The sequence below is a fragment of the Ipomoea triloba genome, chromosome 11 (genome assembly GCF_003576645.1).
Source record: "Ipomoea triloba cultivar NCNSP0323 chromosome 11, ASM357664v1".
Lineage (NCBI taxonomy): Eukaryota > Viridiplantae > Streptophyta > Magnoliopsida > Solanales > Convolvulaceae > Ipomoea > Ipomoea triloba.
Genome location: NC_044926.1, coordinates 5,854,009 through 5,926,097, shown reverse-complemented (window position 1 = coordinate 5,926,097; position 72,089 = coordinate 5,854,009). Strand labels below are relative to the sequence as shown.

Sequence of the window (72,089 nt, the reverse complement as noted above, 5' to 3'; positions counted from 1 at the left end):
AAGATCTTGGAAAAAATAGGAGAAGTCGCATACCGCCTCGAGCTTCCACCACAAGCAAAAATTCATTCAGTATTCCATGTCTCACAACTCAAGAAACACATGGGAACTGAGGGAAATATAGAGGTCCAATTACCAGAAAAATTTGTTGGCCAATCACCTATTTCAACTCCGCTAGCACTCTGTGGGGAACGGGATGTTCTGAAAAATGGAAAAATACAACACCAAGTCTTGGTACAGTGGTCAGATAGTAATCCAGAAAATGCAACATGGGAAACTGCCGATGAAATGGAACGATGGTACCCCAATCTCCACCTTGAGGACAAGGTGGTCGCCGAAGGAAAGGGGAGTGATACGGGCATATCCACAGTAGAAGAGGGTGAAAATCAAGATATGAAAGATAGAGAAGAAACAACTCATACTGCTAGGCCAAAGAGGGAACGAAGGAAACCAGCATGGATGGCTGATTACATTTGTTAGACTAAGTCTATTCATAATAGGATAGTATAGTTTAGTCCTAATATATATCATATTAAGAATCATAGTCATAAACATAATAGGAGTAACTCAGTATATAACCACCCTGCATGCCAGGGACGAGGACACACAAGAATTATTTCAACTTCCATTCTCCTGCTATCTATCTCTCTCTCTCTCTCACTCTCTCTCTCTCTCTCTCTCTCTCTCTATTTCTCTCTCTGATTTTTCCTCCTCTCATTCCATCCTTGGAGTCCGCATCCACTCAAAGCGGTGCCGGCTTGGTACGAGTTCGTATCAGTAGATGAAGTTTTCTCGGCCGCCGGAGATGTTTAGCGAGGAGGATAAGTGCAATGGTTGACACCCAGGCTACTGCATAGGCAATCCAAGTTGCAGTAGGGGCCTCCATTTAATCAAAACAATTTGTTTTATAGAATGCTACCTATATATTGGGATCATGCAGATGCTGCAGGTGATTATGTTAATGCCTGTGAATTGTGATAATGGTGAGCGTCTAAGTCGGAGAGTGAGGGCTATTTATAGTAGTGATAATTGAAACAAGAGTGGGACTGTGTTTTACCATTCTTATTTGTGAGACGGGCCATAAAAATGTAATGATTGAAAAATGTAATATTAATATTTGTCACTCAAAAGTGAAAAAATATAATACTTTTGAATATTTAATCATCAAGTTAAATTGGTTTTTTTGAAAAACTCAAGTTAAATTGGTTGATTGTGAAGAAAAATGTGATGTTCTGATTATAATACGTTTGATGAATTGTGACTATTTTGATGAATTGTGATGGTGAGCGTTTGAGTAGGAAGAGTGCTGGGTATTTATACTAGAAATAATATGACCATGCTAAACTTGTTGGAAATTTTAGTACGTATAAAATGACATAGAAAGTGGTTATTTTGAGGTACAAATATATGTGGGGTTCATTTCCGATTTGTGTCAGGTAAAAATGGATTCGCGCTCTTTGTAGTAAGACGAATAAATTGACATATTGTACGCTCAAAACGTATAATTGGTGAATGAGAAATTGATTCTCAAAGTACGCAAAATCATCAGCATGAATAAGCTGTTGGGCCTTCAAGTACTAATCCGATAGCTGTGGTATGGTCACTAGAGTCCTTGAAACCACCAGCAATGCCGCCATCGCACGAAAATCTGATCGGAGACCCTGAAACACGTACAAGTTCTGTTTATCAAGAGAGATGGGGTGTTCGTTGAGGGCCAAGTCTTCAACCAACAACTGCGCACACCCGAGATACTTCTCTAGTGAGCTATCACCCTACCTCAAAGCTTGAAACTTTGCCAGAAGGTTCAGCGTCCGTGCTTGGGTGGAGGAACCAAAGGCCGCCTCAACAGCTTGCCAAACCTGCTGGCGAGAGGTAGAACGCCCTACTGCTCTCCCATATGAGAGGTCATGAGATCGAACCTCAGTGGAAGCCATGGTTGCAGTAGGAGACGACCTATAAAAACAAAAAAATAATGCATGTGTGTAGGTGTATGTCATATTATATATATCTTACTTCTCTTACTTATATAAATAAATAAATTTAAATATATATAAATAACTCGGCTAACTCTACCGAGTTGGGTTAGTTAACTCAGCCAAATTCGGCCGAGTTAGGCGCTAGGCGGACGCCTAGGGGGCAATTCGCCTCGGTCTAGGGACACCTAGCTAGGCGGGGTATTTTTGCAACCGTGGTGGAGGTGATACTGACTCTTTGTGTTTCAACAGGTTGAGAAAATATGTATGAACAAATACTACAATGTAATAGGATTAGTTGTATTCAAATTAATATATATATATATATATATATATATATATATATATACACACACACACACCAAGTCTAACACTAGGAGTCCTAATATCCACCACGCATCTCTATTGTCACCTCTTTGCAATTTGCAATTTGCAATCAACCTGTGGTCATCAGCCACCACTCCCCCACCCACCACTCTCCCTCATCTTGTACCCAAGCCCTTTTCTTTTATTTTCTTAGGACAACCACAGACGCAATGGTTTTTTTGGGATTTTTTTGCAGGACAAAAAACTCGGAGTAAAATTTTTAATTGATAGGAATGTGACTTTTTTTTCAATTTTTTCCTCCTGTAAGCTAAAGATTTTTTTTTGCGGGGTCCACTGAGAGAGAAAAAAAAAAAAAAAAAAAAAAAAAGGAAAAAGTTGTTACTCCTTTTACATGTGAAGGGAACCGTCGCGCCCAGCTTGGGGCGTGCACTACATGCGCTAGCTGGGTGCGTAAATGACAATGTTTTTAATTTTTATTTATTTTATTTTTTTGTTTCAAATATTTTTCTCATTTTTTCTCTTCTCTCTTTCTTTTTCTCCTACTTAGCCTGAAAAAAACTTATCAAAAAACCCCTAACTATTGAACTTTACTCTTATATATTTATAAATAATTTTCACTAGCACAATTCACGGGTTGTTATGCCGTGGACCCTGGTCCACCTTGCAAGGTGGACCTGGGTCTACATTCACATACATTATATTCTACATTTACATACACTATACTATACATTCACACTTTATAAACTACACATTCACACATTACAGGATTATATGTTTAGTAACTATATTACCACTGTTATGCATTCACACATTCAAAACGCTATATTCACATGTCCTATACTCCATATTCACAACTTGAAAACTCCACATTCACACATTACAGGGCTACAAGTTGTTAGAACTTCTTAACTCTATTACAGATTCACACATGCATAACTCTACATTCACGATTTCTATACTCCATATTCACAATTTGAAACCTCCACATTCACACATTTCTGTGCAACTTTACATTCACACAATCATAAATCTACATTCACAATTTCTATACTCTACATTCACACTTTGAAATCTCTACATTCACACATTTTTGGATAATTCTATATTCATCAATATATTTACTAATTTTAAAAAAATTAAAAAAAAAAAAAGACAAAAACGACGTAATTTTGAACCTAAGTCCACCTTGGTCCACAGCATAATTTGCCCACAATTCACCACGCCAAACTCAATTTGTCTTTCCCTGTCTCATCACGTGATGCTTTTTGGTTTTTCGTCTTTTTCGTTTTTTTTTACTGTGTTAAAAATGGACTCTCCTCTGATCCAGAACAACCAATGATGGGTGGAATCAATAAAAAGACGGAAAGTTTTCATTGGCACGTTTTTATAATAAAACATATTTCATGCGCACTAAAATTTCTAGTCTCAACTTTTACTCTTATTTTTGTTCAAATTTGATTGAACGAAGAAAAAGAAAAATAGATAAAGATCATAATCCCGTACTAAATTAAACAATCAAGGCATGTCATGTCATATGGAGTAGAAAATTAGAGTGAAATTTGGGACTTATGTAGAATTACACATTTATTATTTAGAAAAAGAAATTCCCAATTTTGTGTATAAAAAGTGGGAAAATTTGCTTTCTTTTTTCAATTTAGAGAAAAAAAAAAGCATTTAAACAAAAAGATTTATTTCTTCATATTAAATTTTCTAGTTTTTCAATAATTCCTCTTAGTAGCGCAAATTTTACTGTGGACCATGCATCAAAACGATGTCGTTTTGATTAATGAAAACAGACGGCTGAAACAGCCTCCATTCCGCGCCATTCACTTTCAGTTTATATACATTGCAGTTACATTTAAACACAACTACAGTTTCTTTTCGATTTAACTGCAGTTTCATTCGACATTATGCACTCAAATATGTGAAACTATTATTCAGTTTCCTTTCAACACAACTACAATATCATTTCGATATAACTACAGTTTCATTGGACAATATATATCTAAAAATGTGAAATTATTATTCGGTTTCATTTTATATACACTGCAGTTTCCTTTTAACACAACTACAGTTACATTTCGATATAACGACAGCTTCATTTGATAATATAAAAACAAATGTGATGCAGTATCTTTTAAGATGAACTATAGTATCCTTTACGGAGTTCCGCCGCAGTCGTTTGTTTTACTTAATGAAACATCGGTATTTTGTGACTATGGTACACCGTATAACAACTGCCTTAGTAGCCAGTAGGCCTTGTTTGAAGCCAGTGGTATGCCACTATGCCCAAGTCCAACATAAATTTATAATAATTATTTAACTATTTATATGTTTATTTTCACATTTAGTTTTTAAGTTTTATTTTTATCACAAATTTAGTACAATTTATATTTTCACATTTGATAAAATTCACCAAATCTCTTATAAACATTTGATTTGTTTTGACCAATTCTACAATAAAAAGCAATCAAAATGCATCATACTTGCAGTTCAAAATTATACGTTTTCTTTTCAAAAGTGCCGATATGATTCACGACATACTATTGTTTACAAAATATTTGACAAAACGGACTACCAAAAAATAAAAGTCGTACACCAAATGTAACAAAATTAATACTTTATTATCAAATGTGAAAACATCAGGACCAAAAATAAAAATAATTTTTAATTTCTATCATCTACAAAAATAAAGAACAAAAAAGCAACACAAACAATTAGCAATAATGATTATTATTATTTACTCTTATGTAGCTATGTAACACATTCTACAATTGAACCCGAAAAGTATTACTCACAATCTACCAGTCATTAAAGCTTAAAGTGGTAATTGTCTTTAGTCTATACATAATTTAAGTATTTAACATATCATTTTGAAATTAAAAGACTATTTTAACTAGACCTATTTTAATTATAACTAACAGCCATTTAATTTGACTGCAAACCCAAAATAATAATAATAATAACAATAATAATAATAAATGCACTCCCTACATGCATACCTATATTCTCACTACAAACAATTAATTAATAGGAATTTTCTATACTGCCGAAAGTAACCAGTACAATCATGTATATCATATTTAATTGTACGGGGTACAACTAGATATACTATATATGATTTTATCCGGTACAATCGACACCGTAGAAAATCTCTTTTAAGTAATATCATCCTAGCATCATATTGACACACTGTTGGGGACACCTCTGCATGTTACCCCAGGACTAGAGCTAGGAGCAAGAAGTTCATATGGCATCACCCCTGCACCACACCTGTTCCTCAACCTGGTGTCGCTATTCCGGGCCTCGATTTCCTTCTCGGCCTTCTGAATTTCGGCTGAGAATTCGTAGAACGCCTCGACCATCTCGGTGTCGCCTGTCCATGTTGACGGTTGGGGTCTTTCGCCGAGGTATTCCTCGTCGGGCGAGTGAGTTGAGAGAGTGTCGACCACGGCCATGAGTTTCGTGGCTTGCAGCAGGCTTGGTAGTGCGGAGAAGAAGTACTTCTGAGGGTCTGCTGTGAAGATGGCGTACTCGGGGTCGTTCTCCTCGGGGATTAAACGGCGCATGAGGGTCGGGCGGTTAGGGATGTAGCCACCGTAGGGGTACTGGCCAAAGTTCAGGGCAGCATGCTGTGCAGACGAGAGCCAAATGATGGTGGTGAGGATCAAGATCAGGTCGTCGGGTGTTGCTAAAGTCGGCCACCAGTCAGCGTGGCGAAGATCAGCATGGCCAACGTTGATGGACTCAGCGTACCACGCCTGAAGCTCCCTGTCGTTGCAGACCCGATCAGCGTCTGTGTAGTAATGGCTCACATAAGTCTTAACCCAATTCTCAATCGCGCCCCAGATCAAGAGACCATCGGCAGCATATGGATAATCCTCGATTAGAAGCTTAACCCCGTGTGGCTGCGTTGAGTCTGCTACTGCTACTCCTCTACATCATTCAAAGAAAATAACCATTTAGATTCACTGCTTCAAATTAAAAATCTAACCCGTCTTAATCTTGATCTATCTAGGTGCAAAATTACCTTCGGATTAACTCAGCAGGGAGATTCTCCAAGTCGAAGCGCCAATTCTTATAAGCAGCAGCGCTGATCTCCATAGCATAACGACCGGGAGTGAAGCATGACTCTATAACACCATCATTGCTGATCAAGCCCTGGCGAGCCAAGGCATTAATCTCCAGTGTGTATCTCATGTGCGGGTCGAGAAGCTTAAAGATTGGGTGCATGGCACTTAATTGCCTATGCGCAGCCAAAATAAAAGGCTCCATGCTAGCATGTGTACGCAACCTAAGAAAACGATGAACCAAAGATGTTTATAATAAATGCAAGTCTGAAGAACGCTGAATCGAAAATCGGTTGCTAGCTTAGTTACCAGTGGTGAACGAGTTGATGAACGCCAGCATCATTGGAGCAGACGTGAGCTTTAGCAAGTTGCCACATCCAATAAGTGGTTGCATCCTTTGGCGGTGTGACTACACGCTTGGACCTCAAGCTTGGACCAGTTGACGGGAGGCTAAGCTCGATGGCAATTGGCTTGAGAGTTCCGATATCAGTCAAAAAGAAAAGGGTCCGGGTAGCATATGCAGCACGGCCATCAAGAGCATTAATCCGGTCAACAAATGGTAGGTACGTGTCATGATAATCCACAATGTACAGCTTATTTGAATCTATTGCCTGTGTTCAGATTGACCAAACAGAGAAAAATATTGTAAAGTTGAAAGACTATAGAGACTGAAAGCTGGTCATAAAAAATATTTTATTTCTTATTACCTCTTGTACAGACATGCCATCGATATGTCCAAGAATGTGTTCTTCTTTGAGGTCAGAATCTAAGGGGCCATAGACATCGGGGTCGAGCTTGCTAACTGGAGGGAAAAGCTGAAGCCTTTCAATGGATACAGGGTTAATACCTGCGAGTACTTGCCTGGCAAATTCATCGTCTCGCAGCCATGCCAGTTTATCCTCTATAAAAACATACCACAATATAACAAACATAAATACTAGACTATTTTATGTACAAGCAAATAAAAAAAATAGTCAAACAGTGTAGGCTTTACTTGAGATTATCTTAGGAATGTCAAATTTGAGAAGGTCGCCATCTTTGAACTTGGTGACTATTTTTGGCAGTGGGAACTTCTTCAAGACATCGTCCTTAATTCCGAGTTTTAGAAGGACCCCTTCGCTATAAAGTTTATCAATGTCTTGGTATCCTTTTAAGTCCTTGTTTTTTTCTGAGATTTTAGCCTGCAATCCAGGGAGTAAGTTGTGAAGCACAGCTTTAAGCCTTCCAGTGGAGAATGCGTCCCGCTTAGATTCCTCGAATTGCTCATCCCTTGGCACATACATTGGCAATGGCTTCTCCACTCTACTCTCGGCATTGATATCTTTAAGAAAAAGCATCGATCGAACTCAATAATCAAATGGCATGAAAAAAGAATACATATTTATGTACTGATACTGATGAGGATTGAGGAGTAACAAACTTACCGGTGTCTGTTGGGACACGACCAGTACGACAACGCCTAGGATAAGGAATAGCTTCGCCACCAAGTCTGGGACGAGCAAAATCGACTCCCTTATCAGGATTCCCAAGATCATTGTAAACATCGAAATCATATATCCTATCAGACAATTTTCGAGCTCCTGTTCCATCACCCCTCAAATCTCGAAGCTCTTTCTCCCTCAATACTTTTAGTCCGGCAGGTGTCTCGTTGGGCAGATACGGCTGTTAAGAATCAGACAATCAGCAAGTTTCTTTCAACAAACATAGTAAACTTAATCTTACCATGCTCCTAATTTTAAATAGTACAGTAAAAGTAAACATGTTAAATGGATAGCAACATTGGCAGACAATGCATGGCCCATATAGTTGTCTACATATCATGATCTCCAATGGGGTCTTGATCAACTTTCCTTTCAAACTTTTCTATATTATTAAAACATTTGGGCAAATCTTGCCACATACATAATTGACATTAAAATAATACTAGTAGTATTAACAAATAAACAAGTACATTCAAACCCACATTTTTTTCACACAATATACAAAACTTGCATCTGGGATGGTTCTAGATCAACCAGTATATATCCTCCCAAGAAAATATTAATTATGCCCGCATGGGCTTAACTCATTAGTTCAGTGATTTACATCTTTCCAAATGCTATGTAAAGCCAGGGTGCGGGCCCTTAGGGTCAGAGATTCAACATTTGAGAGAAGAAGAAAATATTAATTATATATGGGGATAAACACAACCAAGATTTGCCCAGATCTGAATGAGAACATTGAATCTCTTGGAAGAGATTAACATAATCTCACAGATAGTTGTCCACATACGATGATGCTGTGCTGACCTTAAAAACATGAATTAGTCTTGGACAGACCAAGATGATACCTGGTTAGAGAAGAATATCCTGCTGTCAGGGTGGTTTTTCTTGGATTGAACCCAAGAATTGCAAGGGAAATGGACTGCCCCACATGCAAATCCTTCAATGGTGATGCTCTCCAGGAAGAACTCTTGCTGGTGCTTATTGGTGACTGTGATTGCACCAGGGACCCCAAAGTTGGAATCCACCACAAACTCTGCAATGTAATTCACTCTCTCTGTCTTTAGATTTGACTTCTTGGACCAGTCCTTTAACACTGCTGGCTTGCTCTTGTGTGGTCCCTTGCTTTCTATCAACAACATAAACCAAACCAATCAGACCATCACAGTGTACCCCATTTTTGAAAAGGTCAAACATTATACAGGGTCCAAACCCCAAAGCATTAGTTTAACTAGTTCAGGCATTTCTACAAACGCCTTGTGATTATTATATTATGTTACTGTAAAGTAAAATGACTAAAATCATCAAGCTCTGATAAAGATTCAATACAAAGTTAGTTTAATCTCAAATCATAAATCATAAATCATTCACTCCATGATTATGTAATATCACTAATAAAGAAAGAAAAAACAAAACAAAAGCAAAAAAGTTGACTTACTTGGATCAATTTCAGAGCTGATGAGCTCCATCACAACATTTCTGCCAAAATTTTCGGAGAGATTATCAAGATGCTTGACAAAAGTTTCCTTAAAATCTTCATTGTCCTTGTTCCTCACAGTCACCACAGCTCTAACCTTAAACTTCACACCTTTCTCCGGCACAATCTTCACCACTTTCTGCTCACTGCTCACGGCTGCCACCGGTCTAACCCGCTTCACTTGCAGGCCCCTTCTCCCCAGCGGATCAACAACCCGGTTCACGCGTAACCGCCCATCAAGATCCGTCACACACTTCGATGAGCTCAGAAATGAACCCGGTCTACATATCTCCACCCTTGAAACTCCCAACAGTTCATTTACCAGAGCCATTTTTTAGCACTATACTTGATTGTTGTCAACTCTCTGCTCTTTTAGATTATTATTGAGAGAGAAAGAGAGAGAGAGAGAGAGAGAGAGAAAAGAGTGATTTAGAGAGGGTGTTTTGGTTAGTTTAAGGATTTATTGTAAGGATGTATAGTATAAGAACAGAGACAGAGTCTGATATATAATACATATATATACACACATATTCTTAGTGCGCATAAAATTATTGGTTTCAATGTTTCACCGGCCACACGTTTTTGTTATTTTCTTTTTTCTTTTTGTTTTATTAAACAAATTATTACGTTTCAGGAAAGAAACAGACGAACACGAACACGAATCAGTTGAATAATTAGGACGAAACAAGACAATATGTTATGAGGTTGTTCGTTATGAATGCATGGGGATTATATTTCTCAACAGGAGAGTTTTAACGAAATTTGACGTTGAAATTTTTTATTATCCGAATTTGATGTTTATAACCATCAATTCTAAATTGTAACTCGGAAATTAAATTTAGTTGCATAATAGAGGATTTAGAAATTATTTTATCACAATGTTTATGATACTCCTAATACAAAATTCACGAGATTCAATGGAGTAAAACATTGGTTTAAGGGTTTAAGCAAGAAATTACCAACAAACGTGATTTGAACTTCCATTCTTCCAACATTTACTTTGGTATAAGCTGTGGGTTGTTGACAACCATACCGGGTCAATATATTTTTGTCAAACTCCTAGGAATTCACTGTGATTGACCAACAAAGAAATCAATTCAAAAATGCATTTAGTACATATCAAACTAAAAAACTAAATTGATAATTGAATTATATATTTTTATTTCACATATGTAGGGTTCAGCTTCTTTCTTGATAGGTGGAATTCATTCCTCATTCCCTCTTGAAATGGAACACACGTTTCAATTCAATGGAACGGGAAGAGGAACCTCGGAGATAGCAAACTAACCAGGCCATTATCCCTCATTCTTCTAGCCAGACTAGCCCAAATACTCTCGGCAAAGACTCGTCTCTTGGTCATCGGGGGCACGTATCAAGGTCTCGCCACCCATTGTTCAAATTAGCTCCCAAAGTATTCAAAGCATCGGCTACTTCATTTTCTTCCCGGTAGACCCACCGAATAGTGATCCTCCAATTCTTATTAATCCATCTGTGAACCTCCTCAATACTCTCACTCACTGGCCCTCTAAGCTCAGTTTTCTCTTTGATCCAATTAATCACGTTCTTGGCGCCAAACTGCACTTCAACATCACATAAGCCTCTGTTCCAAGCCCATTCCAAACCCTTGGCAATGGCCTTGGCTTCGACCTCCGCTGCCTCTCCATAATCAGTATTGGTGATGAAACCCTCAACCCACTCACCATTAACTCATCTTAGAGCTTCAATTTGATATCAAAGTCAACTTCATGCCAAAGATTATGAGTTCATATAATATGTAAATATAAATGTGTAGTTGAACTTCAATTTTATTAAATTGAAAATGAGTTAATTAATACTAACCGGGGTCCTCAAAGGATAGTGGCACCGCCACGTTTAGTCCTAAACTTTCAATTTAACCACATGTTGTTGTCCTTCAATTTTCAAATTAACCACATGTGATCCTCCAATTTTCAAATTTAACTAATTGTGATCATTTCATTAGTTTAAATAAAGGCAAAGTTAGGATCAGAGTTGGTTAAAATTTTAAAAGTTGAAGAACCAAGAGTGGTTAACTTGAAAGTTGAAGAACCATTGGTAGTTAAATTTGAATGTTGAAGAACCACGGGTGGTTAAATTGAAAGTTTAGAATTAAATGTGACGGTGCCACTATACCCGGTGGATCCCAAAAAGTATTAACTCAATTGAAAATATATTATATTCTAACTATAAAGTTAAATTGATAGTTGAATGAATACACATTTGTATTTTATTTATTAAATGCTCAATAAAATTAATTAATTTACAAACAACTATCAAGGTTTGTGATGCAATTACACTTTGCACACAAACAAAAAAAAATCTTATTTTTCTTTCTAATTTTATTAACTAACGTGATGTTTTTTATATTTATCGATTATTCTATATTGACTGACGTTATTATGACAATGTTTATATGGTAAAAATGGACCAATTGGTTCAATTATTTATTTAAATTTTTTAAGTTTGAAAAAACCTATTTATTTTCAAAAAAAAACTATTTAAAATGTTGGAGCTTATTTGTTCTTAAAACTATTATTTAAAAAAAAAAAATTTACTCTTCTACAAGTTGTCTCAATTAACTGCTAGTCAAAACTGAGTCTCCACTGATCGGCGAGTCAAAACGGAGAAGTTCTATGCAAACGCGGTATCAGACTTGTGATAATTCAGTCAAACTCATACGGATAGGGATTATTCGTTTTTCCTATACTATTTTTTTCATAATTACAGTTTCCACCCCTTATTTACAGAAAATGGCAATGAAGCCCCTGTTGAAGTGTTAGTTGGATGAACAAATAATAACATTTGAGCAAATCCCACTTTTAGTCATTGAGGGATTAATTGTAGCAAGTAAATAAAACTCAAATATGTAATATGACCAAACTAGAAGAGTATGATTAAATGTAATAATACTATAAACTCAAAATATGAAAATAATCAAAGACTAAAAGTGAAATATGAGCAATAGAATTTTTCTATCGAAATAAACAGATGAACTTGAGAATACTAATGGTGTAGTACTATATACATTGGGGATGTGCATGTTAAAATATCAATCATTGTGCTTGCGGGGTTAACTCAATTGGTTTGACCAATCACCTAAAGTCTTGCTTCAGCGGTAGTGTCGTGCTTGAATCGCAGTGAGAACCTGGGGTATGGTCATTGGGAGGCCTTGACTGATTAGATGTGATGAATACTACTTGTGCAATTGTGCACATAGTGTATAGACGAGGAGTGAAATCTTGAGACAAACAGGGCGACTCGCAACTTAGAGTAATGCACATGCATTAGTTATCATTGTTTTTTAAATAAAGGTAAAACATAATTTTCAACTATTTAAAGAAATACAGTTAGGTTATTAAACTAAAAAAAATTAAATAAATCTCTAAATTCAAGAAAATAAATATGCAATTAGATATTTTTATTATTATTACAAGTAAATGTTAGCTTAACCATCAAATCAAATATTAAATTTAAAAACTATATATTGATGTAACATCACAATAAGCATCTAGCATCATCATTATTATTGTTGAAATTGATAATTTATGTTTTAAATTTTTGTTATCATGACAATAATTACTTAAATTCTTAGATTTATCTTATTTCAATTTAGAAGATTGGAAAAGAAGATAATTAGACAATGAAATTTTGTCCCTTTTTTTAGATAGAGGAAGAGGAAGTGCATTATATTGGTTGTCTTCCTCCTATTTGAAAGAGGACAAGAATTTATCGTATTTCAAATGAGAAGAATATGGAAATCATGTTTTCATTTTCTTTTCATCTGAAAGAAAATGACAAGAATTTGGCCTTCTTCCAAAAATAAATAAATAAATAAGCAAAAATCAAATCCAGGACTAAACTCCCATGACAACTAGCCATGATAGTAAATTAATAAAAAAATTTAAAAATTTACCAACAATTAATTTGTTGTTTATTTGCAAACAATAAGTATATATATATATATATATATATATATATATATATATATATATATATAATTGCATGTTGTTTTCAAGTTTGATGTCTATTTGAAACTCTTTTTTATATATATAAATTTATTGGCTTTATCTTAATTTTTTAAATAATTAAAGGTCTTATTATTGGACTCTTATGTCTTATACTCTTATCCATATTTTTTTAAACATATAATAAATCTTGAATTATTTTTATAGAGGCTCATATATCTAATACTAGTATATGATTATAAGGTCTTTAACCAAAAAAAAAAAAGTGTGAAATAATTCATCATAATTAGATTAGATTTAATCACCTCTAACTCAAATCATTGGTAAGAAAACTCAATTGCTTCTAACTCAGACCAATGTCAATAAAAAGAAAAAGTTTTATTTTAAAGGCACCATTTTAACCAGCTTAGTTGGCGTGAGTGGCCGAGAACTCTTGTCCCTTAAGAGAGGTCAGTCCCTTTAATTGGGTCGGGCCGGTGCGAATGAAGATTAGGCTGAGTATGATACGGGCTTAAAGGTGTCTTATATGAGTTAGGGTCTGCTCAGGACACCTCATGGTCTAACCAAAAAAAAAAAAGGCACCATTTTCCTTTAGAGGCATGAAAGGGTATTTTCGTCCTTTTGGAATGTTTTTAATGGGGGATAGGGATAGGGATAAGGATGGACGAAATTGACAATACAAAGAAAATGGTGATAGTGGAAAAAGATTTCAATAGTGCAGTGGGTCAAATTATAATACTGAAAACTTTAGAAAATTTAATATGGCGGCTTCAATTCTTCTTGTTCAAACGGCTTATTCTGCCGCCGGTTTGGCTGCTTTTTTTTCTTTTCTTTTTTTTTTTCTTTCAAATAGGAACTTCAACATTTTATTAAATGGAGTATTTTTTAAATTTATTTTTTAAAAAAATATTTCTAAAAGTTTTTTTTTTCACAAAAAATAAAACATTAAAAAATTCTAGTCATCACTATATGAGTTTGCATGTCTATAGTTCTCTTTTAATTTTAATTTGTCACACCCTTCGATATCTTATTTGACATTTTCATTTTTCCTTCAATTTGAGAAAAAATGACTTTTTCTCCGTGGAAAAATTTTTTCACTCTTCCCTATTGATATATTTTGTTTTTCATGGCAAATTAGCTAGTAGGACAATTTTGCCCTCTATAACTTTCTTTATTAATTGCACCAGAAGTCTCTTGTCTTTGGTGACAATTTCAAATTTAATCTCAAATTATCGTTTTTGTCATTTAACATCATAAACTATAATTTTCTAGACACTTTTAGTCATTTCGATGACTTATCAAAAATCTTTAGTAAGGGGGTCAATTTCTATAAAGATCACCCAAAATTTAAAATTTAGGAGAGAGATTTTAAGAGATAGAAGAAATATAATGAAGATATCTTTTTTCTATCATCATATATTTTGGTAGTGATCATGTGTCATGTGTGTGTGTTATCCTCTTGACAACATCTAGCTATGGGTAATAACTAAATATCATAGAAATAGTGTACGATCCGGTGATCATTGGACTGAAATATTAATTTTTAAATGAGTTTTAAAATAATAATTAATAGTAATATATAATGTAACAATGACTTGATATAGTACCGTAAAATTAAAATTTGATAATAATGTGAGAATAATATTTTAGGAATAACATTACAGTAATTAATAACCTAATTAAAATAGATGTTTAAAAAATAAATTTGAAGATACTCACATTTGAAAAATACCTAATGTCGAAAACAAAAACTCGACTCCTAATTTATAAATATTTAAAAATTTATAGGTCAATTCAAATATATCTCACAATTTATTTTATTCATCAATTATCAAATCATAAAAGATGAGAGAATCTCTAATTTTAGAGTCCAAACTTATTAAAAATTCGAATTCTAAATTTCAATTAAAATTGGGCCCACGTATCTAACTTGGGCAGTAATCGTTTTCCATTCGAAAACTCTCACACATCGTGGAATTTGCCAAACAGTCTTTAGGGAATTTAACTTTTTTTTAATATCACTTTTGTATGAGAGATTAATATGTAATTAATTTTAATTATGTTAATATTTATTTGTTTTCAATTCAGCTAACCTTTATTTTCTCTCTCTCTCTCTCTCTCTCTCTCTCTCTCTCTATATATATATATATATATATATATATATATATATATATATATATACACGAGGGTAAAAACTTGTGTGAGACCGTACCGTATCACATATCTTTGTTTGATCCTTGTTTGTGAAACAGGTCGGATTAAGATCAAATGTAATACTTATACTGAAAAATGTAATACTAATAAGGAATAAAATGTTTATTATTTATATGAGAAAAGTGTAATACATTTGAAGAAAAATGTAATACTTTAACATTTTGATTTAAAAATATTACATTTCTCCTCAAAAGTATTATATTTTCCTTTATAAGTAATAAATATTTGACAATATTACTTATAATGGAAAATGTAATACTTTTGATGAAAAATGTAATATTTTACATCAAAATATAAAAGTATTACATTTTCCCTTAAAGTAACAAACACTTTATTTTTAATTAGTATTACATTTTTCAATATAAGTATTACATTTTCATATTGATCATATCCGACCCGTCTCACGGATCTCACACAAGTGTGACCCAAGAGGACAAAAACTTGTATGAGACTGCCTTACGGATACTTGTCCGTGAGACGGGTCAGACCAATATCAAATGTGACACTTATACTGAAAAATGTAATAGTAATAATATATAAAATGTTTATTACTTATATGAGAAATTGTAACTTTTTGAAGAAAAAAAAAAGGTTATATTTTAATATTTTGATTTTAAGTCAATCCATTTACAACAAATTGTCAAATCTACGTCAAAACCGCTAAATCAAACTGTTGAGTGATCGAAGAAAAAACTATCAATTTTTACATTCATGTTATTTTCAGATAATCTTACTTAATTTGGCAATTCAATAGTTTTATGATTTGAATTGAAACCCACTTTTTTTTTCTTTTTCCAATATTATGTTTAATAATAATTTTTTGTTTTGGGAAAAGAAAAGAAAAAAGAATTATATTGTCACCCTATTTGCGGCAAGACAATTGCAATAAGAAACTATGGAATATAATTTAATTTCGTAAAAACTTTATATTTGACGAAAGTTTGGTCGAGACTACTTGTAGCCATGCATTTAGCATTGACGGGAGAACGTTGACCAATGAAATCAAACTTCATACTTTTTGTCTATAAGACTTTTCTATAAGAATAAGGAATGTGACTATATTATACATATTTATATGAGACTTTGATATATACTTTATCACTTTAACAATTCATAATAATGATCTATAACCTTAATGAAAGAATTTTACATAATCACTAAATGAAAGATTAAATCTACGACATGATTACAAGTAAAGGTGTTTGCAAAGCGGATGGAAGCAAATTTGGGGGCGGAACCGTGGGTCTAGATCCAATCCAATCCTACTTGCCCGAGGCAGATTATATGCGGATCGTACAATGAATCATAAGCTTTTTAAAAAAAAAATTAAATTAAATTTTAATATAGATTCTCAACTATTTAATCATTCAAAAATTAAAATAACAATAATATTTTCAAATGATATATTAAGGATTCGTTTAGAAATCCGAAAAATAATATGTTCATTTAAAAAAAAATAAACCAAACATTAAAAAATATAATTTCTTAACTTTCAGTCAAACAAAAAATAATAATTTTTTGACCTCTAGTCAAACATTAGAAATTAAATTATTTTTCTAAAAATAAATCATTTAAAAAATTATTTTATAAAAAAAATATTTTTCAAATTTCCAAACGGACTCTAAAAATAAGAACCAAATATTTAATTATTTAATTCAAAATTAAAAAAAATCCATTCAACCATTCAAACAAATAAATCAATAAATCAATAAAACAATAAATAAATAAATAAATATATAAATAAATATATATATATATATATATATATAACGAATTTTAGAAAGTAAAATCCGCCTTCAATCTGCTACTGTCATGATTCCTTCAAGTGAATTTATATCTCATCCACTATTAATGAATGGGAATTCGATGAATTTATTAACACCCCTAGTTACAAGTAAATGAGTAATAAATTAAAAATATCATTTTTTTTAAAAATAAAAATTCTATAAATGTATAGGGACCCAACCGACTTAACTTTATATTTAAATTAAATTGCCTATGTACCTAACTCCAAATATTATAAACTTCAAGTAGATTAATTCAAAAGAAATTTGTAAATGATAAATGTCCAGTAATAATGGTCAAAATATATGTTTATAATTAAAAAAAAAAAAGTTTCTTATGAATGTATAACGCTTGCTTAGTTGATTGCCATACACGTTAACTTGAGACTAAAACTATAGCATTGAGTCATTGACAAATTCAACTTTTCAGTAAACTTGTGCCTAATTTAGAAAAATATTTTGATTTATCTTACCATCGTATATATGTTTTTACTTTTTAAAAGTTGAAAAGTACCCTTTCAAATAAACAAAAGGTTGAAAAAGTTTTTTTTTTTTATAAATAATAATAATAAGCTTTCAAATAATAATAATAATAATAATAATAAGGAATGATAGATACTTTTTTTTTTTAATGTTTCAATCATTAGTAATATAGATTTAGTTTATGAATTTTTAATAAAATAAAGGGTTCTTAAATCTTAACCAAACTTAAGAGGTGGTTTGATAGTTAAGGAAGTTTAAAATTTTCTAATAATTTAAAGGGTGAAAATTGTTCACATATTGGTGCACGTTTTGACTTAAGAACGTTTTGGCAAACAGTAAACTAGAACCTAGAAATGTAAACTATTTTTTTTTTTTTTTTTTGAAATCAACCTAGACATGTAAACTTGAATCTGTGTGTTGTATGAGATAATTTTTATTTTTCTTTTTAATCTTATCTCGTCAAAAAGTGAATAGTTTTTTCTTTAGCACACGGACTCTGTTGAATTAATGCGTGACTGGAATTTAAACTTGTGACCTTCCATTTTAGAGAATCACAACTGTCACTTAACCACAAAGTCTTTAGCAAAATATGTTTACTTATACATTTAAAACATATGGAAAAAAAAAAGAGTTAAAAAGAAAACATAAAATAGAAATGAACAAAGGGTGTGTTTTATTAATGGGTTTACACACTAGGAATGGAAATCAAAATCATAATTAGTGTTTGGTTGACAACTTTTTAAAACACAATTATGGGATTTGATTATCTTTTCAATTAAAAATATCATTCTCTAATTAAAAAGGGATATCATTCCATTTTCTTGCTGGTAATCTCATTTTTAAATTTGGATGAGTACTTTAATTTTAGATTTTTGTTTTGATTTTTGTTGTTCCTATTGATACTTTGGATGTGATTATATTCGAATCAATAGCATTGATTTTTTTTTTGTATTTTTAAAATATTTATTTTCATTATATGGTCATACACAACCAAACATCAATATTTGTAATCATTTCAATTCCACTCTACTACCAAACGTGCAAAATACTTTCACTAAAATCAATTACTATTACCAAATATTTGATTCTCATTCCGATTCTGATTTCTATATGCGAACCAAACACACCCAGAATCTAAAGTTTGAAATTGTTGGGTTAATGTGAGTATCAATCATCATAGCGTGTACCATGGTCCACTTGTAACCTTTCTACCTGGAAAGATGGACCATTGGCAGAATATTTATTTTTAATACATTAAATGTTTTTTTTTTGAAGGTTCATTTATAGTATAATATTGAAGTCTCGATGTTCATTTTTAGGTATATTATATTATCTGAAAAATGAGCATTTAGTGCACTAAAAACAAACATTTAATATACAAAAAATGAACATTTATTAGCCGTCCGCATTGTAATTTGGACTAGAGTCTTATAGTATAATTTGTCTGAGAGCAATCATTATATCGTCGACCACGATTAATATGGACCATTAACATAATGTTCATTTTTAATATACTGAAGGTTTATTTTTAGGGTTTATTTAATATGGACCACCAGAAAATGTTTGGTAACTCAGAAAATGCTTTCTCATTTTTCGAGTTTTCAGTGTTTGGTCAAGAGTGAAAAATGTGAGTCAAAGAAAAATACCATCATTTTCTTGGAAAATGATTTCCCCTCTATTTTGAGGGAAGCCATTTTTCAATTTTCACACCACCACCATTACCACTGTCGTCGCCACAACCACCACCATTACCACTACCGCCGCCACCACCCCCACTACCACTGTCGCCGCCGCCACCACCACCCCCACTACCACTGTCGTCGCCGCCACCACCACTACAAGTCTACAACCACACCCCACCACTACTACCACTACCACTACCACCACCACCATCACCATCACCACCGTGCCACCACTTATTATTATTATTATTATTATTATTATTATTTTGAATTGCATGATTTGGTTAGTTATTTCAATATCTTATTAGTTATTTTTTATTATATTAAAATTGTTATTATATTATTATAAATGTTGTTACATTCTAAACAAAACAATTAAATTGTTTAATTACACACTGAAAAATGAATCAAACACACTAAGACAACTTTCTGAAATGCAACCAAACACTAAAATGAAAATATATTTCCAAAAATAACTCATTTTCTAAAAATTATTTTTCAGAAATCATTTTCCTTATTTCTAAATACACCTTAAATATTTTTGTCGTAAGTATGGAGTAACGTAATTTTGTAGTTCACATGAACTCATGAAGCATGCAATTATTAATGTATTGAGTAATAATTAGATAAGAGACATAGAGTAGTACATGGAAGGATGTGTGGTGTAAGTACTGTTGCCAGTACCCATCGCTCTGTAGTATGTACTCTTCAATTAATGAAAAATCAAAAATTTATGGCATGCAATGAACATAGTACTTCCATTCCGTTCATGTAGTGTAGAATACTTGTCACTTTATTATATTTAGTCTTACTTTTAGAAAAAAAATTTGCCATATTACATTTTAATTTAATTTGCTTGTTAGAATTCGTTTTCCTTTAAAAATTTTGTTATTCCATCCCTTAATAAATATAGCTAACTTGTGTTTTCATTATTCATTAAAAGAGCTTACAAAAAATCAGAGTGAGAGAAATGGCATGTTGGGTAAGAAAGTTGAATGATAAAATTACATGGTAGTCCTTTTTATTAAAAAGTGAAATGACAAAATTTTAAATAGATGATTAATTATGACTAGCAAATAAACGTCTAATAAGACAAAATTAAAAGAATAGGATTAAATGCGATAATACCAAAATAATTAGATGGCTAAAAGTAAACTTGCTCATTTTAAAGTTTACTTAATGAGGGTCAAATAAGTTTATTTTCATTTTTTATATAAAATATAATGGAATTAGATCGAACATGTGACCTCCATTGCTAGGAGCATGAGTAGGAACCATTTGCTTATTTTACACACATCTTTGTTATGTGGAAGCCACATAGGAAGCCATCATGTCAACAAAATCAGACAAATCATATAGTTTGAATGGATTAATGATAATGTTTCGGATTTAATTACATTTTTTCAAAAAAGAAAAAAAAAAGAAAAAAAAAGAGAGAACTTATTTGATATTTACCAATTTTACTTATAATGTTCATTTATTAAAAATATGTTTCACTTTTAATCCAAAATACCTTGACATGTAACGTGTTTAATTTTGATCAAATTTAAACAAGTTGATGTCATTTCTTCTCCCGAAAGATTTACTCCTCAACCTCAAAATTGATGACATTTTTATTAGGAAGTCTTATGATACAAAACTAACTCCTAGTTCTTTTATAAAATGTATTCTAGTTAAACTCTACTTCGCTCTGTGTATTATGATCGGTCTTATCATTTTATAGACTCAGGCAAAATAAAAAATAATAATGACCCTTAATATATGAAGTGAATATTCATATGCTTTGCTGATTTTATATATAGCTCGAAAGATTGTATTGAAATTTGAAATCATGAGTCATAATTATTTTTATTTTTTATTTAAAAAAAAAAATCCCTCTTGAGCTTGTCTTGGGCTAGTGTCCTTCAAGTATTGGGCCCTTATATGTAATTTAATTACAGAGTATAAACTTATTCAATACTTTCCATCAATATGCATTAATTGAATTTTTATTCCAAAGGGTTGTGATGATTAATTGAATCTAATATTAAATGAAAAATTTAAGATCATGTGTTTAAATCTTTATTTATTGTTTAAAAAAAAAAAAACAGATTAGAGGCCCCTTAGCCCCTTGCCCTATGTATGTATGTTACGTCTATGGTTGTAACTTGTAAGACGAATCTTTTCACAAAATTAGCAATAAAAGTGATTATAGTCAATAAGCTAAAAGTAGAATAAACAACCATAATATTAGAGTGGTATTTGGTTGAAAAATTTTGTATCTTACTATGATAATCATTATCATGTTTGTTTGCCTACTTTCGTTATCCTATTATTGAATTAAAATTATTAAATAATTATAAAACTCATTATCCTTATTATCTATACTTTTGAACAATAGAATAAAAAATGAAGAAAGAAAAGAGAAAATAATAGAAAGATCATTGTCCATGCATTCAAATGGTAGATCACTTGGCTTAAAGTCAACAGTCTAACGACAGGGGTTCAAGTGTTTGACTTTCACCAACAACATTTTGGAACTAGGGCCAATAATTATTCTATAGACTATAGTCCACGCAGCTGTGCAGACCATAAATAAAAAGTACATTTTTAATATACTAAAAGTACATTTGTATACGTAAAATATATTATTTGACTGCTGAAAGTATTTTATTTTGTATACTATCAAATAATGTACATTCAGTATACAAATAATGTACTTTTAGTATATTATTAAAAATAATGTATCTTGTGTTCATAGTTCACAGAAAAATTTTCCAACTAAGGCTCTCCAGGTTAGAGTTTGGCAATAGTTATACCATAGACTCAGGTCCACCTTGCAAGATGGACCCATCATAATTTACCTAGTGAATGTTCACAATTCAAATTGTGAACATTCAATATATAAATTGTGTATTTTGGACCCGGGTCCATAAAATAATTTGCCAGAGTTTGGGTCATTGGGCTCCCCAAGTTGGCGAAAGTGTGGAGATGGATCCCTTGTGCATGCAGTCACTGAAAGGCTGTTTGGGCGACTCAAGATTTACCTCATCCAGCAATTCTTGAGCAAGGTTATGGGGCTTATGACTTAGGATTAGTATGAAACTATGAAACTTTAACGCACACATATATATGTATTTTAATTTCATTCGTATTTATTACCAAACAAAGAAATTTCAATTCTTTTACTTGAACTCATTACAATTACCAAATAGTTGATTCTCATTACGATTTCGATTCTAAATTTCTAATATTTGAGCCAAACCATCGGTAACTTCTTACTAACTTATAATCAAATTACTCTTTCATCTTACACGCAAACAACTTTTTCAACGAGTGTCATTTCTTTCAATTCACGTAATAATTAATTTGAAATCGAGACATATTTAAAAGAATACCAATTCAATTCCTTTTATTCCAACCACAAGTAGTACCTTCAATAATGTTCAAGGACTCATTGTACTGCATGCAGGTTAGGTAAGAAATTTGCAGGAAACATGCCAAAGAGGTATTTTTCTAAATCAATGTGTTTCTTTAGTGCCTACATAAATTCCAAAATTTCAACAACCACCATTTGACATTTCTTAGAAAAGTAGGAGAAATGATCTTCCCCATCTTTTAATTGTTCTTATTACCGGGTAATATAACTCAGAAAATTTTAAAGCCTTCATTGTTACCATGTCAATTTATTCTTGGTATAAGTTAAAATACATGTTTTGTTCTATTGAGAATTAAATGATGTGTTTAATTTTACTTCAAATTCACCACAAGAAAATAACAACATACCAACACATTGGTCAGATTGTTGCATTGATAATCACAAGATTTTAAGTTTCACTCTCAATGGGCGGGCGTATTCACATTCTTTGTTGGATAACCTAAGCTGATTTACCTTTTATGAACTTTTTAGAGCTAGGCACTACAAGAAAAATAGCGAATCGCGACGGAACATAATCCATTGTCAATTTGTGACGGAATGTGTTTCGTAGCGATTTTGTGACGGAAATGGTGACTGAATATTTTTTCACGTGATGGCGACGAAAAGAAACATTTATGTTTCCAAAACCGCGACAGAATAATTTCCGTTGCCTACTTCGCTACAGAAAATTCCGTTGACGTCATTTTTCGTCGCCACCGCTCGCAACGAATTATTTGATTTATTTTATTTGTGAAATGAAATACGACAAGCCTGGAGGCTACGAAATGAATGCTGTCGCAAAACGAGATTCGCAATAGAATTTTGCGTTTTCGCAACGGAATTTTTTCGTCGCGAATCGCGATTTTTCTTGTAGGGGGGTAACAAAACGAGATTTACTCAATGCACACCCTCGGACAAAAATACTTGTGTGAATTGGTATGATATACCTACAAAGTAACATTTTCTATAATTTCGTGGCTAGAAGAAAGTAATTAAAGAGGAAGGATGTACTGATGTAGTGGGGAAGCAATTGATGATGAGTAGAACAAGCATAATATAAATATCTGAATGATGGGGTCCCCTTTTGGCTGTTTGTCCATGGAACAAGTCTTTAGCTTATATTAGCTACACTAATTAATGGGGACTTGCAGCTAATTTAACACCATATATGGTGGAATAGTGCTTTCTTTTTAGACAATGACTTCAACTACTACATATCAAAACCAAGAGACACCACGTTTTCATCGTTTCATTCACTTCTTCCCAACATTATCTAACACAACAAATTAGTGTCACCACCATCCACACAATATGACAATATAATGCATGCATCTATCAATTTAATAATATTGAAACAATTTAACGATATTCAATAATAAAAATGTTGACTACTGTACTCTAAATAAAAAAGAACAGTAATATTTTTATAACTATTAAAAATGTCATTTTTTTTATCCGAGATTAAAAGGATAAAAGCTACCATCGAGTGATTTTAAAACTTAATGGATATTATTTGTATAATAATTTTTGACACATTTATGGATGCTATGTCATGTTAAAAGGTTATATATAAATGACAAATTAGCAATTTTTAGTAGGTTATCAACAAGTAACAAAATATCAATGAGTAACTTGTTAAATGTGCTTATTTGTTGGCAAATTATTGTGTGGTCATGGTCCACATGGACAATGAATACAAAGTATATTTTTAATATACTAAAAGTATATTATTTGATAGTATACAAAAATTAATGTACTTTTAATATTCAAACAATTTACTTTTAAATAATGTATTTTACGTATACAAATAATATATTTTTAGTATATTAAAATGTACTTTTTATTTATAAAGTTGTGTGTGGATCACGGTTCATGGAATAATGATTGGAATTTGTTGAGGTAATAATGTAATATAATGTTATCCTAACTCCTAACACCCATTTTGTACTGGGCTATTACATAACAAATCCGGCCCATTAATGTTAAGGAAGAATTAAAGGCACACAAATAATGTCCATAGGTGGAGCCTCGCAGATAACTGCAAACTATAAACCATAAATGCAATATATATTTTTAATATATTAAAAGTATATTATTTGTATACCGAATGTACATTATTTGGTAATATATATAGAAATTATTTACTTTTAAATAAGATACTTTTTATTTATGGTTCATACAAAGACAATGGTCATGGAATAATGATTGGCGGATAAAGACACGTAATCAATTTGTTGTTTTTTGCTAGTTTTCCTTCTTCTTCTTCTTACTCAAAATTTTAAAAATTAAAAAAAAAAAAAAGAGAAAAAAAAAATGGAGGATCACACAAAAAGTATTTAATTATATGATTTTAAATTATATGAGACAACTTTTAAGTTTTTAAGGGGATTTCTATTTGATTATGACTTTTGTAAACTTTTAAAATGATTAATTTTAACATATTTTAAATAACTTTCATAAAATATTTCAAACTTTTGTAAAATTTTTAAGTATTTATAACTATTTTCAAAAAAAAAATATGTGGGAAAAAAAATTAATAACTATTTTTTATAATATCAAGGATCTTCTAGAAATAACTATTTCCTTAGACAAAATAGGCTATTACCTAAACCAATCATGCTATTAAATCATATTGTTGATTTGCTCTTAATATAAACACTAAAATAGTCCAAATTAAATCTACTTGCAAAATATAGAGTAAATTTTAAGTATATATTAATGTTATAATTTAATTACTTTTATTGGTTTCCAATTAATTGCAAATCTATAATTAGTTTACACGTTTTTGGATCATGCTTCCAGTAGTATTGTCAAAGCAGGTCGACGAAGCGAGGTTGCCAAAGCCCGCCATTTGGCCATGGGCTAATTTTTATGTGGACCATAGTCCACACAGCGTTGTGTGGATCATTAAAAAAATACATTTTTAATATACTAAAAGTACATTATTTGTGTACTGAATGTACATTATACAAAATAATGTATTTTCAGTACTCAAATAATGCACTCAGATAGTACGATACTTAATAGTGCACACAAGTGAGATCAAGGACTGAAAATTAAGAAAAGATGTGACATTTTTGTAATTACAATGGTGCATTTAAATAAAATTAGTTCACAAGTTCTCACAAAAACTACTAATTCTCATCTAATCCTGATTATATATATATATACATGATGTTCAATAAAATGACATTCTTTTTCTTTTCTTTTCGTTTTTTCTTTTTTTCTTTTTTTTTTTTTTTGCCTAACCCAAGAGGCCAAGATCCTAGTTAGTTTTCTTTTCCTAGAACTGGATAATAAAATTACACAAAATTTCAAGGAGGCAAGGAGATTGTTCAAAAACAGACAGGACCACCAGGCTAATGAGGGCTGTGTTCGATAATCATACTCTTAAGTGATTTAGACATGAATTTTCTTCAAATCAAGCACAATTACATCACTTATATGGAGGATTACTTGATGATATAATGTGAAAGAATGAAATTTTCATTTAGATAGCAGATAGTAGATAGAATAAAGCAATAAGCTGGCTGATGACTTTTTGCATGGAATTCGTACCTGATTTCCATTGAGACACTCGTTTAAATACATCAAGGCTCCGTTGAACAGCTAGTGTTACACAATCTCGAGATTTTAGAACATTTTATACATGCTAATCTAGTCAGTGAAGACCAGATAACCGAATGATTCCCATTGCGCTGCTCAGCCTAACAGACAGGAATATCACATAGATGATGAGCAGTCCACCACCGAGCGTTCTGTTAGGGCGCATATCATTTCGAGGAAGGACAATGAGAGCCCACACTAGTCCCAACATAAGGAAAGTCATTGTGAAATACAAGCTTTTGTCTAATGGAAGCACGTAGGAACCAGGTTTCTCAGACCAGGCTCCGAGGAACATTGAGATTCCCAAACCAATAAGAATATTGAACATTGGGCCAGCGTAACATCCCGACAAGGCAATCTGCACACTATCCCCACCGTTCATTGCCAAGGCGACATTTGAAACCAAATCGCCCATTGAGTTTCCCCATGCCAGTACGGTCAACCCAAGGATTGAAGGATTCACCCCCAGAATCACGCCTAATCCAACCAACAAACCTACAAGCTCGTTGGCGATCATGTAAAACCAGACAATGCTCATTACGAAACCACCCAGAACCCATGGAAGTAAGAAGTTCTGAGGTGGATGATCTGACCTTGTATACTTGTATGCAAGAAGACCAAGTGTGCAACCAACTAAAACGCCAATAATAAATGCTATAAGTTTGCTATGATTACTCACATCATCTTGACTACTCCAGAGACATACCAAAAGAATTGGAGCCAGAGAAGCACTGGCTACTGCATAGAACTTTGACCAAGTTTCCCCTTCAACTAGGGGAATTGTTAACCGTCTTGGCACTGTCATTGGAATCTCCAGTAACGACCATAACTTGGACCAGGAGAATGACGTTTGCTCAACTTCAAAGTCCTTGTCATTCCATCCCCATACAGGCCACTCACTCTCGGACACCCTAATTGTCTGATTTGAATATATTGCCACATTCGAAGCCCACATCCACTGTGGAAGGGAGCTTTGTAACTGATCACCATCACTTCCTGTCTCAGTTTCAAGAAAAGGGCTATAGACGGAGTAATCCTCTTCCATTCCTGAAGAAAATACAGTTCCTCTTACTGGAAGCAGTGGCGTGATAGAATCCAATTTCAACCTCCGAGCATGTTTCCTCAAAATCTCATTAGCGGCAACAGCAAAGGCATAAACAACATAAATCAATAAAAACGCCACGGCAGCTAAAACACTTATCCGACCAACAATCAGGATCAACAAAAGCGAGAAAAGAGTCGCAATGAAAAACACAATATCCCTAAAAAAGCATTTGCGATCAATCTGAGCATCCTGATCAGCCACGCAAAGAGAAACAGCTCCAACTACAATGCACGTTACAAACACAGCCCCACCAAGAACACTATTAAGGCCAACTTCTCCAGCACCTGTCCCTACAAAAGCCGCAATACTGGCAAAGACATCAGGAGCACCATTTCCAAGGGGGAGCAAAGCAACACCCGCTACAGTGGGCGACAGCTTCAGCAAACTTGCAAGTTTCTCCAAGGAACAACAGAAGTAATCCGCAGCAGTGTTACCCAGAAAATAGAATAGCGTAACAAGCCAGATAGCAAATACTAGATAAGCCCATCCACTTTCACTGCAACCACAATAATAGAACTTCACGTAATCAAAGAACCCTCCAGTCGTGCATTGTGGGTGAGCCTTCAAGAAGTCACAACCACTCTCATACCCCCTATGATCAGATAATCCACTACAGACATCATGCTTCTCTATGGACAAATCACCCTGACCCGACCCGTTTACACCAATTGAAAAATTAAGGTTCACTTCTACCATTCCGCGACGGATAACTCTCATAGGGTTTGACCAAGCATGAACCCCGCTTTTTGACATCCATTCAATGGAAGAAGATGATTGCTGAAGACGTGGATTTCTCAAAATATATTCCCCGTTGTAGAATAAGAATATTAAGGCCAAAGAGCATAACCCATTAAACAACCCACGAATTCTGGGACTTCTTCTAGTGTAAAATTGTCTCATTATCTAACACACAAGATGCAATTTCACATATCCTATATACAGAGCCGATAAAATCCCAACCCTAGGGTTAACAACATACAATACTAGGGTTTTGATTCCGGAACTGAACTGACCTTCTAAAACCGATGGCGTGAGAATTGAGGAGGGCAGTTGAATTGCAGGTCAATCAGCTCTGGCAATGGCGAATTTCTTCGTGTAATAAGCTCCATGATTTTTCAAATATGCCTCGAATAAAAGGAAGGACCGAAGGAGTTCTGGTGGGTCGGGTCGGGTCGTTGCGGAGCCTGGTGAATGTGAACGTGTGATCCTTCCTCGAAGCTGCTTGTTAGGTTATTTCCTTTTGATTTACTCGAAAGAGAAGAGTCGACAATTTTTTTGTCAGAGGTACAACAACCAAGACGAAGGGTACTCCGTAGTTGATTTTTTCAGGACACATAAATTAAAAATGATTCCGAGTGGCAAAGACCTTGTGGTCAAGCGGCATGTAGTGACTCTCCTAAATGGAAGGTCATGGATTTAAGCCTTAATGGAGGCGACATTGACTTGTTGAGTTTCAGTATGTTGAGAAACTATATAAACAAGTATAAAAATAGTTCAAAGCAATTCGTGTGTCAAACTTAAAGGTTAAAGACCGAACAATATAGAAGATTGTTCGAGCAATCGAGCAAAAGTTTAAGACAATTATTCGGCTGAGAATTTATGGAGATTGACTATTTAGAGCATTCAGATCACTTAGAGCATCTATATTAATATACTTTTTGTGATTTTTGGAATAGTGTATGAGAGAAAAAATGGGTTTGCTGTGCAAGGTTAGTTTTTTTTTTTTTTTTGTGAGAATAGTTGCCCATGAGAGAAATAAAAACCACTCACAGTCGTTAACGTGTTCAGATTTAACAAATCAGATGTAATTTAAAAAAAAAAACGACGCAGTGACATTTTTGCAAATAACTCGAACTTTGGTGCAAGTAAATGTGTTACAAGTGCAAGTAATTGGTGCAAGTTTGAAAGTAAAATCACTTACAAGTGCAAGTAATTTACCATGGTAACATTCGTGCACCCAATGATAAAGTCTTTCATATAAATGCACTCAATAATAATGCCTGATGCAACTAATTATACCGTTAGGTGTACTTAATATTGGTACTCAGTGCACATTTTATTTACACTTGTAACACACTTTACTTGCACTGGGGTATACTATATAAAACTGTTATTTGCACTTTAACACAATTTACTTGCACTTTGATGCTTAATTATTTATGAAAATGTCGTCGTATTTTTTTTTTTAAATCAATGTTTCTGATTCGTTAGATTTGGACACGAACGGTTATGAGTTGTTCTTAGTTCTCTCCTAAGCCTCATCTCTCTCTCTCTCTCTCTCTCTCTCTGTATGTGTGTGTGTGCACGTGTGGAAGGGTTCAGGTGCGGGTATAGCTTCCCGTGCGATTGTGTTGTTACGCACATTAAGCATTAAAATAACACAACTTAAGTACACAAACCACGCAATGTAATCACACAACAAAGCACATTAAGAAAATAGACCACGTATCTAAAGTTTATAAATGGTTCACCTTTAGTACGCAAACCATGCACCTTAAGCACACAAACAAAGCACCTTAATAACACAAATCACGTACCTAAAGTTTTAAAATAGAGCACCTTAAGTTTCAAAACTGACGTATATACATTAAACATACAAATCACGCACCTTAAGAATGAAAACAACGCACATTAAGAAGGAAAACCACACATCTAAAGCTTTAGGTCAACGCACCTTAAGCATACAAACCCCACACATTAAAAATGAAAATCACGCATCTTAAGAAGGAAAACTACACACCTTAAGCCTCAAATTGACGCACATTAAATTTTAACAACTACTTACATTAAGCACACTGCATTATCAGTGTCTCCACAGTCTATTGTTGCCTCTATGTTATCACTACATATTGGTGCTTATGTATTATCAATTATCAATAACATCACCTCCTTCTTCTAACAAATCAAATAGAATTTGAATTGCATCCGATGTCTCCAAATACCTACATGAAAACAAAATCAATAAAAAAAAATGTATACTATAGACCCCAATTTAACTTGTTTAACTTGTAAAGTGAATTCATCACAATTTACATACTAAATATTACAATTTAAATTAAACTAATAAGAAAACTAATAAACAACTCTCACTAAAAAATTAAACTTGAAATCACAACAACAAACACTTGAATCGGAATTTAGACCCGTATAATTTGTACATCAATTGATCCATTAACCCGAATTCGATAATAACCCACCCGGAAAAAGACATGTCATTATAATAAAATGGTTTCAGAGCTGCTATCGTCTTCCTCCCTTCAAAACCCTAAACAATACGGAGTAGTAATTTAGCCCCTATTACATTATTATTATCTTTGGGGTCGTGATTTCCTGTTTAAAGTGTAAACTAAACGCTATCTGAATGAAAGTTATTGGCAGTAGTCGTGAATGAACTGTTAAATTGGTAGAAGTTATTGCAATCTGGAACCAAATTTGAATACTAGCTGCTGATAACTGGGCGCCGAGCTCAAACCTTGTGCTTCGCCACAGCCAGCCCGCCCTGCTCCGCCGCTAAAACAGTCGAGAACTAACTTTAACGTCGAAGCAATGTAAGTTTTTCAAGGATACAATGAATATTTGCTTCTTTTAATTCAGGCTCCAATTTGGATTATATGTGAATGCAAACTTTGTATGAAGGTCTCGTATATGCGTGAAGAATTTACCAAAATATGTTGCGGAGGACCGCCTCCGAGAATTCTTCTCCCAGAAAGGCGAAGTTACTGACGCTAAGCTCTTGCGAACACCGTAAGATCACTTTTCTATTTTAATGGTTTTTTTTTTTTAGCCATATAAATGGATTCACATTCGACCTATCGTGTATGATAATTGGAGTTTTCACTTAAACTGCTATTTTTGTAATGTGTTTTAAATAGAGATGGGAAGAGCAGACAGTTTGCTTTTGTGGGATTTAGGACGGAACAAGAAGCCAATGAAGCAATCAAGTACTTCAATAGGTCTTTTTTGGATACTTTTCGAATTACTTGTGAGGTTTGTGTTATTTTGCTTTACTTGCTGCTTCCTTTATTTTTCCTGCAATGCTTCATTTTTGCTTTGAGTCAATGATAGAACATACCCTTCATAGTATTATCTTAATAGACGCTTCACTATATTATTTAGAACTGAGTGGATGATTAGAAAAATACAGAAAGTTATGAGCTTGGAATCATCTCACTGCAAATAAATATGCAGTCAATTTGATATACTATGTGTGGCTCCAGTTCCATATTTCGATGTTGTTTGTTACTAATAAATAGTCAAGACCATATCATTTTTACCGAGAAGTGAGAGAACATAGAATAAGTAGGAAAAGAGTCAGAAGAGAGCTATCTTTCTGCATGAATTCCTTACATACCAATCACAACTTTGTAGATTGATTACAGTTCTCTATGTAACATTGATTCCACATGCCAGCTTGCCAGGAAAATTGGTGATCCAGATACCCCACGCCCATGGAGTCGCCACTCAATGAAAAAACAAGAGAAGTTAGGTAAGGAGGATGATAAAGTAACTTCCTCCAAAAATACAAAGATTAAGGAGTCAAAAGTGGACAAAAAGCATAGTGTAGAGGAAAATGAAAACGATGACCCTCTGCTTCAAGAGTTCCTCCAGGTCATGCAGCCTCGAAGTAAATCTAAGATGTGGGCAAACGATACAATAGGGGCTCCCTCTCTTGAGGAAAGTAAAAAGGAAACAGAAAAGAAATTTCAAAGGGAAAAGGAAAGTAAAACCCAAATGAATAGCGACAACGTTGAATCAGATGAAGATGATGATAAAGAAAATGAATCATTGGAGAGTCACAAAGATGAAAAACCAAAGAGTTTTATCCACGATGATGTTGTGACAGATATGGATTATTTCAAAAGAAGAGTAAAGAAAGACTGGTCAGATTCAGAAAGTAGTAATGAAGATGGTGATGATGATAGTGATGCTGATGGTGGCAGTGATGAAAGTGATGAAAACAGCAATGAGGATGATGAGAACTCATTGAGAAAGAGCAATGATGGTTTAGATGCTCTTAAGCATGATGATAACAAGAAGGTAGTCGGGGATAGACAGTCTAGAGAATCTGGTGATGAAATGCTTGAATCAGGTGATCCTTCATCTAATGAAGATGAAAAAGAAGTTCTTGAAAGTGGACGCTTATTTATCCGCAATCTGCCTTATACTACTACGTATGGATCTCCATTTTCCAATTTTTTTTTCCTTTGATTTTTTTTTTCTTTTATATTTTGTATTCCCTTTTTATATTTGTGATTTGCACTAGGTGTTTGATATGAAGTGCCAATCACAACTAGTAAACTGATTAATCATTTTTTATGTTTAATGCTTTTAATAATTCAGGGAAGAGGAGCTGGGAGAGCATTTCGGCAAATATGGGAATGTCTCACAAGTTCATATTGTTGTCGATAAAGAAACAAAGCGGTCTAAGGGGATTGCATATGTTCTTTACTCACTCCCAGAATCTGCAGCTAGGTAAATATTTTTTCATCCATATCCAGTACTGCTATAATTTTGTCTAACTAACTTTTACTCTGGAGTCTGGATGCCTACACTGCAGTTTTATGTGCCCTAACTGCAATAATCTTTTTTTTTTTTTGATGGGTAAAGAATTAAATGTTTTATTGATAAGCACTGTGAATGGTGCAATATACCTCCCATATGCACATGCTTCAATGTTAATGCAATAAAATTCACCTGTGGCTTTCATATCCCAGGGCATTAGAAGAGCTGGATAGTTCAATATTTCAAGGCAGATTATTGCATGTTATGCCAGCAAAGCAAAAATTTTCTTCCGAGAAACAAGAGTATGTGCAATAACTTTAGCCTCTATTACTTCCTTCCATTACTGATTATTCCAATTTTTATGCATTTACAGAAAATAATTAAAGAATAGGGTTTCTTTCTTTTCATTTTTAAAAAAAATGTTCTACAGTTGAATAAAGTGTTCCAACAAATTATTCTGCAGGGTCAACGGGTCTGGTAAACTGTCATCACAAACATTCAAACAGAAGAGAGTGGAGGAGAGGAAGGCATCTGAAGCGAGTGGAAATATACAAGCGTGGAACACTTTATTCATGCGTCCAGATACAGTATGTTGCTTTTCAATATTGATCTCCTGAGTCATTCTTGAAAAGAAATATGCTTTTGATGAATTTCTAACTGTAAAATTGAATTAGTGGATGTTGACATAACACAATACTAAAATTCTTGATGTTTTAAAATTTTGAAAAAAAAAACTTTGAGAACATTCAAATTTGATGTGTTCTCTTGTTTATCTGAGACATGCCTTTAATAAAATTTGGAATTATAATTTGAGCAAATTCTTAACTATCATGTACAGACTATCATACAATCTATTATAAATGTGAGCTTGTGCCAATTTTAATAAATCTACTTAAGTTCCATCTCCATGCACCTGTTCAAAGTTTGGTTTGATTCCCAATTTGGATATTTGTCTATAGAGTATATATTTTTTTGTTAAAATAAAAAAGTGAGAGGGATGAGACTATGAGGCTATGAATATGGTATTGCTTCTGCCTTACTGGAGGGTGGTGGCCATGGTCACCTACCAGATCACCATTCAATCTATTATTCCATATAGTTAATAACTATAGTATTTATGGCTGGTTTTACATTATTTATGTGTTTTATCTTGAATTTTCTCTGATCGATGCTCTCCCTTCGCTTTTGTTTAAAAGGTTGTAGAAAATATTGCAAGGAGACTTGGTGTAAGTAAAAGTGATCTTTTAGATAAAGAAGCTTCTGATCTTGCTGTACGTATAGCATGGGGAGAAACAAAAGTCATTGCTGAGACAAAACAATGTTTTGCAAAAGCGGGAATAAATATTGCCTCTCTAGAGGAACTTGCTGCTGGTAAAACTGACAGTGTCAAAAGAAGCAATCATGTTATACTAGTAAAGAACTTGCCGTACAGTTCATCAGAAACTGAACTTGCAAATATGTTTGGGAAATTTGGAAGCCTGGATAAAGTAATTCTTCCTCCAACTAAGACTTTGGCATTGGTATGTGCTCTATCTCCACCTTTCTAGATTTGGAGTTGATGTTTTTGAACTTTGCAGATGCTTTTTCTGTTAGTACTTCCTTTGCTTTTGTCTTCTATTTGCTTTTCTTTCTAAGGAATCCAGCTACGCTTCTAACAACTTTTGTCATGGTTTTGTGTTAAATCTGGGAACTATACAATAATAGGATTGCTTAAGTATCCCCCTGTGTTTTTTAAATTCATTTTCTTATAGATTTTCTGGGAATGGTTTTGCAGGTGGTCTTCCTGGAACCAGCGGAAGCACGGGCAGCTTTCCGGGGTTTATCATACAAACGTTACAAGTGAGTTCACTCATTCTCTTATCATATATTTCCTATCCCAAAATTTTCACTTTTTCTTTTCATATGGGGTATAAGAGTAGAACAATTTTCTATGCTTGTTCAATTGTTTGCAGATAAGCGGGGTGAATAAAATGGGACAAAGGGAGTAATTGTAGATATCCTTATGATTAATAAGAAATAGTAGGGAAAAACTACAGGCAGTTGGTGAATATGTCTTATACCTAGGTTTTAGTATTCTTGGAATGCACTTAAGCAAATCATTTTGGTTCCAAAAGATTACCCCCACCCCCCTGCTTGTCTGTTTTGCACCTTACTGTTCAACAGTTTCTTTGGTGGAATATAGTAGGTAAAATGGGAAATTTTTGTTTGTGTATGCCACCTGCCACATGATCCACATACTGACTGTGTAATTGCAACTATTCCTTGCACAACTCTGGCCTAGTTTTGTGAAACCATTCCTGACAGGTGATATCTTGGTGATCTTTTATAAGATATGGTACCTTAATAGACCTAAAAAAGAAATTCTCTGGCTTTCTATGGGATGCACATAGTTTACATTAGTTATGGGTTTGAGTTGGGTGTTACTTGTTCAAGCAATCATATGCAAGTCCAGGACCCCTAGGAGAGTGCAGAGGGTGGAATGTCTGACAGGTCCTTGATTTCAACCTTTGGGCCACTGTATATGAGGGTCACCTTGGGGTGGTGTGCCCTGAGTTCTGACAGTGATCTCTTTTTGCTTGCCAGTATAGGAATGGAACTACATTCTTATCGAACATAGATTCAGTAGTGGGAAGCAGATGCTATCAAAGTCAAATAGTGTCTTATAATTTAGGGATCATGTTTATGATACTTTTGCCTTTCTTGTTTCATGTTTATGTATGAACTTAACACTAATTTGAATTTTGGTTGTTCAATGTCCTTAATACAGGGATGCTCCACTATATTTGGAATGGGCTCCTGGAAATATTCTTGATCAAACAGATGATTCAAAAAATTCTGTCATTGTTGGTGAGCAAGATGTCAAGAAAGTTTTACTAGAACAGCAAGTGGAAGGTACAATAGATGCTGATGTTGATCCTGACAGAGTGGAGGTATATTCTTGAATCTTGATTACTATGCACTTCTCTTCAACAGGCATGGATACACCTATTAACATTACGGGCATGATCTCATCTTAGGCAATGTAGTTCTTGTTGCCGTATCTATTTTTCTGTGTCCACTGTTCATGCCTTGATAATTCTGCTATATATTTATTGCATATTTTATGTACTCCTTGTTTATAACATTGGGTTTTTTAAATATGAAATTGATTTTAATTTGAGCTGCCTTAGTCTACACCTGTATCGTGCAATATAAAGCTCCAGTTTTGTACTGCTATTCTCTTAGCCGGAGCATATATTTGTGATGTTTTTCAACATTGCAAAATATCATTCATTTAACGCGGGAAATAAAAATAAAAAGTGGATGACAGAGAAGAGGATGACTTTGTTTTGCTATTCCTTCTTTCGAACAATATTCACTGCCTCTTTGTTGTGCTTTAAACTCCTCGATGTTCCTTGACTTGGATATCTGATCAATCACTTTTTTTTTTCTTCATATTTGTTCTGTGTTCAGTCAAGATCACTCTATGTCAAGAACTTGAACTTCAAAACAGCTGATGAGAGCTTGAAAAAGCATTTCAGTGAAAACATGAAGGATGGACGGATACTTAGTGTCAGGGTAATTCTATCTGGTCCTTTGCTTGTTAGCACTTCTACCGTTAAATTGGTCTTTCTGCTGGTGTGATCTTTAGAGTTTCTTTCAAATCGTCCATCTTACTGTTCCCTGGTGTTTGGCAGGTGAAAAAGCACACAAAAAATGGAAAGACTGTTTCAATGGGTTTTGGATTTATTGAGTTTGATTCTGTGGATACTGCAGTAAATGTTTGCAAGGATTTACAGGTAACATTCCATGTTGCAGCTACCAACAAAAATTCTCGTGTGTGAGTTTGATGGTGTAATTATATGCACATATTTTATGTACCTAATCCATGATGCTTTCTTCTCGTATTAGGGGACTGTTCTAGATGGCCATGCACTCATTTTGCAACTTTGCCATGCTAAGAAGGATGAACAAGTATTGAAAAAAGTTGACAAGGACAAGAGTTCTACAAAATTACTTGTGAGAAATGTTGCATTCGAGGCAACAGAGAAAGATCTCAGGCAACTGTTCAATCCATTTGGCCAGGTAAAATTCATCATGACATCATTACAGACTTTATGTACAGGGTAACAAGGTTGATGATTAAGGATCAAAACTATTCCAAGTTGGGCTATGATATAGTGTCTATTCAAATATTAACAGCAGACTCTAATAGTCTCAGTATAATTATTATGGATTGCCTATATGACCCTATTAACTGCTATTTCTTAATAGTTAGGCGATCTGAAAAGCGGCAAACTTTATTCTCCTATAAACTTGATCACTGATATGATCAAATCTGTATAAGATAGATGGCTGTTCAAGTGCCAGTATGACAATCTATTTTAAGATCTCTTTTTATGCATTGAAGAATCAACCTCAACCCTTCGTTTTGTTTTATGATTGGATCTCTTCTCTTCTCTTCTCTTGTGTTGTTACAATGATTCAAATTGATTTACAATTTAATAAGATGACTTTCACCCGGCAGATTAAGAGTTTGAGGCTGCCGATGAGGTTTGGGAGCCATCGAGGTTTTGCATTCGTGGAGTTTGTTACAAAGCAAGAAGCACAGAACGCCTTCGAAGCTCTTTCTAGTACTCACTTATACGGTCGCCATCTGGTACGCCCCCCTAAAAATTCTATAATGTCGTCTAGTTTCAATATGAGCATTCCCTTTACTGAATTTCCTTGGTTTCAGGTTCTGGAAAGAGCAAAAGAAGGCGAGAGCTTGGAGGAACTACGAGCTCGAACAGCTGCCCAATTTGCGGGCGAGGAGAATGGGTTCCAAACGGCCACCAAATTATCAAAGAAAAGGAAACACATGGCTGTATTGGATGAACGGACCGTTAAATTTGAAAGAATTGCAGATTAGTATTAACATGGGGTATTGCGGAAGGATAAAAGCTGAGCGGAATTGGTTACAGGTTACTGGTATCAATTTTTGCGAGTGGAATGTTACTTGTATCAAAATTTTTGTATTACCTATCTAACACGACTTAATAGAATTTTACTCAATATATTTATTTTTCCGTGCTCTAAATATATCTTTTTGTACTCCACTATGGAACACAGAAGAGGATGCGATTGCGAATCGTGACTGATATTCGCAGCACGTGGAGTATGGCCTGGGTGTACTCCGCATTACGCAACGCAACGCCTTGTCATCTAGTTATCTGCTACACAGATCAGACGTGGACCCCCCTCACAGTTCTCTGCTTCTACGTCTCTTCATCCGTTTGATCCAACACGATAGTGTTAATATGAGAATATGCGTCTCAAAAGTTGTACTTTTCAATTCTTAAAGATGTGTTTGACTACTGTTATGTATTTAAACGACTTACAAGAATAGATAATAAAGTAGGTAAGAGTAACCTTAACCTTAAACGTAAGTTCTTTTTGTTTTGAAAAATTTTCCCCAAAAATCACTACGGGGTATGCTATAATAATTTGAACTAAATGCACCCCTAGTCCCTTTTTGCATTGGTACAAATGTCAATACTTTTTTCATTCATTTGTTGTTGATACCAAATGTAATAGACATTAATGTCAATCAACACTTTAAATTTTTTTATTCTTTTTAACATTCATCAAGAAAAAAAGAAGAAGAAAAAATAACAGTTCAAGTTAATTAATGATGGTAGTTTGCCCTTTACATAGCATCTAATAATGTGGAAAAATTAATTATTTATCAATTTTTTCACAGATCGTCTCAACTCGGTCAACCCGACAACCAACAATGCCACCTAGTAAAGTGGGGAAGTTAATCATTTATGATAATTTTTAGATTAAATTTACACCTTGTCATAATAAGGAAAGAATATAAAATTTCTATAAAGAAAAAAATCTTATCCGTTACTACTTCAAGTAATAAATTCCACCGAAGCGCCCCTTTAGCAATTAGCAGGACTCAAAAAATATAACAGGGAGTATTCTCTTATTACAGATAAATGATTTAGCATTTAGCAATCAATCACATCAGAGTAACATACACCAGTGCACTAGCTCGGGCATAGGCATCGTGTCTCGAAATTTCAGGCGAGATTATATCAAGCTATTTCTCCGGTTCCAAGTAATCAAACTTCCTCTCTCCGGAGCTTTTCGTTTTGATTCTCTTTGTTTTTTATGCTTATTAACGTAAATTTTGAATGTAGAGATGAGTTTCGCGAAGCGAGAGCACGAGTTCCTCAAGGAGATCGGAATCGGCCCTAGAAACCTCGGCTGCTACGTCAATGGAGCGTGGAAGGCTAGTGGACCTACGGTCTCCACTGTAAATCCTGCCAACAATGAGGTCAGTTCATTTACTTAAAATTTTCTTCGTTTTGATTTTGAAAAGCAGCCAATCAGGCAGTGAGGTTATGAGAAAATGGAGTGAATAGTTGATGGAGAGTGGCAATAACTGCAAATTGCATAAATGATTAGGTTCTATGACTGAACTTCGGAGTGTTTTTTACACGAAAAAATTGGAGTTCCTTTTTTTTGAAGATTTATTGTTCCGAATTTCATTGATTCTGGTTGATCATTATTTGTTACGGAGTATTTTACTAAACCAGCGCAGATTAATACGGAGTTGTTCCTTTTATGGATTGCGGCGCTGATAGTTTATTTTTATTTTTGTGTTCATTAACTCAGATCATAGCCGAAGTTGTTGAAGCTTCGATTGAAGATTATGAAGAAGGCATGCAGGCTTGTAGCGAAGCAGCAAAGCTGTGGATGCAGGTATATTCATCACCATGATAACAATCTTGTCAGCCTATCTGACTTTTGCCTTCACTTTTGTCAAAATAACCTGCCTAAAGTATTGTCACTCTCACATAATTGTGTGCCTACAGTGTGAAAAACATCTTAATTTTGTACTTGATCTCTTCTTGACTCCTTTAGTGTAAACTAAATGTCTTGATTGTTTCTATTTTGTCTCAGATTCCAGCACCAAAAAGAGGTGATATTGTTAGGCAGATTGGTGATGCACTTAGAGCAAAACTTCACTACTTTGGCAGACTTGTTTCACTTGAAATGGGGAAAATACTACCAGAAGGAATTGGGGAGGTTCAAGTATGTATACTTTACTAAGTCTGTGGTGTAACAAAAAAGTCTTTTTCTTCTGCAACAATGAAACTGTTCCTTGACTTGTTCTCCTGCCAACAATAATGTACAAGTTTCCATTTTCTCTGAGAATAATTGATGGTTGTCATTTCTAAACTACTTATTACTTGGGCCTATGTGCTAGTGCATAATCATCTTGGATCTTCCTTTTTGATCATCACATTTTTTCGAATAGCTATTACATATTAAATCGGCAATACTTAAATGCAAGTGGTGGTACTAATTACTGATTAGTTATATATATTTTCTTTTAGCATTCATGACAGAATGAATTAATGATGTAACTTTGAAAACAATTTAATCAGGAAATTATTGACATGTGTGACTTCGCTGTTGGTTTGAGCCGACAACTAAATGGATCAGTCATACCATCAGAACGTGAGTCCACTCTTCTTCACCTGCTTATATCTGATTTCTTTGTAAATGCTCTAAGAGTTATATTTGTGAGGATTTCTTTCTTTTCATTGTTGTCTCTTCTCTAGATTAATTAGCACTACTTGGCTTTAAGATAAGGTAGAAGTGAATCAGATACAATCAGAAAATTTATGGTCTGTATATTGGTATGCTGCTTCTTCTGGATTTTTGGGCTTCTTTGCAAAGCTTTTTCAGAAGTTCAATTTAATTAGTTGTGTTTTTTTTTTTCAACAGGCCCTAATCATGCGATGTTGGAGGTGAAGTAGATAACAGACCATAATTTTGGTATTATGTTTTTTCTATACAACACTTGATGTTCCTTGTCTATTCTTCATGGACAGATGTGGAATCCTCTAGGGGTAGTTGGTGTAATTACAGCTTTTAACTTCCCATGTGCAGTTCTTGGTAAGAATTGGGATTTTTTAATGGTTTGCAACATATTTTATAGTTATAGAGTGTTGTTTTGTCATTTGTGAATTCACAAGAGTTTCTGAGAATGTTTTTGATGATTTAATATTTTAGTTTGGCATTATATTGGCAAAGTCTTTACCAAACTCGTTATTAGATGATCACTTTAGCATTAATGAGTAACTTTTTCAAACATGATTGTACAGGATGGAATGCATGCATTGCCTTAGTATGTGGCAACTGTGTTGTCTGGTAATTTCCTAACCAAAGTCATCTTAGATTATGATAGCAACTGTTTTCTCCTTCTTTACTTTATTTGAAAAGAGAATATCTGATTTTTATTGTTCAGAGGTTTCTCTCACTTGCTTTCTTCTCTGCTTAAGTGTGTTCTTCTAAATGTACATAGTGCATAGTTTTCTTAATGTGCTTTGACTTAAACACTTAATCCCCTCAAAAGTCTGGATATCTTAGAGAGTGACAGTCCTACTTCTTGATTCAAGTCCATGTTTGAAATCCTCTTTCATATTTAAACTGGATTCTATTTTTTAATTTGTTTATCTACTCTATGATCACAGGAAAGGTGCTCCAACTACACCATTGATTACAATAGCAATGACAAAAATTATTGCTGGGGTGTTAGAGAAAAACAATTTGCCTGCTGCAATTTTCACTGCTTTTTGTGGGGGTGCTGAAATTGGTCAAGCCATAGCAAAAGATACCCGAATCCCTCTAGTGTCATTCACTGGTAGCTCAAAGGTAACTTCTCTTACTTGTTTCTGGCAATCATTCACCGACAAATAATATTTATTGCTATTCTTCTGACTGCCATTTGCCAATTGCCACCTTTATATTTGCCCTACTTGTGTTTGTACCTACTGCAGGTGGGTCTTTCAGTACAACAAACAGTAAATCAGAGGTTTGGTAAATGCTTGCTTGAGTTAAGTGGTAATAATGCTATAATTGTAATGGATGATGCCGAAGTTGAACTTGTGGTTCGCGCTGTTTTGTTTGCTGCGGTTGGAACAGCCGGTCAGCGCTGCACAACGTGCCGTAGGCTGGTAAAAATGATTTTTTATAGCTCTTTTTACACTTTATTGTGTAATTATTTCATTTAAAGAAAAAGGCTAATACTCTTCTTTGTGATTCCTTACAATAAAGCTTCTTCATGAAAGTATATATCACAAAGTAGTTGAACGACTTCTTGATGTATACAAGCAAGTTAAGATAGGGGATCCTTTAGAGAAGGGCACCTTGCTTGGACCACTGCATACACGTGCTTCAAGGGAGAACTTTGAGAAGGGAATTCAGAAAATTATATCCGAGGTATGCACTGTAATTTTATCACCTTTTGCATTACATAGTATTAAATTACCAATTTTCCATTGAGCCTGATGGTTTTAAACTTTCTGATTGTAATTCTTTTAGGGCTAATTTCTTTATTTTATATTTAATTATACTCTTTTAAATAAATAAATGTTTTGTGATGATTTCTTTATCCTAATTCTATAGCCCTTCCTCATGGCGCACCAGTGTAGCTCCTATAAGCACTATTATCCTATGATGTATAATAACCAGTCTCATTTTGACAAACTTAAACACTGAAATTTCATAAGCAAAGCTTTATAATAGCATCAAATATGATCTTATGTTGAAAACTTAAAGGGTGGTTTACACGACCCTATCTTCAATGTTATCCACCATTGTTTTTGTCCTTCTGAAGAATGATATTGTCTTTGAATAACCAGATCACATCTCAAGACAACCAGGCATATAGCAGCAATTCGTTTCTTATATGCTTTGTTTCTTTGTCTCTTGTTTTTTCTGTAAAATTTTACTATTAGATTTAATTTTCAGGGAGGCAAGATCCTTACAGGAGGTTCAGTTATACCATCTGAAGGGAACTTTGTGCAGCCTACAATAGTAGAAATATCTCCAAGTGCTAACGTCGTGAAAGAAGAGTTGTTTGGCCCAGTTCTTTATGTTATGAAATTTAAGGTAGCTACTTTTTTATGCAAATTTATGATCTTCCTTGATTAGAAATTATTTTGTGCGTGTGTCATGGACAAACATTGTTCAATTAATGTCTCACTTCTGAGTACCCACCCTTCTTGCAGACATTTAAGGATGCAGTTGAAATAAACAACTCTGTGCCTCAGGGTTTGAGTAGTTCAATCTTCACCAAGAAACCTGAATATATATTCAAGTGGATTGGGTTAGTATCTCAACAGCTTACTTTCTCATTTAATTAAATTGAATTTGAGTCCATAAAATACTTATTGCCTCATACTTTTATCTAATTACAATCTTCAACTTTAACCAATAGATTTAGCACATGAGATCTAGACATTTCCAGAAAGATTATATGTTGTGGTGTTTGATACAGATGATTTAATTTTATTATTGGGATTATAAATTAAACACCTTTTACATATTTGGCAAAAAAAATAGATTGCATGCCTTTTTTTTTGCATATATTTTTCAATATTAGATCTTATTTTAGATTTCTTTTTCCAATTATGGTCCTGCATCTGTTGACATTTTTTTGTTTTGATGGCAGTCCTCTAGGAAGTGATTGTGGTATTGTTAATGTGAACATACCAACAAATGGAGCTGAGATTGGTGGTGCTTTTGGAGGAGAAAAAGCTACTGGAGGTGGTCGTGAAGCGGGGAGCGATTCCTGGAAGCAATATATGAGACGCTCAACTTGGTAAATGCATGCATCCCTTGAAACATTGATACATAAATAATCAATATAGCTGCCACTCTGCCAGTTAATTTCTTATCCTACATTCCTACCCGAAGATCTCCTTGGCTAACCCTGCTAGATTAACATCACTTGCAGCACAATCAACTATGGGTCTGAATTACCCTTGGCACAAGGAATAAATTTTGGTTGAGAGAAATGTCTATATGGTATGTGAAAAACACTTTCCTAGATTCTGTACTAAATTTGCCATTACCAGATCGAATTACTGACACCAGCTTTTTCATGTGCAGAGGTCACAGGTTCTGGGCTCCTCTTATTACTTATCCTAGACAAACTGAGAGTTACTCAGGTTATCTATCTCTAAAGTTGAACAACCAAATCTCAAATACTGCAGTGGCTGATGATCTCCATTCTGTCTCCTTGTCTTGAGCGGAAATCCCAGGTCTTTCCATTCTAATCTGCAGTCCTTGAAACACAACTCTTCTGAATTACATTGAATAATAAGAACACTTTATTATACTAATAATCCATTCAGAAGTTTCTTCATTATTATTAATTTTTGTTTCAAATTTAGAAGCCTATATCAAATGCTTTACTATTGCACACGTGATAAAACCACTACCCGAAAAGCAAGCGAAATTCCAGTTGTAGTGCTCTACAAGAATTTTAGTGGACCAACTCATAATAACGTCGATCATACAAACAAAAAGTTGCACAAAAGAAGCATTTGAAAATTTTGTCATATAGGTAATAGAATCAATTCCTGCCTGCTTACTTAAAGAAATAATAAAAGGATACTTGGTAGAACATGGTTAAGTAAGGACAAGTACATGCATTATTGAGGTGGTTGTCAGCTAGAGAAGAAATGATTGAAGTTTAGGTATGGAGTCGCATGGGACCCGACCCCGTAATTAGATTAAGATGACCTTTCCAGTTTCCACTACTAGCCAGGAGTCCAAAACCATGATGGGGATCATATCGGTCAAGAAACTAAGTTATACTGTTTTAGATGCTAGCCAGAAATAAGATGAGATTGGATGGATCGGATCAACAAGTTGAGGTGTAGATTGTGATATTCCCTTCTGTGATTATGCATCACTATAAGAATAACATGGGAATATAATTTTTATTTTATATAGTGTAAAGTTATACCATATGTTTTGTTTAAGGTATAAAATGAGAAAATGAAGAGAAATTTCACCACATAAAGATTTTTTTTTAGGTACATTAAAAAACGTGCAAACAAAAAACTACTTGTAGTATCAAAATTTTACCTTTTGAGCCTCCGTTTCAAAGTTTTGCTGTTAGGCACATGTTCACCATGCATAAAGTACAATCACAACCCCATTTCAAAACAATATTACACATAATCTTAATTAAAAATTTTTGTTTGACAAAATATTAAATCAAGGGGCATTTATATTAACAATAATCAATCCAGACATGTTACATCATGCATTGTTTATGTTTGGAAGTATCTAAAACATTTTTCTTATAATTAAAAAAAAAAAAGGTAAATTTAGTTGTGTATAATTTAATGTGACTTTATCAACCCATCTATAATAAAAATGAATTTGATAGAAAGATTATTATATTTATGTTATAAAATATAGAGTAGGTGGATTGTTAAACCACCTTGTTTTACTTCCACACGAATCGGGTAGTAGGTTGTATACTTGTATGTAGCCGAGGTCTTAGATTCTCTGCCCGGAAGAAAGCTTTCCTCCCATTCAGACCACAGATTTCCCATTCAGGTCTTTCTGGCTCCGGTTCCTTTTTGCTAGCTTCTAAACCCCACATTGAATGACTGAATCCATGCTACACCCAAATGTAACCAAAATGCCAGCATGCATGCACCCTTTTCCTTCTGTTTCATTATTACATACACTGCCAAATTCTAATGCCGACACCCAATCTATGATATGATGCCTTAGCTTGTGTCAACCCCAGCTCTGAATCACACATCATTAGCCCGAACTGCAATTGCCACTCTACTTAGCATTGAAATCCTCTTTAGTTGCTCCTAACTCAATTGGTTCAATCAATCACTCTAAAACTTTAAGGGTCGCGATTTACCTCCTTCACTTTTTTAGTTATTTTGGTCCCTGAGCTCCCACTTAAATCAATGCTTCCTAATTAAGTATAATTATGTTTTAGTGGCAACACCACTTATGAAAAGAATGTGGAGAATTGAAAAGTATTTTTAAAATAGGGAATTGAAGAAATTAAATAGCATGAAGAGATACTTAATTTCTTAGTGGAAATGCTAATTGGTTTAAATTGTTACACTTAGAAGGATCAAAACTAAGAAGGTTTTGCATTGAGCATTATTTGTTTTTTTTGGATAGGATTACCGTTATATTTTTGTTCATTCCGTGGGTCTAAATTAAACTTCAATTCTACTCCTTAGTTTCCACGTTTCTCGGCTCTTTACTTTATTCACAGCTTTGTTGCATTTCCACACTGCAATTCACCTCCACCATCGACAGCGTCGGAATACAGCTCTCCGATCTCTTAAGCGCCGCCAGGTTAATCTCGTCGCCGCCGCCGTGATTCTTCATCGGACTACTCGGCATCGACGTGAACTTCGGTGGCTTCGACGACGACCTCCGCCTCAGGATCCGCCTCATCGCCGCGATTAAGTGAACCGTCGGGTCCGGCGGCGGGCCGGCCGACCGGAACTTCATGCAGAAATTGAGGTGCCGAGTCAACGCCTCCTCGCCGCTGATCAGCCGCTCCTCGCACCGCAGACTCTCATCCTTCACCGCCTCCGCGCACAGGCCGCAGATCCATTTCCCCTGGTACCGCTCCCGGATCCTCTCTATGTACGCCAGAGTGCATTCCTCTATCAATCCGCAGCAATCGCATTTCGCCAAGTCAACCTCCATCGCCGCCGTCGTTAATTTCGTCGTAACCGTCTCCGCCGCCGCCGCCGCCGTGTTCACCACGATCGAATCTGTAAGTACCGTCGTCGACATATATAGCTACTACTCTGCTGAAAATTCCATAACTATACCAGTATTAAGATCCAAAAAAACCTAAATCAACAAAATTCTAAATGAACAAATAAATCGAGTCAAAAAATTACCAGTAGGTAATATACACAAAAACTCTTTTCCTTTAGAACTTTTTTTTTTCTCCTTTAGTCTCTGCTTGAGCTAGCTTATTCACACTTCCCCACACTCTCCATCTTCAACCCTTGCTTCTTCAGGTACAGAAAAGGTCGCCATGAAACACATATGTCAGAGAAAAAAGTTTCAATTCAAAACTCAAACAAAATGAGAATAAAATGAGCTTTGATAGTGTTTGTGAAGCAGCAGAGATGGAGTTTGCAGGGTAGCAGAAGAGAGAGAGAGAGAGATTATTAGAGGAGTGGGAAACTGGAAATGGTGAGGAAGAAGGGAGGAATGGGAGATGGGAGGTGAAGAAAATAAAACCAAACAAAATAAAATATAAATATACATAAATAAAAAGGATGGAGAATTAGGAACCTCAATGATTGATTGGCAGTATGGAGAATCCACGTCTGCCTTCTGCCCTTCTGTGCTGTCAATTAAATTCTCACAATTTTATACTTTTATTAATTGCCTATTGCCACCTTGCATTATCTATTTGGCAATTCTCACTATTCCTCTCTCCCTCACCTCTCTTCTCTTTTTCTCCAAGCCATAATTATAATTTTTTTATACAAGAATGTATTAATATATTCCTTTATCAACAAAGCTATTAAATATGTTAATTATACACTAAGCAATTAAATATATTCCTTTATTCATGTACTAGAATCTAATTGTCTAAACAAGTGTCCGAGTTTAAGTCGTAAAGATGAAGATTCTTTACTGAAAAAACGTAATTCAATTTATTAGTAGTATATATGTTTTTCATATAATTGTATTAGATAGTTAGAGAACTTGGTTATATTCTTGCTAAAGCCACAAGCCTTAGTATGTTATGGGGGTTTAGAACTTGTTTCCTTCGCCTCATATTTCCGTTTTTATTTTCCCTACGTAATAAGATTTTTCAGGTTTTGCTAAAAAAAAAATGAAGATCAGATGAAGTACTAGAGTCTTATTAGAACGATACTATATTTTTTACTTAATTTAATTCTTGATTAGGCTTGAGGCTTGACAACAGGGTGGGGTGAGGAGTAGGGTCCTCGTCCTTGCCCCGATTTCCTACCCCGTTACGTTCCCAGCGTGATGGGGAATTGCCCTCATATCCGTCTCCCGTGGTGATTTTTTCGAGAGAGATTCTCTGACTTGATTTTTTTAATACAATATAATATCATATACTATTTAAATTATACAATTAACTTACAAATTTATATATTGAAATATTCAATTATCCTAACATTCATAAAAATAGTACTAATAACTACGTAATTAATAAAAAATATGAACTTAATATACATAACAACAATACTTAAAATATAATAGTATCTCAAATACACCCCCACTCACCGTCCCTATCCTTGGGAGGGATGGGAAAACTCTTTCCATCCCCACTCTCAATCCCTGAAAAAATTCATCGTTCCTGTCTCCGCCTAGTTGGGGCGGGGATTGGATTTCCCCATCGAGTTTGATATAAGTTGAATTGTCATTCCATATTGTTTTTTAGTTGAATTGTCATTCCTACTATTGATATTCGTCATTTTATATAATAATATTTGATTAATAAGTAATTTCTTTTTTATAGGGTTGATTCACGTTAACTAACTAATACAAAGAGTGATTTTTTTTTCGCAATTTCATCTTTTTATATATATTTTTTCATAAGATTACAAATATTGCACAAACAATTATGCAAAGAGTGGAGTTCATTCTACACAAATGACTCTTGTTTTATACTCCTTACAATAATAAGATATATTCTCATGTTGATATATATATATATATATATATATATATATATATATGATATATATATATATATATATATAGGGTTTAAATGAGATATTATCCAGCTTGATTTGGCAACGTGCAAATTACCCCATATATATCTTTTTCAATGAAGATGCTTCAAATCAACGATGTAGCCACCTTCATCCTGGCTGCAAACTCTAAGACAAATTATATTATTATACCAACAATATAATACTAACAATAAACTTTTTAAAATTTCTCGTTTTCTTGCTTGCTTGCTTCTTCATATTATTTAAAACTTATACACATCAATAATTAGAACAAATCTTACAACACAGAACAATAAAAATGACAGTTTTTATAAATAGAAATGGGCATATCATTTTATTTTTATAAATAATGAAAATAATTAAATTATTATTTTATTTATGTTACTATCAATTTTTCTTTATTTATTTATTATTGTCTGCTTCTTTTTTTTTTTTTTTGTAATAAATATATAAATTAAGGAAAATGAATGAAGGAAAAGAAACAAACAGAAAAAAAAANAAAAAAAAAAAAAAAAAAAAAAAGAAAGAAAGAAAGAAAGAAATTAGAGGGCAAGCATGCATATCACATGGGAACAAATAAAAGAGGCACTCACTTTAGGGACTATTAGTCATAAAAGTGGAAAGGTATTTTCTTAAACTGTGCCACCTGTAATACATGGCTATATCATCGAGCCGCTAAATGTTCCTTTTGCCAGGCCACCTACTGTCATAGTGTCATTAACCTTAAATTAAAATTAAAAAGAAAAATATATGTCCAAAGATTAAGATAGTAAAATAAAAGAAAATATGCAAGTAAAATATAAAATTCATGGAGCTGCGGGATTCTTAGTAGCAGTATTATTATTTCTAGTCCATTATTTAGACTATAACTTTTTTTAAAAAAAAATACAATTGGACTATAGCTTATTTATACTTGTTAATTTATTATTTGAACTGTCGTTTTGAATTAGTATCTCGAACTTTGTAAATATCATTTAGGCTTAACGTCCTGAGACAATGATACTTATTATTTCTAGTCCATTAACCTTCATTATGCTTTTATATACTCAATTTATGAAGGATCTAGCCCTGACAAAATCATCAAAAATAAATGAATCAGTATAATATCTATCACACTTAAAAACTATTGCAGAAAGCCAATTAAAGAGATTAATACATTAGTTTAAAGCGCTACCTAAGAAAACAAAACACTCACTTCCAACCCCATGGGTCCTCTAAATGATTGGCTTCAAAGGCTCAAAGCCGAAGCCCCAAGGAGTCCCCTATATTTCCTTTTTCAATAATTTACTTTTTTTTTTTTTATTACTTAGACAACTCTCTGTATGTTTTGTTGGCGAGTATTAATTTTTTTTTTATTTAATTTGAAAGAATTGAAACTTTATAAAATCTAAATTCTTTCATTATGTGGAATTTAAAATCTGACCCCTTTCCCCTCCAAGATTTTAATTTCGTGACTTTTTGAAAGAAAAATTGAGGTTCTCGGACAAGGACACCTCTCACAAGTCACAACTATTATAATTTGCTATATTTTATTTAATATTGTACATGTGATTGATTTTACTTATAATTTATTATAATGTCGACGTTATTATAGCATGCATTTCATTTTAATTTTATAATAATAATAATAATAATAATTATTATTATTATTAGTATTTTAATCATTATACTACTTATTATTCACTTTCAAATTAATCATATGTAAAACAAATATTAGAATAGAAATTTCTAATAATTTTATACATACCAACCAAAAAATGAAATTTAAATTTTTTACTTTACCCTTCATTATCCCTCTCTAGGATCATGGGAGTGGGTTTGAGTCTCAGTGGAGGCAACTGTTGACTCTTTGTGCTTCATTAGGTTGAGAAAGTAGCTATGAACAGATACTACATTGTAACAGAGTCTGTAATACTCAAAAAAATATGGGTTAACAGTTTGGCGGCCCGGCGAATAATATTATCATTTTTCTACCTTGTTCTATTCTTCTATACTCGGTTTATGGTGAATTCGGTCCCAACAAAATCATCAGTATGTATAAAGGCATTATTGTTTAATTTTAAATTCTTATAAAAATTATGTCTCTCAATCTATGTGTGACATTTGTTACAGCAAATCATGTTATTCACATCTCTATATCATTATAATTTTATTTAACATCCTCAAAATGGCAAATCAAAATTCTTCATTTAGATACAATATCTTCTATCTTTTATTTTATCATAATATATAGAAACACGTTGGAGAAAAACAACAGCTTCAAAGTGACAATAATCATAATCATAATAATCCAAAGTGACAAATAACAATATGTTTGATTGGGAGGAGAGTCACATTCACATCATACGTAGTATTATGCATATATTGCATTGGACCATGTGAATAAAGACGGTGATTTCCAAACAAAATAATAATAATAATAACGTTAAAAAGCAAGGAAACCCCTCCCAAAAGAAAAGGGATGATTGTGAATGGGACATCCACTTGTATAGTGATTCCAAAACATTAATTGCTCCTATCTCATAGCTACACAGATATTCTATTCGACAAAATGAGTAGTGTCAATTGGTTAAGGACTATGAACCTCTCCCCTCCATATCTTAATTCCTTCATTATATCTATTGAAACTTAATCTTAAAATTCAGGGCAACCCCGAGTTTCATGTTTAACTCTCAATAATAGTAACTTATTAGCCATCCCGATTTGAGCTGGTCAATTATAAATAATTTAAGTTAATTTACCTCATTGTGGTCATTTGTTGACTAAAGTTATAAGATGGACTTCACCTGTAGTATACATTGGGATAGTGGTTACAAATTTTTTCGTAAAGTAAAAAATAAATCTTAAAATTTTATTTCAGTTCATACAATAACAATTTAAATTGAATCGTAACTATTTCTATCTTAACCACTTCGTATAAAGAATTTAATGAGCAATTTATTATGGTCTGCTTTGTGCTGGAATAGTGGTAGAGCTTGAAACAGACTCCCCTATTGCAACCAAGAAGTTATGGGATAAAAAGAATGTTCCCACATGGCGAAATATGAGGCGAAGGAAACAAGTTCTAAACTCATGGGAGCTGGTCCACGGAGAATCGCCACTTGTTAGAATTGAACTTAAAAGTTATTGAACGCGGGTTCGATTCTCTTACTGCCCACAAAGGTTTGAATTCTTTTTCAGTAATAATAAGACTATAATAAATCATAATTCTTCTACCTCCTCTTGTGCTAGTTGGATGGTGTCACACTAAAAAAAAATTGTTCATTGTCCCGTTGAGATAGTTCAAGTGGTTAAGGTGAGGGTTTAAACCTTTAAGGAGCTAAGGTGTCATTTAGAGGCTTTGACTAATTATTTATGGTGACAGATACGTCTCGTGCACGAAGTGTATAGACCCGCCCGCCCGGGGATGGGGGTAACGCTGAAATCATTTGGACAACTCGAGATTTATCACTTTCATAGGTCTTGAGACAGACTTACAAGATCGTGGAGGATATATTCTGACAAAACCAAAAAGCATGAGTTATTTAAATTATTATTAAAAAAAAAAAAAAAAAACTTGTTGGAGCTGAGGTATGGTAATTAAGAGGGTGGCGCGTTCAAATGGCTTAAGTCGTGGTCGACTTTTGGAGGTATGGAAATCAGATGATTCACGCTGTCTTATAAATTGATGAATAAATGAATTAAATATCCCTTCAGTATATTGAGAGAGTAGTTATGAACAAATACTATATTTTAATAGAGTCAGCAGTACAATATATATATATATATATATATATATATATATATATATATATATATATATTTATTTATTTATTTATTTATTCAAATGTGGCCGCGCCCTTACGTGCGGCCGTGCGGTTTACACCACTCAGTGTTAAGAAATGCACCACTCAATGTTACCAAATACACTACTCATTAACATTGAGTGGTGTATTTCTTAAATAAACATTGAGTGGTGCATTTCGTAACATTGAGTGGTGCATTTCGTAACATTGAGTGGTGTAAACCGCACGGCCGCACGTAAGGGCGCGGCCACACCTGAACATGACCCTATATATATATATATATATATATATATTTGTTTATCTTTCAAAAAAAATATTTTTAGTTTATATATATATATAAAAAAAAAAACTTACAATCACTATTAGAATACGCGAAATGAAACTGATCTTGTGATCTTAGTATACACAGACATAAATCAGCTTATTCATGGTTGACCTAGTCAAACTTAGAAGGACAATAAATAATTTTTGCGAAAAATTATCAAATTAACTGACTGATTAACTTGTTTATAATCATTTTTAATAAATTAATTAAATATCTATCCAACAAGACAAGTAACATCATAACAGCCCAAACATCATTATTATTATTTATCCTTGAAAGACATATATATGTAGCTACCTGTCCTGCTAATTAATTAATTAAAGCTGTGCCCATATATGCCGGGAAACTATGTTTTACGTTGTTAACATACATCTGGATTCTGGAGGGCTTATGTATCCATCTTACCATTAATTATAATACTTTCAAGTTTCAATTCCCCTCTACATTCATCATAGTTTAAGCGCCTACCCATTAACATGAGAGCTTCATCATATCAAATGCAAAAACATTATATTACAGTGTATTTAATTTCTACGTGGAATTCTATGATAGCTAGCTAGTGTATTTAGAAATGTTATATTTTTAAAATGAAAAGTAACCAACAATATTTATAAGGGAAAATCAACATTTTGGTCATTTAATTGTTTCTCAGCTGTCAATATAGTTCATAGTTTTTAATTTCAATCAATTTGATCCTCGAATTGTTTAAAATTTCATCAATTAAACATTTTTAGAGATCAAATTGACGAAACTTTAAAAATGCGGGAATTACCATTTTGGTCTCTGAAAGGGTTTAATTGACAAAATTTTAAATAATTCGAGAATCAAATTGGTTGAAATTGGAAATTATGTACTACATTGGACTAGATCAATGCAAGCATGCAACAATTAGTTCAAACATGAAGAGATTATGAACAATTGATAAACTTGATTAGATTATTTGGTATTCTTCAATCTAAAGATTAACTTGAGACTAAGAGGATCAATTTTCATCCAATGTCTAGTTTTCTTTATTGTTCCTTCCACTCACTTCATTTCTTGAATATTATATATATTCCTACCCCTTTGTGTTAGACTTGGAACAAAAATTCATCAATTATTAATTATTAACTCATTTAATTCCAAACAATTATATATTCACATAAGCAATTTCCCATGTGCTTTATAAACCAAACATCAATATTATAAAGAGGACAAGTTCATAGTTGATGTGTCAGGTCAGCCTTGGCCCACAACCCAAATGAAATGTGATCAAACGACTTGTGAAGATGCATTCTCCAAAGGGTTAATCCAAATTGATGGATGACCTCCCTGATTACCCATACACAAGTTGATTGAGTGTGTGGCAACTGAAAATTAATTTTAATAAATAATCTAATCTAATTCCACGTAATATGTTGTCCAATCACATTTACTAACCACAAAAGGAGTATGAACAATAGGAAGACGAAAATATCTCCTATTAAAAAATGTTATGTTTAGCCTATACAGTTGATTGATTAAGTTTGCCTTCACAATTAAACCGATACGTTAAGTCACTGATAGGAAGAAGTGTTAAATAGGTCACTAAACTCTTTTCAAAAAAAAAAAAAAAGTCACTCAACTTATTGTTTTTGTGCAATTGGGTTATTGAAGTTAAAAGTGTGCAATTAAATTATTATATAAGTAAAATATGTACAATTAGAACATTTTTACAATTTTGTTCGGTTGAATCTAATCATGTTACTTACATGGTATGTACTAAAAATCGTCATTTCCTCTGCCATACTAATTACGACGAAAGATTAAAATGTTTTCAACTTAAATTGCATTGAAAGAAATCATAAAAATGCTCTAATTGCACATATTTTGCTTGTTTAATGGTTTGATTGCACACTTTTTAAGTTATTAGTGTCCCAATTGCACAAAAATAATAAGTTCAGTGACCTATTTGATACTTGTAAATGAATGATATATAGGATTTGTGGATAGTGTTAGGTACATTTATTTCATGCCTGTTGAACATATATAATACGTAGTATATAAATATAAATGTGCAATTCAACTATCATTTTAGAATTTTAGTTGAGATAGAGCACATGCTTCAATTTAGTATCAGAGTTAACTCCATGCCAAAGGTCATGGGTTCGAATCTCAGCCACTCCATACAAAAGAGATTATGGTCCACTATGAGTTAGGGTTACATAAGTTTGATACACCTTCAATTCAAATGACATTCGTCATTTGTTTACATATAATTTTGTAGAAGTGTGTATGTCTAAGTCTTGTAGTTTCATCTCCTTTTTTTTTTTTTTTCCTCTTTTTTTTTTTTTTTCCTCTTTTTTTTTTTTTTTCCTCTTTTTTTTTTTTTTTCCTCTTTTTTTTTTTTTTTCCTCTTTTTTTTTTTTTTTCCTCTTTTTTTTTTTTTTTCCTCTTTTTTTTTTTTTTTCTTTTTTTGGTGTTTCTCTCGTATCCAAAAAAGAGTAGATATTTAAAACTCTTATTACAAATGTTATGTTATATATGTACAGTTGATTAATAATTACGTTTATGTGGCCACAGGACCAACATATATTTGATGAATGATACATAGGATTTTTGAATAATGTTGGTGCATTATTTCTCAACTGACAATATAGTTCTTAGTTTTCAATTTCAACCAATTTGATCCTTGAAATGTTTAAAATTTTATCAATTAAGCCCTTCCGATGATCAAATTAACGAAATTTTAAAATGGGGAAATCACTATTTTCGTCGCCCGAAGGGTCTAATTGATGAAATTTTAAACAATTCGATGATCAAATTACTTAAAATTGAAAACTAGGCACCACATTGAATAATAATTTGGTTTATTTTTTTGTGCTAATCTTGTTTTGTTTTGTTTTTTTTTTTTTAATTCATTTGTAAAGATGGATAATAGATATTTTATAATAATTTTATGTTCATTTTTAAGAGAATGAACCAAACATGAAATAATAATTTTCTTACTTTTGAGTAAGTAGAAAATGACAATTTTATGGCTTTCAATAAAACATTAAAAAACACGGAGGAAAAACATTTTACAAATTAAAAATGGGAGTTATATTTCATAAAATGAGTCAGTTTTTAGAAAACATTTTATGAGCATTCAAATAAACTCTTATTTGTGCAGATGAAAATAATAGGTGAGTATTGTGCGATGTTATCAGATTAAATTTCAATAATTTAATTATTATTTGCTTCAATGGGTTTTGGATGAGCTATATGACAAACCTTCTCAAAAATTGATATTTTTCTATGCGACATGTTCACATAAATGGTCTCTTACAATGGGGTATTTGAACTATATCCAAAATAAAATTGCATACAAGGCAATTGAAGATCATATTTGAATCCAAAGTAATAAAAAAAAACATATTGTAATAAATTATATTCCATTATTTAATGCTCTTTCATTGGTTTAATTAATACCTATATTTTTCTTGATAGAATTGAAAGAAAAAAAAAAAGTTAGGATGCCAATTAGATTAGGGAACCGGTTGACCATGCAATGTGGTTACCTAAGATTTCTTCTTGGTTTTGATTTGTAGTTGTCAAATTAGGTTGTACTCGTTCATATATATAATAATTATAATTGCATGTGGGATTTGAAAGGTATGGGTTGCTTCTAAGACAAAATCATGAGCTAATAACAATTAAGATTATTGTATTATATTCATCAAATCCAATCGTACGGTCTATAAATGTTAATAAAATACAATATTAAACATTATATATATATATATATATATATATATATATATATATATATATATATGTTTTATATTTAATTGTGTAAATTTTTTTGATACACTACTACAATAATTTTTTATTTTTTTAATTTCTCCCTTAATTAATTAACTGTATCGGAATTGCTTTGGTGCATCTCACGAGTAAGATTATATTCTAGTACAATTTATAAGTCAACTATGACCATATGTGTAATGTATGCTTCCCGTGCCTTACAACTTGGTAATTTTACAACCCAGCAAAAAAAGAAAAGTATTCTAAAAAAAAGAAATAAAAATTTAGATGGAAAACAAAAGGTTTTTGTTTTAATTTCATTTTCCATGCTATCACTTGGAAAAAAAAGCACTATTGTTGTCATTATTTTTTTACGTGTATTAGGCTATTTTGCCCCACTACAGACATTTGTAAGTTAATATATAAAACGATTACAACGAATTTGTGTTCAAAGACCACAATTGGATTGAAACGTCCGATTAACAATGAGTGAAGGAAAGAGTTGGGGTGTTTGGTAAATAGTTGTTAGTTGATTGGTTAGTGAGTTTGACTAGTTGATTGTATAGAGATGTTTGGTAAATTGGTTGTTAACTGATAGCTGATTATATATAAAATGACTTTCTTAAAAGGTTGAAAAATAAATTACTTTAAACAACTTTTTGAATTTTAGTGTTTTGGAGCAATAAGCTGTCCAAAAAGCTGATTAATCAAATATTTATATTAGTTGTTTAACAAAGTCAAACAACTAATAGTGATCAAATAAGTCAAAATTTGACTGATAAGCTAACTATGTTACCAGCCAATATATAATACATCCAGTTGAATAGGCCAATCTTGTTAGCCTATACTTGTGATTGAGTTATAGTCATCCTTCATGTCAAGAAGAGTAATTTGATAATAATAACTCCAATAGGTGTTGTCATTATTCTTACTCGTTTTGAGTATCATTTTTCTTCTTTGTTGTTAGGCTTGTTTTTTGAACAAAAGTCAAATTAAACTATGTGAACGTGATACAAATACAAACTATATTTAAAGTAGTCACCAACTGTAGTGATTTTTCTCTATTAAGTCTTAAACAATTTTTTGTACTTAATTTGGTCATCGACTTCGATGGTTTTACCTAATTGAATCCTCAAATATCAATTGTTAGAATTAATGATTAAATCGAACAAAATCACTATAGTCAATGACTAAATTGGATAAAATCACTATAGTCAAAGATTAAATTGGATGTTAATAGAGGTGAAATTTTACCAAGCTATCTTAACATAAGACTCAATTGTGTAAAATCATCAAAGTCGATGACCTAATTAAGTACGAAAGTCATTTAGAACTAAATAAAAAATCATTAGAGTCGAATCGAGTACCAAATTGGGTATTAACTATTTTTTTTTTTTGAAAAGGGGTATTAACTAATTAATCTCACATTTATAAGATATTGGAGCCTTGGAGGATGCAAGACAAAGGAAAAAATCAAACCAAAACAAAACAATAAGTCAAAAATCAAATACTTATGATGCTCATATTTTTTCGAGGTAAATAGTTTACATTGCAATATGGATAATTGATAAATATTCATTTTTAATTTACTAATAATTTGTTTTTAATGTACTATAAGCTCATTTGTATGAAATATACTAAAATAAACTCGTAGCATTGCCAAGGATCTTGTAGTTTAGTGGCATCAAACCCTTCCCTTTATACGGGAGGTGGTGGGTTCGAGCTTCAGTGCAGTCAATATTGACTTAGAAAGTAGTTATGATGGGGCAAATTATTCTGTGAATTTGGGTTCACTACTCTATATTCACAATTCTGTTATATAAATTCAAAAATTGTGTTATACTTGTAAATATAGAATTCCCAAAATTGTGAAAATAGAGTTTTAAAATTGTGAATATGAATTCGGGTCCAGCTTGCAAGGTGGACTCAGGTCCATGGCATAACAACCGGTCCATGGTATAACTATTCGTTTTTCGTTAGGTGGGCTAGTTGTGGATGTATTTGGGCCATTAAGAGTCAATGGCCTTGGAGCCTACAAGTTTGGCCCAAATAATTCAGTATTAGATATTTGGGCCACTGCAGAATTTTGCCGCGCCAATCTATAAAACTATCTAGGGTTTGTAGTTTATACGAGCCGATTACTTCTCAGTCTCTTACATTGATCAAAAGCTACGCAGTAACGCAGAGCAGAAGAGCATGGGTCACTCCAACATCTGGAACGCACACCCCAAGACCTATGGTCCTGGTTCACGGGCTTGGTCAGTTGCCTTTCTCCATTTTTGATTGTTTTATGTATGTTTTTCATAATTTTGTTTTGAATTGTTGCGTTTTATTGAATAATTTGGGGGAAATTTGTGTTTCACCAGCCGCGTGTGCGGGAATTCGCATGGGATAATTAGGAAGTATGGATTGATGTGCTGCAGACAATGCTTCCGCAGTAATGCTAAGGAGATTGGATTTATCAAGGTAACTTTTCCATGTTTGATTCTCGTTTTGATATTCCTGCAATGCTTGTATTCCTTGCTTTGTAATACATCATATATCGTGACTAATTTTCGAATGATACTTGAAATAAACGGTGTTATAATGCCAAGTATAGATTCAGCTTTTATGCTTCTAGACAATGTGCGCCTTTTTTGGCTACATGTTTTCACAGTAGCTTGTTTGGGGCGGACAAGCTGAGTGAAGGAATTTTGTGGACATTTGTGTTGAAGCAATCGCATATGTCTCTTGATAATTAATTAATATAATTACATATTTTGGTTGTGATTTGAGTAGATACGTTGCTGAATGGATTTAGTCTTTTAAGTTCTTTTGCAACTTTTGTTCGGCTTATGCACTATTAGGCAGTTTAGTAGACAGTCCTTTGATATTTCAACGTACATCAACTATAATTAAGCTTGTTTTTTTTTGGTTATAATTTGATATATGCTTTTTCACCTGATGTTTTTCTTGCCCTAAAGTATGTAGCATAACTAGCATTAGCTGATCTAGGCAAAGACAGCCAATTTGGAAGGAATTTATAAATATTAATTCTAGGAAATTTAGTTCAATGTGCTTTAGCTTTTACTAGGTATCTGTTACTGTTCATGCATCATCCTCTTAATTAGCTGAGATGATTATGGTGTTATGGTGTTGGCTTTAGTACATACATGTGAATGAAGTATCATTTGTGCCAGCACATTGGGAAATTGCATGTGAAAGAGTTCCCTTCACTGGATGTTCCTCTGATTTCCCAATACCCTCAATCTCATATAGGAAGGGGGCATTTAAAATGTTTGGTTTTGGGCCAAACATTTGTATGGTTGAGTGTTGTTGACAGGACCCACTTTGTAAATTGTTTTTTCTCTTGTATAGCCTTGTTGATTGTGTGTAGCTGGTTGCTGGTATGTTAATTAGCTTTCTGTGTGGGGGGAGACGAATGGTGTGTTGTCTAAATGCAGACTTTGGCCCATCTTTGGAGCCAGGAACCTGTTCCCCAACCCAAAGATGGAAGCTATTGGGGTAACCTTAGCCAAGATGGCCAAGGATACAGACTTATAACCACAAGGTCACTAGTTCGAATCTCAGCCCTCTTGGTTTGAGCGGGTCAGTTATGGGCAACCTGAGTTGGTTTACCTCCTTGTGGTCCTTTGCCGATTAGAGTCACAAAGCGAGGTTTACCCAGCGCACAACCTTCGGTAGTGGCTGCAGGTTTCCCTCGTCACCCAAAAGATGGGAGCTATTAGTGTGCTGCAGGCCTAACCTTGTGTGTTCTGCACAGATATACAAATTTCCACATGACTACATAACTTTTCTGATTTCTAATTTGCCATCTTTTTTTTTTCCTGGCTTGTGCAGTATCGTTAAGGGCAGGCTCATTTGTGGTTCACTGATGCAATGGAGGTAAAATTGGATGGCAAAGGAATTGGGGTAGATGCAAAATTCATGTAGTACTGTTCTAGTTGTGAACTAGTAGTTTTGACTGGTTACCTCTTTATTTAGTGAATTTTAAAGACTCGGTTGATTTTTTATGTTTTCCGTGTTCTCTTAAATACTATTGCCTGTTTGGTTCACTTTAAATAAAATAAAATAAAATTTTAAGAAAAACATATTTACTTTATATGTGAGAATTTAGTCCTGTAAAAATAATTTCCTTAACTATTTTGGTATTTAATTTTTACACCTTTAGGAAAAGAGGGGTAAAGGCATCCCCGTGGTTGCCTTTATTTTTTTTAAAATGCTATGTATACTTTTTTTTAATATTATTTTCCAATCTTTGCCTCTTGCTCTTGACGATAGAAGCCACATCAAAAGAAAGAGTGGAGAGGAAATTCATGAGGACAAAACAATATTTTCTTTAATTTTTTAAAATTTATTCAGGTCAGCACAAATAAAACAATATTTGTTTTTTTTTTTTAAATTGTTACAGCAACAAATAAAAATCATTTTGGTTTGATTGAACAAATTTAACTTGTTAGATAACATGATCTATTTGAGCTTTTGCATAAATTATAATTAAAGAATGTATGTGTTGAAAAGTGAAAATCCCAATAATGTTGAAGGTGGTAGGATTAGGTGATCTTGTTTTGAGTTTTGAGGATAAAGGAGCTGTTTGTAAGGAATGTGCCAGCTAAAGAATAAGCAATGAGATCGCATGCAAATGCAATGGCAAGAGAGAGGAGATCAGAGTCGCAATATATTATTGGCATTGTTTATATTAGGGAAGGGAAGGTAAAAGGGGTTTCCTTATTCGGAAAACTCTCACTCTCGTGTGTTGGTTTTGGTAGACAGTAGAAGAGTTTTCCAGTACTCGTACGTACCTCGATAGATCTTCACATGCCTTAGCTTTTTTTACTCTCTGCCTTCAACATCCATCTCGAGAGAGACCCATCCTTATGGATTAATTGCTTCTATGCACCTTTGTGACGATCCAAGTGACAACGACTTTGCTATTAGATCTTTATCTCCAATTTATTTTATTTTATTAATATAATTAGGTTCTTTTTTAATCAACTACCAGCAAACATGTGTTTGCTTTTTTTTTTTTCTTTTTTTTTTTTAATATATATATTGTTACATCTTTCTTTCTTTTAATAATAATAATAATAATAATGATGGTGTGCAAGTTTCTCAACCAAGACCTTGTGGATTACTCTTATGCATATGCGGGTTGTGTGATCAGTGAACAAGTCTGTTCATGCTTTTGCTAGGGCTGCTAGTTCCCAACTTGATCATTCCAGTTGGTTTTCTTCAATTCCTTCATGTATTGAACATTTAATTTCTTGATGATAATGATATTGGTTTGTTTAAAAAAAATCATTTTAGGAAAAATAGCACCATCAAAGGGTTTTGGAATAATTTTAAGTTGAGCTGGTTCAAGACCAAAGAGGATGCCATTTAATCAACACATGAATTAGCCTCTTTATATATATGGTTTATATAATGGCAAATTATTATATGGACCATGCTCCACATAGACGTGTGAGTCATGAATATAAGGTACATTCTTAACATACTGAATATACATTATTTGATAATATATAAAATAATGTATTTTCAATATTCGAATAATGTGCTTATAGTATATTAAAAATATTCTTTTTTAATTTATGATCCACACAGCTGCGTGGACCATGATCAATGTAATAATGATTCTTATAGAACACTATAATCTCTTTATATGAGCATCCTTAGGTCATCTCTAAGGAAGGCACCAAAATACCATTTTGGTGTAACAACCTTTTGCACCGTCACTAATGAGTCACTCTCCAATTCAACTATTTAAAGTTCACTCTTCCAACATAGATTCATGTATCATTCTTTCGATATCCAATCATGCATATGATCAATTCGTAGTTATGAGCTCTAGCTTATTAATTAAAGGAGACACTATTACCTGATTGGCAAATGGCAAAATTTCGGCCTTACATAAACTTTTGTTTACAAATGAATTTTTTTTTTTTTAAATATTATAAGAATCCTATGAAATATGTATGGACCAAAATAAGAATTTTATTCCATTGTTTGATTCGACACATGAATATATTTAAAGAATTGTATTTTAGTGTTATAAAGAATTGTATTTTAGTGTTTAGTTAGATTAAGATATAGAAATGCATGCAATAAGCATTCAAAGGACAATTATTCTCCACACTTATTATTATTATTATTATTATTATTATTATTATTATTATTATTATTATTATTATGTAATAAAAATAGTTAAAGATAAAAGGAATAAGGTTCAAATTGACCACTGAACGTAATTTGAAAGTGCAATTAGGTCACTGAATAAAAAAAATGTGCAATTAGGCAACTCAACACTCCAAATGCATGCAATTTCACATGATAGCAGGTTGCCTGCTTACATAGATGGTGATGGGCATTTTAATTTTTTTTAATAATAAATATAAAAATTTAAAATTTAAAAAATTTTTTTTTTAAATATTTTTAATATTTTAATATTTTTAATTAATACGGAGTATTTATTTTTAAAGTTTATTATTTAATAAATGCTAAAAAGTAAAATTAAAAATTAAAAAATATTAATTTTTTATTATTTTTAATATTAATATTTTTTAATATTAATTTTTTAATATTTTCAATTAATTTTTAATTTTAAAGTTTATTATTAAAAAAATATTTTAAAATGTTAACTCACCATCCATGTAAGCAGGCAACCTGATGAAATGAAAAGTAACCTGCTATCAGGTGAAATTGCATGCATTTGGAGTGTTCAGTGGCCTAATTGCACCTTTTTCTCGTTCAGTGGCCTAATTGCACTTTTAAGTTACGTTCAGTGACCAATTTGAACCTTATTCCAAGATAAAATTAGGTATTACTAAAAAAAAACCTATTCCAAAAAAAACTTGAAAATAGCTTAATATCAACATCTATCCATTGAAATATTATTCTCGAGAATAATGTGGCTTACCAAACAACAAAATGTATAGGTCTATTTCCAAAAATGTTATTCTATTTTTTACCTATTTCGTGAATCAAATGTGTTTTATGTGTAAAGTATATGATCCGCATATTCATTTGTACTTAGTTCATTTCACTCAATCCAAGATATAATATATAATACAATTGATTGGTGAGCAAAGCTACTACAATGTAGTTATATTTACTGCATATAATTTGTAATTGTGCGGTTGTAATCAACACTTTACAATTCCAACAAAAGAAATAATCCCAATTCCTTTGGCAAACTAATGTAGTTGATTGGGTGCATTAGATACGGAGTGTTCTATAAAAATTTTTTTTTATCATCTTTGCATGCGTATGATCATATGCTAAATAATTAATATTGTTTGCAAGAACCAATAATTAGTGAAATCGATTATAATGCTTGATTTCCATTGGCTACTTAATTATATCTTAATCTTAATGACCACACTTAATGGGGGATACAGTGTTAATTAAACCTCACATTCACATATTATACAAAAGATGAGAGTAGAACGTGGGTGAGATCTAGAAGACTGAAATTGCATTGCTGCTTAGTTCTTAAACCATACACACCACTATTATTTTACACATTAATTGTAATAGTAATACAAGATAAAGGTATTCCCAATCATCATCTATCCATATTGTCAAAGGGGGAAGACAAGTCAACCCGACCTCTTTGGTACACGTGTTGGTCTTGGGTTAAATCTAATTTATGGATGCTAATAAAAAAATTAATAAAGTTTCCTCTTTGCATTAGTCTAGTATAAGACTAATTTAAAATTTGCTTCCAACAGTAAAGTGGGGGTTCGATTCCTGTTACAAATATTAGGGTTTGGATAGAAGTGAGCATAATTACAACAAAATAATAATAATAATATAATAATAATAAATCAACGAAACTGATAACTGATAGCCAAACTGACCAAAAAAATTGATTTTCAGTCAATTATAAGTTATTAGTTTGTTATGGATGTTCAAAAATCGCAGTCACCGATTTACAAAATTTAAAGCTTTGTTAAATATCTAAATATTAACTAAGATATTTTATAGATACGCAATTCAAGAGAGTTTTGAATAATGCTTAACCCTCTCTCCACAATGCCTTTTTACGGAGGATGTAAATAATGGTAATTCAACTGAACACAGAGGTTAGACCTTTGCTCACTGCGCACAAGGAGCTCCCTCACCTTGAGAAATTGCTCTGCTGGTGAGACTCAATCGTTGGTCTTTTCTCCCAAACTTCACCCTTGTGACCAATTAAGCTGTCTATACAGGCAAGTTTTACATATTCTTGCTTCTAGATTGAGAAGTATATCAGAATTTAATGAAGTGTGTCAATTAGCTTATTACTCTAGAAATATGTTTATGCCTCTTATCAATAGAATATGACATGTTATGTTAAATTTTTAATCGCTCAAATGTTATGATTTTAACAATGAATAGAGGCAAACCATTTGAATAGGCTCAAGCATAATGAATTTTCATATTTTTTATTGAATTGGGTAATGAAGACCAAACAACACAATAAATTGAGAGGTTTGGGTTTCGCCGGATTGCTAGCAAAAGCAGTGACAATATAGTTTTGAGCTTATGGTTTTGCATTTGCCTCCTTTGCCGCAATTACTTTGAAAGCAACGTTGATTACAATCTCCATCGTTACATGGTCCAATCGGATTGTCAAAGCAGCAATTGAGACACTTGACTTGAACAATGTCTTATGGGAAAAAAAAACAAAGAAAATGATGCAAATTAAAAGTGATATCATAATTGATCAATTCGATATTTTGATTTAGTTATTGTTACATCTCTTTTAAAATTATTTTGTAATATTTTATTGCAAGTATAAAAAGTATTTCAATTGATAAATTAATTAAGTTAAGAGGATAAAGTAAAATAATAAGAAATAGTCCCCCAAAAAAATTGCATTATATACATTGATATAAACATAAGAAATAGTTGGAATAATTTAAATACCAAAAAAAAAAAAAAAAAAAAAAAAAACCTGATGAGATGATGAACACCACAAGAAGGATGGTTAACACAGTCAACTTGGCCATTCCTAACAAATATATGCAACTCTTTATAAATTTGCTTCTCTTCGCTAGCTATTGATAATTATGTGTTCGTTCGGTTCGTTTATATAGGTAACATTATAATGTCAGATTACCTTATGTAATTAATATGATTATCTCTAAAAGGTAAAATAAGATTTGAGAATGCACAATCACCTAATGTGATTGATTGCCATAGTGAAAAATTTATATTAAATGTAAAATAAGATAAGATTTGATAATGCAAAATCACCTAATGTGATTGATTGACATAGTGGGAAAGTTTATATTAAATATTTTGGTAGATGATTATATTAAATGGTAACAAAATCCGTTTGAAATGGAAAATATATATTCATTGCCGTGTGGTATTATTCTCATTTTTTAATTCATACATTTTTTTTTGAGTACTACTGACTCTGTTACAATGTATTATCTGTTCATAGCTACTTTCTCAACCTACTGAAGCACAAAGAGTCAACAATTGCCTCCACTAAGACTCGAACCCACTCCCATCATACATGAAAATTGAATTCATTATTGTGTGTTATTATTTTAATATAAAAACTTGTTTAATTTAAATTTTTATTTTTTTTGAATTTCAATTCAAAAAATTTAAAATAGAAATAATTTAAAATATCTATAATATAAAAATATTTAATTAATAATATCATAATTTAATTATAATAGAATTTAATATATATATATATATATATATATATATATATATATATATATATATATATATATATATATATATATATATATATATATATATATATATAATCAAAAAATTTCTATTTTATAATTTTAAATTTTTATCCTGTTTAGAGATATTAATTAATAATATATGATATGGTAATTTATTAGTAACATGATTAATATAAAATGGAAAATATTTATTAATAGAATTAGCATTTTAATCCTTACATTACACGAAATGGATTTGTTATAATATTTTCAGAATATTTGGATCGATATACAATTATATAAATTATAATCACGAATATTATATAGTGCAATTGATGAAATGTGTTGGATCGATTATGTTTTCTGATTTTATCCTTACTTGAATTCGAGCAAATAATTGTCCAATTACCTGTGCGATGCACGGATAAAAAATTTTATTATATATTTATATAATTAAAGTAAAGATGAAATTATAAACAATTCTAATATGTAAAAGTGTACATTTATTTGATTATAAGGTTAGTGCAAAAGTATCACTCAATTAATTGAATAATATATGACTCATTTGTCTGCAATTATCTTTAAAAAATCGATATGTAATATGATTTATGTAATTATATTAGTACTAAAATAAATAAGGGAAATATGAGAAATAATTATATTGTAATTATTATAAAAATAAGTCCAACTATCCATGTTTAGCTTAATTATCATAATAATTATTATTAGACAATTATACTAATTATACTAGTATCTGTGCAATTATATTATTATTGAGCTATTATTTACCATAATAATTATTAAATTTTATATAGTAATAGCTTAAGAGGTAGTTTGAGCGGGAAGTTGCAAAAGTAAGATTTTTAAGATTGAATTAAAATTGTAGAGATTGGGAGAAAAATATTGGTGAATTGTAAATTTGATAATATAGCAATAAGATCAATTTTTGAAAGTGAGAAAGTATTTCAAAGATGTAATAGCCTAAGAATCAAAATTTTAATAAAACAATGTTATATTTTCCTTCAGATTTCACATCATAATATTCACATTTTAGTGCGGCAACATTTGATTGCTTTTTTTTTTTTTTTTGTGATTAATAAATAAATTCATTTTGTAAAATTGACTAGATTTTTCCAACTCATAATAGCCAATAAAAAAGAAAATTATTGTTATGTCAAGATATGAACATTATGAGTTTAAATTAGGTGAGGAAGAAAATTAATATTAATTTTTTCAAAATATATCTTTTTTAAAAACATATGGACATGTCAAACTTTAGTAAAAAATTAGTTGAGTTGATCAATGAAAAAAAAAAAAGAAATAAAACATGATGAGGTAAATAAATGGAATGAATAATTTCAAAAAAAAAATGGAATAACTTTTTACTGCTCTTAGGCTTCTTAGGCTGTCCTCAACCCTGCCAATCTTCCCCTTTTTAATCTATGTGGCAAGAGAGAGTTTTTTAATTTATTATTATTTAATGTCATGTGTGTTGCAATAGGAGAGAGAAATTGCTAAATTAGCAAGAGGAGAGAGAATGAAAAAGTGAGAGAAAAAGCATGGTAAATTGATTTGTGTACTTTTTTATCTTTTTTATTTCCTATTATATTATTTAGTTATTATATTTATAATATAATATGCAAATTTCAAATAGTGAAGAATTTACAAATTTGATGATGTGGAGGTGATACCCATTTTAAAAAGTGAGAGAAATTTTTGGGTTAAGGATAGCCTTTTGTACATTAGATTCTATTGAAATGCTTGATTTATGGAAGGAGAAGATAAAATGTCCTTAGCAGGACAAAATCAATGCGTGACTTGATTGATGTAAATCTTGGATACAAAATCTTGAAAAAATACTCTTTTTTTTACTCAATTTACAAGGAAATAATAATATATGCAAGAGAAAAAAAAAAAAGATTAAGATGAAGGGTGCGTTTGGTTCGCACATGGGAATCGGAATCGAAATGGGTATCAATAGTGAGGAAGAAAGGAGGAAGAGAGATGAAACCCTTATGTAATAAGGGTATGTGTTTTGTCATTAATGGGGTATTCTAAACCCATAGTAGCATTCACAAAGCCTATCACACAAACACAAACAATCACTTTCCTACCCATTCCTTATGCCTAAACCCACCAACCAAACACACCCGAAGATTGAAGGCCATTAGCCATTAACTACACTTGTTGTAAAACCATTAATAGGTTTAAACCCTAAATTTGAGGGCTCCTCTAGTCTTGCCTAGGAGATTGTGAGAGGAGGTAAATCGTGAGATATGTCTCTGTGACGTAGAGTCTGAGTGTTTTTAATTTTCTCTCAGATTGAGATCCGCTTTGCTACGGCACTCAAGCCAAGACCCTAACTCCACCACAAAAGCTAGCTCATGAGTGGAGGTTTGGCCCCAACTTAAGTACCACTCCACAATCTCTTGTGGAGCCGATGTGGGATTGTATCATTGCCCACCTCTTGAGAAGCCGACGTCCGCGGCGGCTTACTCTAGACGGCTCACACTCCGGACTCTTCTCGGCGCCAGATAGCCCTTTTCCCCTTTGGATGACTTCACTCTAGACCTTATCAAGCACCAGGTAGCCCTTTTCTAGGTCGCCCCCTCCGCTAGGCCGACACCGGATGAGTGGACGGCTTCACTCTGGATAGCTTTCACTCCGAACTCTTCTCGGTTTCTTTTGAACCTTATCAAGCACCGGGTAGCCCTCTTCCAAGTAGCCCTTTCCCACCACACTCCGGCCTCTCAATGAGAGCACCAATGTTACGTATAGAAATTCGATACGCAACGGAAGAAACCTTTCGAGCAGGCTTCTGGCTCCTAACCGTATTCGAGTCACGGCCAACTCCAATTTCACACTTCGAGCGTGTGAGAGCTCCAAGAACAATAGCTAAAATAATAGAATAACAATATATTTCTATGGTTGTTCGTCTTCATATACAATGGACCTATTTATACTAATTTACTAATACATATAATAATTAACCTACCAAAACTATACTAACTATACAAGGTAATGATATATCATGATATACATAATTCCCTATGCTAATTGAGAGTTTGAGACACAATATTAACTCTCCCACTAATTAAGTTGTACCATCCTAATTATCCTACTAATTCTAAAAACATAATTAATTCTTCCTAATTAAGCTATATAATTACATTTAAGGGCGTATCACTCTTCCATTGAGAATTCTACTCCAATAAATGAGGGGCACGTACTACCCCCACACTCAGACTTTCGACCACTGAGGTATGCCCCGAGGGCAACTTGTAGAATCATAAATGATGTTATAGAAGTCTCAATGCATAACTCATCAATTGATCAACTAACTCAAAATAAGTTCATAAGAGCAATCTCATTTGGGGTTTTTAAATAATTTTTGCTCGTGGAAAAAATTAAACATTAAATTTTTGACAAATAGGAGAACTGGTTTTTAGAGCAATTTTATTCTACAAGTGTGGGTTTTTAATGGGATCCACGCTAATAGAAAAAAGCAAAACTTAGTCCTCGCGATGAGCACAATTTGTGCATTCAGCAGGCGTGTGTATAGCATGCGCCTCTAGGCGCGTCAATGCTTTAATTTAAATTTTTTTTTCTTGACAATCTTATTTTTCTCTCTCTTTTTTTCTCTCCTCTTTTTCTCTCATTCCTCTCTATTAGTTGTCCTTGTTAGATGAAGATTTTGATGTGACATATATGTTGTAATTCATTTTGTTACATTAGTCTTTAAATAGTCCAAAGTTAATACAATATTTATTCTCGTAATTTGTTTTTAAATCTTGAAATATTATTCTTGAATTTTCATTACCCACAAGAAAATTTGGAACAAGAACTTGAGAGTAGAAGAAATTGGAATGACGACCCACAAAGAAATTTCATATTGATGTGACACACCTAAACGTAAATCATTGGTTAAACTAAGAAGGAAACTTACCATGCTTACCGGTCAATTAATTAGTGTACTAGAGAATGGTGACAATTTGAAGGAAAGAGCTCTTAATTGTATTAGTAACGGTAATTATTGTATGTTCTTTGGCCTTCTATGTTCCTTAACATTTTTTAGTATCGTTTATTTTATTTTTATTTTTCGCAATGTATATTTTGCTTGCTTAGTTAGTTATTTCACTACACAATTATTTATTAACAAAATTTTAAGGGCACTGTCACAATAGTTTATTCAACGTAACACATCTAGCACTAAACCACAAAATAGTACATTTATCCATCCAAAATAACTGAATTTTTTATTTTTATTTTTTGAAAAAACAACCTATAATTTGAGTGAGAGAGCCCTCAATGTATAAATATCAGTACCTATTGCACATGACATTAAAGTAGTGGATTTATTGTCACTTGACCATGCCTATATATGCATTAGCATTTCATAACGTCATTTACTTTTAATTTCCTGCAGTATTTAATTTACTTTCTTCCCAAAAGGTTGAATCCCCAATTTCAAGGGCCCCACGTCCCGGCCTAACTCTGAAAGGATGTAAATTATGGTAACTCAACTGAACACATATGTTGCACGGTTTATTTCACACCGATTCGACATCTTATGGAGGAGTAAATCATGGTGACTCAACTGACCAACATAGGTCGACAAAGAGCCTCTCATTTTGATAGACTACTCACACACAGCCTATGGTATGACTTGATCCTTGGTCTCTTGTGACAGATTTCATCTCCGCAACCAGTTAAGCTGCATATGCAGGCCTATTTATTTTACTTCGCCTACAAAAGGCGAAATCTCACATCTCGGAGGTTGCACATCCTGGCCCGACAAAATTGTGGAAGAGTAAACATAATAATTTAGCGACCTATTAGGTGGGAGGACTAGTGTACTGTGTCCACAATTACTTGCATGTTTATTTCACTACACATTTATTCCATAACACCCTCGGGGTCTCCCCCTACCTTTGATGTTAAAAAATAATAATAATATGTATTCCCTAACAAACTATATATTAAAGAGACTATCCACAAGGACCACGAAGGCGAAATTCTCTCGTCTCAGAGCCCCACACCTTAATCAGACATGAGAGTAGAGGAGTAAATTGCGGTGACTTAGCAACTCATTAGGTGAGAAAACTAATGTTTTGTGATCACAAGAAACTCATCACATTGGATCAAATTTCCACACTAAAACTGTTATGATCGATCATGTCTCTTTGTTCATAATCTATCATTCAAGAACAAACTAAGATGGCCGGTCTGGAAATAGTCTATGTCTATTCCACACAGCTAGCTAGCACAAAACCAAAAAACAATACATTTAACCATCCGAAGTGATTGGAATATAATTATAATAATTCATAAACAATTTACGTATTTCCAACGTAACCACGTACAACTGTCTTGATTAATTGTTTCTCTTCTCAAGTGTATAGGTTACGATATATCATATCGTGCATGTACGCATCATCCATTTTAAATGAAATAATAAATAAAATATAGTACGGAGTATCTTTAATTTCTGCAAAAATAAATAAATGGGACAAGAGGGATAACATAAGATGTGCGTATATAAGTTAAAAGAGGCATAGTCCAAAGGCTAAAGAAATCAAAAAAGGCGACAACCCAAAATTAAGCAAACAGCCCCTCTACGGCCTGCAACTTCCAGGCATTCCACCTGTTCCTTCGTTTCGTATTCTCAGACCTTAAAAAGTTGTTAAGTTCTTCCATGGTGACCACTGAGGTGATAGTTGAGAACCCATTCTACCATCTATCCATGGGGGGACTTGTGCAGATTAGATAACACGCTTAACCCGTCACCATCGCTTTCAACTTGGTTCATGTATCTTTTAGATTTCTCCTAAGAACATCTACAATAGTTGTAGTTCTTGAGAAGTTTTTGCAGGAATAATTAAGAAAGAGGAGATGAGGATGATGAAGAAAAAAGAAAAAA

At 32.9% G+C, this 72,089-nt stretch overlaps 5 protein-coding genes and 1 pseudogene across 9 annotated transcripts; 2 read left to right on the top strand and 4 right to left on the bottom strand.

The window, feature by feature from the left end:
• The window catches only part of LOC115997514, a 7,319-nt pseudogene extending 6,436 nt beyond the window's left edge, over window positions 1-883 (bottom strand).
• A 4,204-nt stretch (window positions 884-5,087) lies between these two features.
• Window positions 5,088-9,797, bottom strand: LOC115996574 (linoleate 13S-lipoxygenase 3-1, chloroplastic-like). Its single transcript, XM_031235863.1, has 8 exons — window positions 9,287-9,797; window positions 8,697-8,977; window positions 7,792-8,029; window positions 7,362-7,688; window positions 7,075-7,268; window positions 6,677-6,978; window positions 6,328-6,591; window positions 5,088-6,233 (listed from the first exon to the last, which is right to left on the bottom strand). The coding sequence occupies exons 1-8, from the start codon at window positions 9,654-9,656 to the stop codon at window positions 5,477-5,479; spliced, it is 2,733 nt and encodes a 910-aa protein (XP_031091723.1). The 5' UTR covers window positions 9,657-9,797; the 3' UTR covers window positions 5,088-5,476.
• A 16,402-nt stretch (window positions 9,798-26,199) lies between these two features.
• LOC115997068 (cation/calcium exchanger 4-like) lies at window positions 26,200-28,852 on the bottom strand. Its single transcript, XM_031236535.1, has one exon. It carries the CDS (start codon window positions 28,477-28,479, stop codon window positions 26,530-26,532), a length of 1,950 nt encoding a protein of 649 aa, XP_031092395.1. The 5' UTR covers window positions 28,480-28,852; the 3' UTR covers window positions 26,200-26,529.
• Window positions 28,853-30,859: 2,007 nt separating this feature from the next.
• LOC115996813 (multiple RNA-binding domain-containing protein 1) lies at window positions 30,860-38,561 on the top strand. 3 transcript variants are annotated; one of them, XM_031236232.1, is made up of 16 exons: window positions 30,860-31,127; window positions 31,216-31,323; window positions 31,452-31,566; window positions 31,990-32,750; window positions 32,920-33,051; window positions 33,294-33,383; window positions 33,545-33,668; window positions 34,278-34,601; window positions 34,856-34,920; window positions 35,849-36,011; window positions 36,535-36,639; window positions 36,759-36,860; window positions 36,973-37,146; window positions 37,589-37,720; window positions 37,799-38,031; window positions 38,173-38,561. In XM_031236232.1, coding segments are annotated over exons 1-15 (2,571 nt in total). In that variant the 5' UTR covers window positions 30,860-31,125; the 3' UTR covers window positions 37,973-38,031; window positions 38,173-38,561. The 3 variants fall into 3 exon arrangements, with proteins under 3 accessions (XP_031092092.1, XP_031092091.1, XP_031092093.1); XM_031236233.1 differs by having other exon boundaries at window positions 31,038-31,127; window positions 37,799-38,024; XM_031236231.1 differs by lacking the exon at window positions 38,173-38,561 and having other exon boundaries at window positions 37,799-38,140.
• A 437-nt stretch (window positions 38,562-38,998) lies between these two features.
• Window positions 38,999-44,285, top strand: LOC115996535 (aldehyde dehydrogenase family 7 member B4-like). Its single transcript, XM_031235800.1, has 16 exons — window positions 38,999-39,169; window positions 39,252-39,388; window positions 39,730-39,816; window positions 40,018-40,149; window positions 40,506-40,578; window positions 40,849-40,871; window positions 40,956-41,019; window positions 41,229-41,274; window positions 41,598-41,778; window positions 41,904-42,080; window positions 42,181-42,345; window positions 42,877-43,017; window positions 43,137-43,234; window positions 43,580-43,729; window positions 43,865-43,935; window positions 44,020-44,285. Exons 2-15 carry the CDS (start codon window positions 39,254-39,256, stop codon window positions 43,917-43,919), a joined length of 1,527 nt encoding a protein of 508 aa, XP_031091660.1. The 5' UTR covers window positions 38,999-39,169; window positions 39,252-39,253; the 3' UTR covers window positions 43,920-43,935; window positions 44,020-44,285.
• A 1,660-nt stretch (window positions 44,286-45,945) lies between these two features.
• On the bottom strand, window positions 45,946-47,210 carry LOC115996536. 3 transcript variants are annotated; one of them, XM_031235804.1, is made up of 2 exons: window positions 46,818-47,210; window positions 45,946-46,739 (listed from the first exon to the last, which is right to left on the bottom strand). In XM_031235804.1, exon 2 carries the CDS (start codon window positions 46,705-46,707, stop codon window positions 46,165-46,167), a length of 543 nt encoding a protein of 180 aa, XP_031091664.1. In that variant the 5' UTR covers window positions 46,708-46,739; window positions 46,818-47,210; the 3' UTR covers window positions 45,946-46,164. The 3 variants fall into 3 exon arrangements, with proteins under 3 accessions (XP_031091664.1, XP_031091663.1, XP_031091662.1); XM_031235803.1 differs by having other exon boundaries at window positions 45,946-46,721; window positions 46,818-47,209; XM_031235802.1 differs by having other exon boundaries at window positions 45,946-46,724; window positions 46,818-47,206.
• Window positions 47,211-72,089: the final 24,879 nt, after the last annotated feature.

What these genes read in the sequence shown, in the direction of transcription:
- LOC115996574 (XM_031235863.1), bottom strand. Translation starts at nt 9,656, where the DNA reads ATGGCTCTGGTAAATGAACTGTTGGGAGTTTCAAGGGTGGAGATATGT. An exon ending in GGATATTCTTCTCTAACCAG is followed by an intron (nt 8,030 to 8,696) that starts GTATCATCTTGG and finishes GATTCTTAACAG; the next exon opens with CCGTATCTGCCCAACGAGAC. An exon ending in TCGTGTCCCAACAGACACCG is followed by an intron (nt 7,689 to 7,791) that starts GTAAGTTTGTTA and finishes TTTTTCTTAAAG; the next exon opens with ATATCAATGCCGAGAGTAGA.
- LOC115997068 (XM_031236535.1), bottom strand. Translation starts at nt 28,479, where the DNA reads ATGAGACAATTTTACACTAGAAGAAGTCCCAGAATTCGTGGGTTGTTT.
- LOC115996813 (XM_031236232.1), top strand. An exon ending in CAACTAAGACTTTGGCATTG is followed by an intron (nt 34,602 to 34,855) that starts GTATGTGCTCTA and finishes ATGGTTTTGCAG; the next exon opens with GTGGTCTTCCTGGAACCAGC. An exon ending in GACGGATACTTAGTGTCAGG is followed by an intron (nt 36,640 to 36,758) that starts GTAATTCTATCT and finishes GGTGTTTGGCAG; the next exon opens with GTGAAAAAGCACACAAAAAA.
- LOC115996535 (XM_031235800.1), top strand. Translation starts at nt 39,254, where the DNA reads ATGAGTTTCGCGAAGCGAGAGCACGAGTTCCTCAAGGAGATCGGAATC. An exon ending in TGTGGCAACTGTGTTGTCTG is followed by an intron (nt 41,275 to 41,597) that starts GTAATTTCCTAA and finishes CTATGATCACAG; the next exon opens with GAAAGGTGCTCCAACTACAC. An exon ending in TTCAGAAAATTATATCCGAG is followed by an intron (nt 42,346 to 42,876) that starts GTATGCACTGTA and finishes TTTAATTTTCAG; the next exon opens with GGAGGCAAGATCCTTACAGG.
- LOC115996536 (XM_031235804.1), bottom strand. Translation starts at nt 46,707, where the DNA reads ATGTCGACGACGGTACTTACAGATTCGATCGTGGTGAACACGGCGGCG.